General features: G+C 39.7%; 1 protein-coding gene across 2 annotated transcripts; it reads left to right on the top strand.

Annotated features, from left to right (window-relative positions):
- The first annotated feature begins 35,089 nt into the window (after positions 1-35,089).
- On the top strand, positions 35,090-71,371 carry ajap1 (adherens junctions associated protein 1). Of its 2 annotated transcripts, XM_078798194.1 has the most exons (7): positions 35,090-35,809; positions 39,010-39,081; positions 50,130-50,887; positions 60,649-60,736; positions 60,852-61,094; positions 62,820-62,953; positions 64,611-71,371. In XM_078798194.1, exons 1-6 carry the CDS (start codon positions 35,781-35,783, stop codon positions 62,890-62,892), a joined length of 1,263 nt encoding a protein of 420 aa, XP_078654320.1. In that variant the 5' UTR covers positions 35,090-35,780; the 3' UTR covers positions 62,893-62,953; positions 64,611-71,371. The 2 variants fall into 2 exon arrangements, with proteins under 2 accessions (XP_078654320.1, XP_057940692.2); XM_058084709.2 differs by lacking the exon at positions 39,010-39,081 and having other exon boundaries at positions 35,091-35,809.
- Positions 71,372-72,089: the final 718 nt, after the last annotated feature.

Below are 72,089 nucleotides of genomic sequence, written 5' to 3'. Positions count from 1 at the left end.
TAAAGTCTTACTGATTGTATGGGGTGGACAGGTGTCTTTATGCAGCTAACGACCTCAAACAGGTGCATCTGATTCAGGATGATACATGGAGTGCAGGTGGACTTCTAATGGGCAGACTAACAGGTCTTTCAGGGTCAGAATTCTAGATGATACACAGGTGTTCAAATACTTATTTGCAGCTGTATCACACAAATAAATTGTTAAAAAATCATGCATTGTGATTTCTGGATTTTTCTTTTTAGTTTATCTCTCTCACAGTGGACATGCACCTACGATGAAAATTTCAGACCCCTCCATGATTTCTAAGTGGGAGAAATAGCAAAATAGCAGGGTGTTCAAATACTTATTTTCTTCACTGTATATAATATATTATATATATAGTATATAATATATATATAATATATATATATATATATATAAATAATAATAATAAAATGGATGGATGGTTCCAGAATAGGGACACAATATGATTATGTGAGTGAATCAGATGAAGCGCCATATTTAAACAGAACATGATGTGTAGGGCCCAGGCAGAGGAACTACAAAGTCCAGGTAATGTTAACCCACCCACAGGAGGAATAGTCTACCCAGTGCAAATATCCACAGTTAAGTACCCACAATGCACGGGCAGCCATGGCAAATAGCATTAACACCAAAAGGTCACAGAGACACACTCACAATGCATGCGGATATCCGTCAATAAAAAGCCATTAGCCAGGCCTCTCTTGAGATTCCTCACTTAATATAAAGCTGCCTATACGACAAGCAAACTCATCTTTTCAAGCCGGTGCGTCTCTCTCGGCGAGGTAAAACACGACGCCCACACTCTTTGCAGCACAATGGTAGGGGAGCAGCAGGCCATTTTGGCTGCAGCAATTTGTCCTAATGGTTTTACATACCTCATTCAGTGAAACAGTCACTTTGATTTACCTGAGTGGTGCTGGCAGCTGGGAGGACATTGGCTTTCCAGCGGAGGGTGCCATGTATAACAGCAATGAATTATCCAGAGGGTGTGTTTAACAGATAAATGGCTTTTTGCTTGAGTGCCATCTTGCCTGATAGGACAGTATAGAACCATCATGGTGTATTCTTTTATGCTTTACACATCAACTGTACTTTTAGGACCTCTGCTCATGGTTATATATATATATTTTGGACATCTTTAAAAAGGTTCCACTAGCAACGTATACATGGACCCAAATATTCCAATTCCATTCGGGTTATTTGCTCAAACGGAAAGAATGTAACCTTTGTATACACCTCATTCCGAAAGAAAAGTGCCAATCCGAATGAATGTATAATCGGATTCACGGGGGTGGAATATTCCTTTCTCCAATCTGATTGAGGTATCTTGTACCCGCTCAATCGGAAAGTTGTCAGACTGCGTTCTTCTTCGTGGTGTTTTTCTTCTTCTGTTGTTTATTGGCGGTTGGCAAGCAGCTTTCATGTGCATTACCGCCATCTGTGGAACAGAATCTAAACCCTTCTATACGCCATTCACAAGTCCAGTTTTATTAAAAAAAGAATATATATATATCTATATAAAACATGTCCCGAGTTTAAGTATAAAATATTAGCAAGATTGAATTTGATCTTTTCCTGTTTAAATTTATCCCGGGTGCGTTCTTTCAGCGCATGCTCAGATATGACGTAACACGCAGCTCCAGACGTTCTTCAGTTTTAAAAATGGAGTCCAGCAATCGGCACTGGACTGCTGCGGAAAGTTTGTTTTTGATTCAAACTAAATTTCAAGACTGGACGAAGGAAAAACTGGCAATACGGCGTTATTCCAACAAGTGAATGAAAAACTTGGGGAAGTCGGTATCACGTGATGTTGATGTTTACGTTTTACTGCGTATGTCCCATTGACTATTCTGGTTGATTATAGCGGCGCATGTAGACAAGAGATTGGAATATTCCTTTCCGTGTATACCATTGTTTTTGGAAATGTCATTCGGAAAGAGAAAAACTCCTCATGTAAACGTGGCTACTGATGAACATCACATGTTTACACATATCTTAACAGGAAATCTACTCCAAAAAAACCCCGAACCCATTATAGAAGAAGAGTAGGAACAACCAGACTTATTTAATTCTATCTGGAAACTTTATTCTTCACACCTCACAGCTAGGAGACCAGGGTTCAATTCCACCCACGGCCATCTTTGTGGGGAGTTTGCATGTTCTCCCCGTGCATGCGTGGGTTTTCGCCGGGTACTCCGGTTTCCTCCCACATTCCAAAAACATGCTAGGTTAATTGGCGACTCCAAATTGTCCATAGGTATGAATGTGAGTGTGAATGGTTGTTTGTCTATATGTGCCCTGTGATTGGCTGGCCACCAGTCCAGGGTGTACCCCACCTCTCGCCCGAAGACAGCTGGGATAGACTCCAGCACCCCCTGCGACTCTCGTGAGGATAAGCGGTAGAAAACGAATGAACAAACTTTATTCTTTATTTTGTTTTTTGTCCTTTTGGATATTTTTTTTTACTTTCCATTTACACAATATCACAATCACGGTCTGGGTCTATCCTGTAATCTTTTGCATTGGCTTGCAAATATGTTTGCATGTGCATGACTGGTGTGGATGGAGATTTGTTTGACCCTGGAGCTGGGGGAAAATAGATTCTAAAAATACTAACCCGCGTATGTGTGTAAATAGCCTCAGTTGCAAGAACCGTGCATCTATGCATGCTGACATGGCACATTACTGCGTTTGGAAGCTTTACCCTCAAGGTTTCTACCAAAGTGTCTGGTGTGTACATATTTTAATGCAAAAAGAGATCTTTTAAATGGGATTCAAAGATACATAAGTTAATATGTTCATCCTTTGTGGCCTGGGTGGCTGACGTAAGCGAGCCGTGCATACTAGGCTAGGACTTCCTGAAGGATAAAAAGTCTGTGGTGGACCTGGGAGCTGCACAGATGGGAGGTGCCATTATCACTGGAGTAGTCGTCTTGTTAGGGGCAGGGCTACTGACGTAGCATTCAAGATGAAGTCAGCAATCCACAAGTTTATTGTTTGCTCTTCAACCTGGGTGCATTCAATTCTCAATAAAAATATGCTGTCACAAAATGTTACAAAATAATGATCATGTTAGTTGAAAACTTTGAATGAAGACACATTTTACTTGGCTCGTTCAATGAAAACTTTAAGTTCAGTCGTCCCTTTCGATACAGATTAAAGGGGAATAATGTACAAAAGAGTGAGTAGACAATAGTCAATATTAGGGACACTTTTAACCTCAACTTAGCTAGGAAGTTTTGATCATCCATTAAATGGATCACAGTCTAATTGGTTCCTTCGGAAATCCATCCCTGGAAACCTGGAATCCTTTGATTTTAGGTTTTTGTATGAACCTTTTTTTATGTTACAGACTCCTCTGGGTTTGCTAAAAACTCTTCCCCTTCGACTTCACCAACCAAGTTTACTAATGAACCAAAACCTGAAGGTCATTATCGGAGAATATTCCGTTATATATTAATCCCATTTTGGCGATCCGCTGACCAGCTGCCCCCCCCCCCACATGCGTGTTAAAACATCTCAGTTCATTTGCAATGACACTCCAGAGGACTCCTTTCCCACTTGGCCTACATAACATATTAGTCCACAATATTAAATAGTTGATGGGGGACCCCCATATTTTAATTTCCATTGATTATTATGGAGAGCACATGGAAATTGGAGAATACCACAGGATACAGGACCTTTGTGGTTGCAGTGCATTTTTTTATTCATTTAATTCAGGGATACGTCCTTGTTCCCACACTGTTCAATACATGTATTGATTTGGGTGTCGGGTCATGCTGTGAGGTCTACCACAGATGAAGACCTTGTCTTTGTGGAATATATGCTGTTATATTTTGTCGGTAAATGTCCTTGTCGTGGCACTAAAGACTCAAGAATTGAAGAGTCTTAGGCTATGTTCACACTGCAGGTCAATTACGATTTTTTTGCTCATATGTGACCGGTATCTGATTTTCTCTTGACCCCCAGGGGGACCCACCCCACTATTTGAGAAGCTATGCACTACAGTGCGTTATCATCACTCAGTTGTTATTTTAGACTATAACTTAAGAATCCATGTTTTCATATTAACATGTTTTTATTAGGGCTGCATGGCGGTCGAGTGGTTTGTGCGCAGACCTCACAGCTAGGAGACCAGGGTTCAATTCCACCCTCGGCCATCTTTGTGGGGAGTTTGCATGTTCTCCCCGTGCATGCGTGGGTTTTCTCCGGGTACTCCGGTTTCCTCCCACATTCCAAAAACATGCTAGGTTAATTGGCGACTCCAAATTGTCCATAGGTATGAATGTGAGTGTGAATGGTTGTTTGTCTATATGTGCCCTGTGATTGGGTGGCAACCAGTCCAGGGTGTACCCTGGGATATGCTCCAGCCCCCCCCCCCCACGACCCTCGTGAGGATAAGTGGTAGAAAATGAAAAATGAATGAATGTTTTTATTACAGATGCTTGGAGAAAGGCTCATGAGAAAATAGAAGAATCCTGGAATGCAATTGGCTTTTAAGCTGTTTTCCACATTAAACCAACAATAAAATTGTAACTATTCCTGCTGTTAAAATGCAGGCAATGATTATAACTGTCTTCTGTGGGTGAAATCTAACGTTACAATAGCCTGTATGTATAATAGCCTGCCGGACACTATACCGCAGCCTAATGTGCTATCAAGTGACATTAGCATATTTTCATTTGGATGATTCCACTTCATTGACCCACGGAGCCTAACCTCTGTGATTGTAGGCATCACCATTAATGGAGAAGGTTATATTTTCCATAGCAATTATAAAGAAACACAAAGGCAGCGGTCACACGGGTCACCATGCGATAAGGAGAATTTGCTGATATGATAGGAAATACATTTTCAAGGTTACAAGAGACTATATGAGGAAATCCAACTGGGAACATGAGACATATACATAGCATCGGGGCGTCAAAGGAAGCGAGGATGAATCCATGTTCATCATTAAATTATATACACAATAGCCAAGAATAAAGACAAGACTGAGGACAAAGGAACTCCTTTTGTGCTGCCCTGTTTAATGGCTCTTTTGGAACTGATTAAAATGTGTGTTGTTCGTAAAGAATTAATTACCACCCACGGCTGACAAGGCCATGTTTGAAAAATAAAGCTACTAAATAAATGTCTTTTGTTGGTAGGAGGGTGTTTATGGAGGTGCAGTGCTCACAGTGGTTGTCCTTATTGAGGGTTTCTGCAACAAAACAAACACCTCAGGGGAACACAGAGGGCCCTCAAGGTTGTTTTGCTTAAAACAGCCGTGTACATTGATCAGGAATAATGTGATGGTTACATAAGGCGGTCCTGTGGTGTCTCTCCCAAAAACTATTGAAAATCAATCTATTAAATCTATAACTACAAAATGCATCATCACGTTTGTGAGACCTTATTAGTAAAATTATTAGTTTAAACCTTTAGCTGAAGGTGACCCTTAAATATTTGGATTAAAAATAAATAGTGTACTGAAGTGTGTTGTCTAAGATCTTGTTGCCTTCTTTTGGTAAACCCTACTGGGAACACTGGGAATGTTTTATTGCTAATGAGTTGTGTTTACCCACACCGGCCTGTGACAAAGTGTGTGTCTTCAGGAAGGGCTATTGTTTATCGACTTTTTGCATGGAAAAAGGCAAAGAAATAGATACAGACGCCAGATGCATCCCATTAAGGAATGGGACAGGAGAATTAGCAACATTAGCTAATGATATGTGGTATGTGAGTTTCACATCTGTATCTGACTGACAGATAGTTGGCAGAGATCCAGGCTTGATTTATCAGTAGAGGACCCTGCCTGATTTACTATACAGGACACATATTTTTTTACATTAGACAAATATATTCATACCTGGAGATACGGAATTAATTAGTTTCCGTATTGTGATACACCAGCCACTATCCGAAACAAGCAGACAAAAAAAAAACACAGTCCGTGACTGATGCACGATCGTGCCCGCTGTCTTAAAACAAAGCACATGCTACGCTACTTAATTAATTAATTAACCCAGAACAAAACAATATGACCAACATGGACCCCGCAGAAGTATGTCCACAAACAAGAACAATTCAATCAGCTAGGCGCCAGTATTCAATTATTTATATACATATATTATAATTATTTCAAATATATGCACTGTGTGAACTGTATTTCAAACATGGCAATAAACACAACAATAATGTGTCAGTCTTGCTGACTGTTTTTCCTTATAAACATTCAGTACTACAAGCAGTTTTCCAACTGACTTCATGTCACCAGCCACTATCCGAAACAAGCAGACAAAAAAACAACAACACAGTCTGTGACTGATGCACGATCGTGCCCGCTGTCTTAAAACAAAGCACCTGCTATGCTACTTCACTGGTTATCAAACTTCATCTTCTGTTGGACTTGGTTGGTGGTTAGCCCCCAGCTTAGATGACCCTGCCTTATTTATTATACAGGACCCATATTTTTTTTTACATTAAACAAATATATTCATACCTGGAGATACGGAATTAATTCGTTTCCGTATTGTTATACAAGATTTGATAATTAAATTTTTACACCATCTCGCCTGTGTCTCTGCATTGGGGTCTGTAACACCTGGCACATGTGCCGGCACCCATAACAGAACAATATGACCAACATGGACCCCGCAGAGGCATGTCCACAAACAAGAACAATTCGATCAGCTAGGCGGCAGTATTCAATTATTTATATACATATATTATAATTATTTCAAACATATGCAGTGCGTGTATTTCATTCAAACATGGCAATAAACACAACAATAATGTCCATTTGTCCTTATAAGCATTCAGTACTACAAGCAGTTTTCCAACTGACTTCAGATCACCAGCCACTATCCGAAACAAGTAGACCAAAAAAAACACAGTCTGTGACTGATGCACGATCGTGCCCGCTGTCTTAAAAGAAAGCACCGGCTACGCTACTTCACTGGTTATCAAACTTTGCCTTCTGTTGGACTTGGTTGGTGGTTTGCCCCCAGCTTAGAGGACTCACTGCTGCCTAGAGTATGGGGCCATCTAGACCCTCCCAAAACTGGTAAAAATATATAAAAGGGTGAGTTGCCTTCGCCCAGAGTCATTAGTACAGCAAAAACTTGTTATAACTAGTTTACAATTCACCTTTGTGATGGTCCCGCCTTTTGCAAAAATAATGAAAAGATTAGAAATGATAGCTTGAGTTATTATGTAAAAGAAAATGTGGGTTTACAGTGTGGGTCTTGTTGTCATGGTTACAGTAGCTGTGGAGTTTGAATGTCTTTTTCCTTTTGCCTGCGTGGGTCCTCTACTTTCTGCCACTGTTGAAAAACACGTAAGTTTGTTTAATTGCGGAATAAAAATGACCCCCTGAGGGGTGAGGCAGTCATTGTGTGCGTTTGCGTGTGCGGTTCTGCATGTTAGCCCTGCAGTAGGGATGGGATTAGGGATGAGCGAGTACGCCTCTATCTGTATCTGCATCTGTTCACCCGTCTAACTGATCTGCATTCGTATCTATACTCTGAGTGGGCGGGGCAAAATCCGGAAGTGGGTGTGGTTTAACTGGAAATGAGTGTGGCTTACATGGGTACATTATTTTAAGTCTGAATTTTACATGGATTGATCAGGAGTTGATATATTTCTCATTATTATGCTCGATGTGTACTGTGTACGTGTGTAAGTGATCTTTTATATTTTTTATTTATTCATTTTATTTTTTCATTCATTCATTCATTCATTTTCTACCGCTTATCCTCACGAGGGTTGCGGGGGTGCTGGAGCTTATCCTAGCTGTCTTCGGGCGAGAAGCGGGGTACACCCTGGACTGGTCGCCAGCCAATCACAGGGCACATATAGACAAACAACCATTCACACTCACATTCATACCTATGGACAATTTGGAGTCACCAATTAACCTAGCATGTTTTTGGAATGTGGGAGGAAACCGGAGTACCCGGAGAAAACCCACGCATGCACGGGGAGAACATGCAAACTCCACACAGAGATGGCCGAGAGTGGAATTGAACCCTGGTCTCCTAGCTGTGAGGTCTGCGCGCTAACCACTCGACCGCCGTGCCGCCCCATTTTATTTTTTATTTTATTTTATTTTATTATACTTTGCAATCAAGTACAAACCCCATATTCAAAATAAAAACAGTGGTATTTGCTAAGCAAAAGTTTGAGAAGCATTGAACTACCAACACAGATTGACTGTCTCAGGTTTAAGGTCACTGACCTGAAAATGTACGTACTTTTTGGACAAAAGTTGCACTTGAAAATCTTAGTGGTAATAGTTAATGGTAGCATACATACTATGCTTTATGCATGGTCCTATGGTAACGGTGTTGTTTATGCTTTAATGTGTGATTCACCGTCATAACAATCCAACCCAAAGCGGTTTTATTTCGCTCCATCAAACGTGAAAACGAATCCAACTGTGATTGTATAAAAAAATGATGTGCACTGCCAGTGAATCGAGCAGAAAAGAGAAGAGGCGGCATGGCAGAAGAAAAACAAGGACACGCCACAGCACAGAGGGCGCATTCCTCCACAGTTGGTGCTTCCATGGCTCACGGCTCAGGCATACATCTGTTGAATGAATTAATAGCTAAAACAGAGCCAATTAGAGAGGAACACAGCCTCTGGTCAGTGTGTTCTCTGCCCATTCTTGGTCAGCTGCTGATGACTGCGGCTGGACTCCATCTCCCTGGCTCCTGCAGGCGTGACTGGCTGAGTTTGGTCCAAGGACGGCCGTGTGCTGTAGCGGCAATAAAAAGCCGACCTGACTGACTCATGTTGATAAATGAATCCCTGCTGAGTGGGTGTGAGGAGGCGGATCTCTTTGTTTGTGTGTGTGTTGATATTCTGGCTCCAATTTAACACCATCATATTCATAATCAAATATGTGCATCCAACCTCTGGGGTGCTTTCGGGATCTTTTTTCTTTTTATGGGTGGCTTGATCTGGAAGGAGGAGGCAATCATTTTTGATTGGCCACAGATAAAAAGCTTTCCTTGAACAGCTAGTGCCAACTTTTCCTTGCACTGTAGGTGATGGTTCCATGGCATTCACACTAGACTGAACGACAGCAGAACCTTAGATAACTTGGATATGGTAATGGTTTAATTTCATTTGAACATGCATCAGATTCCAATTGAGTGCATCCCATAATCAGTTCACAGTTCCACATGTCCAAAAAGGAGTAGGAAGAAGCAAAGCTTATTAAATCCTACCCCTCCATCTGGTACTTTTACAATCAGTAACTGTTACATTTGTTCACTTCCTGCTTTCCTAATATAGTTTTTTTTTCATTTTTTTATTTTTGTCACATACCGAAGTACGAGGTGATATGACCATATAATGACGTAATGGGTACCATAGTAAGTGTCAATATAGTGATATATATAGCACATCATGACTGGTTCAAGACTCTTCATCCTTGTATTTAGCAAACATCAACTGCTTGTATTGTTTCTTGAATTGGCTCATCGTTGTGCATTGTTTGACTTCCTTACTCAATCCATTCCATAGTTTGATTCCACATACTGAAATGCTATGGCTTTTTAACATAGTCCTAGCATATAAGTGTTTTAAATGTACTTCTTCCCTGAGATCATATTTCTCCTCTCTTGTAGAGAAGTATTGGATAACATTTTTAGCTAATTGGTTATTTTTAGCCTTATGCATTATTTTAGCTGTTTGAAGATTAACAGCAAGTTTAAGTATTTGTGATTTTAGAAATAAGGAGTTAGTATGTTCTCTGTAGGCGGCATTATGAATTATCCTTACTGACCTTTTTTGCAGTACATTTAGCGAGTGAAGATTGCTTTTATAGTTATTAGCCCATATTTCACACAATAAGTAAGATATGGTAGAACCAGAGAGCAATAAAAAGTGTGGAGTGATTTCTGATTGAGAACAAATTTTGCTTTGTTCAATACTGAAATATTTTTGGCCACCTTATGTTGTATATTTGTATTGGATGACATTTTTAGGGAATTGGTTATTTTTATCCTCATGCATATGCTTATGGATATCTATATGCAATGGTTGACAGTGGAATTTAGCACAATGCAAATTCCAGAACGCAACAAAATTGTGTAAGAAGGAATATTACCGTCAACTATTAGACAAGAGCAAAATCTTTTGATAACTAGCGTGGCATGATGGGTAGCTCTGATGCAACCTACAATTGTTGACATTTCAAAGTCTCTGACAGATGTCTTTTTTTTCCTCTGTACTACTGTTACAAAAGGATACTGGAAGTTGAGCTGTATTTGAATGGGAAACACGCTTCCTTAATTAGCCAGACAAGGAATGTGTGCTTCGCAGTATGTGTCTGACTTTGTTTGATCACTCTTGTTTCGTGAGAAGCACGTAGCAAGAACACTTGCTGTCTTATTTGTATTGGCTAATTAGATTTCGTCTCCTTCCCACTCCCTGCCCAATCACTTGGAAGTTGTTAGCGCTTGTACAAGGTGTCCTTACACTCTTGTGAAAGTTTCAACTGACACTCTGTTTATTGATTGTCTATTTTCTTGGGTGGTAACAAAAACAGAAATCATCTGAAGTACAGGTGAACATTTGACAAAACTCATTTCAGACTCTGTCAACATGTTGATTGCCTGAAACAACTTTGGATCAAGTCAGCACAAAATGAGAGATAAGATTATCATCATGACCTTCTGTCTCATCTGTTTTGGGAAGCTGCAGCGCGGGCTATTGACAAACGCGGGCTATTGACAAACGCGGGCTATTGACAAACGCGGGCTATTGACAAACGCGGGCTATTGACAAACGCGGGCTATTGACAAACGCGGGCTATTGACAAACGCGGGCTATTGACAAACGCGGGCTATTGACAAACACCAGCTATTGACAAATGCGGGCTATTGACAAACACCGGCTATTGACAAATGCGGGCTATTGACAAACACCGGCCATTGACAAACACGGGTGATTGACAAACACGGGTTATTGACAAACGCGGGTGATTGACAAACGCCGGCTATTGACAAACACGGATTATTGACAAACGCGGGTTATTGACAAACACCAGCTATTGACAAATGCGGGCTATTGACAAATGCGGGTTATTGACAAACGTAGGCTATTGACAAACACGGGCTATTGACTAACGCAGATTATTGACAAACGCGGGCTATTGACAAACGCCGGCTATTGACAAATGCGGATTACTGACAAACACAGGCTATTGACAAACACGGGGGATTGACAAACACGGGTTATTGACAAACGCGGGTGATTGACAAACGCAGGTGATTGACAAACGCGGGCTATTGACAAAAGCGGGCTATTGACAAACGCGGGCGATTGACAAACGCGGATGATTGACAAACACCGGCTATTGACAAACACGGGTGATTGACAAACACGGGCTATTGACAAATGTGGGTTATTGACAAATGGCAGCTATTGACAAACACTGGCTATTGACAAAAGCGGGCTATTGATAAATGTGGATTATTGACAAACGCAGGCTATTGACAAACGCGGGCGATTGAGCAACGCGGGCTATTGACAAAAGTGGATTATTGACAAATGCAGGCTATTGACTTAGGCAGGCTATTGACCAACGCCGACAATGACAAACGCCGGCTATTGACAAACGCGGTTGATTGACAAATGTGGGCTATTGACAAACGCGGGCTATTGACAAATGCGGGTTGTTGACAAACGGCGGCTATTGACAAACGCCGGCTATTTACAAAAGCGGGCTATTGACAAATACGGATTATTGACAAACGCAGGCTATTGACTAATGTGGAATATTGACAAACGCGGATTATTGACAAACGCGAGCTATTGACAAAAACGCAGGCTATTGATAAAGTGGCGAATGAAGAAACTTTTGATTAAAACCAGCACCTCTCATGTCATTGTTGACGAAGTCAAATCATTTATTCCTCTGCTGTGGAGAGAGGATGAAATCAATATGTCCACAATGGCCAACATCAATGATCCGAGGCAATTACCATTGCACCAGTTTACCAGTGTGTAAAGGGAACAATGGAAATGTTTTCAACTGAGGACAGGATATGTCGCCATGAATCCTGGACTTTATAATAGAAATCCAAGTCATTTCTCCAAAGACCTAAAAGTTTTAACTAGGCTCATCAAGGCTATTTAGAGGTATTTACAACCATGTTTTTTTTTGGGCTTTCACGCAATTTTGGCCCATTAAACAACTGTTAATATTACACTCCACACACTCCAAAATGAATTAACGCCCATGCTTATGAATATTCCAACAAGGTTAGGGGGAGGTTTTGGTGCGATCTTTCCCGACTTCTGACTATTCTCATCAGTCAAAAAAAAAACCCTATATAGCACAGTCTCTGCAGAGCAAAGAAAGAAAGAAATAACACATAGCTTCAAAAGGAGTCAGTGCAATATTTGAAGTATCTGTGTGTATGTGTGTGTACTTTGCTCTACGCATAGATATCTTTTCATTGGAGCTAAAAAAAAAACTTCCCTTAGGAATGTTCAACTGACGAAAACAGAAGAAACTGTTATGGTTTAATTTAAAGAAACAGGGAGGGAACATAACAGTATATACAATAATTTGTATAACCAAAGTTAAAAACAACTTCTAACAGACAGGGAACTTCAGAACTCAGAATTTGACAAGTCTGTACAAACATAAAGTTGGAAATGTGACGAGTACGTTAAGAGAAGAATACAGAAAACTCTCGAGGACAAGATCACCGGCAATTGGTGATGAGTATGTTGTGTTCCACTGCACGGGACAATACTGCATTTTTGTCAGATACATATATAAAACGTATAAAATGACTACATTTCTTTATTATCTGCATTCATGCTTAAAGAAAATGCTCATTATGTATTCACTCTTCAATTTCTGTGATTGGCCAGTTGCACACAGCGAATTGGCTCAGTGGTGCTTCATATTTTATTTACTTTTTTTATACTTTTTTTTAATACTTTATTCGGCTTGCCACTATTTTGGTTTGTATCTGAATTTACTTGGTAAACTTGTTCCGCTAATACTGGTCACAACATTAGGTACAGGAGCACAAGGGTGTGTATACATAAAATATTACTCCCCGCTCAATATGTTGCAGTATGCACCTAGCAATCTTAAACTTGTTTCATAACCACACGGTGCATTTTTCAAGACAGCAGGCACGATCATGCATCAGTCATTGACGGTGGGGACTTCATTTTTTAATTATTACAACTCCCAGTGGGTCAGCAGAGCTCTCAGTATCCTTCAGGAGTCTTCTCACTTTGTCTCACAGTTGTTTAAGCAACTACCTTATCGGAGGCGATACAGATGTATGAGAGCACGGACAAACAGTTTCTTTCCCAGAGCCATCATCTCCCTCAATAACACTCTGTAACCTAGGCAACCAATCTTCCTGTACAGTCTATACCCAAGTGCAATACATTTTTCTCTTGTGCAATACTTTGAACATGTGCAAACAAACTAGGAAGTACAGCAACTATTCATGCCCACTAATAACTGCACTCATATTTGTACTCATGTTACAATTCTGTGATTCTGGTACCTATTTGGTACCTATCTTTATTATAACCTGCAAGTTGTCGTAGTAGTTTTTTAAATTTATATTTATCTTCTATATGATTCTAGTTGGTATTTCATCTGACATGTAATAAATATGTCGGAGGTAGTCAGCTAATTGCATTACTGTACTTATAGGTTATCACATGGTTTGTCTGGTATCAGGCCAGGTATCATACCCCTGTGTGCCAGTGTCAGCCCGAGACCGAAGGTGATGATCTTATTATCACATACTATTTAATCAAAAGACCATTTTGTTTCCAGAAAATGTTCAGTTTATTACATGTATTATATCTAAACAGTGTAAACACAATAATTGCAAAAATATTTCAACAATAATATTTTATCAACAGTCTTATCTTATCAATGTCTGACAATTAAAGTTCCATTAATCAAGTTTGGGTTTTTTGGTGACTGGAGAAGCACTAGGCACTAAGCACTTGTGAGCTGTTCTCTGATTGGTTGTTTCACGGGCACGATACCTCTGAGTGGACAGCTACGGGGGCTGATACTGGACATGGTTAAACTCTATATTTTATCAGTATCACTGCCCTGGGCTTTGACACAGTATATTTCGGCCTTTTCTCGTATCATTCATGGGCGGTTTCTAGGGTACAGGGCCAATTAATACTGTAGTATGTGATAATAATTAATATCATTACTAATGCTGCATGGATTAATTCATATCGCTGATTCTTGAGTCGGTCCTAAACACATGACAAGGAGGTCCCATCTGAGATGTTTTCCACACGACACACTGGAGAGGGCGCCATCAAAATCTGGAGTGCTTTTTCCTTCAATGGAAAAATGGAGCTTCAGGTTGTGCAGTGCCCTTATCTCTGTGGTAATGACGGGGGTTTTCAACAACACAATACTGCAGTTCACAATGCCCGCCTGACAAAAGGACTGAGTCAGTCTCAGCCACAATTCGACATTTATACATTTTTTTTTTAGGGAAATTCATTTTGTATGTTTTACTAAAAAAAGTAAAAGACTAAGCAACTATGTTAGACAGATATTCCGTGTACCCTAAACACAATCCTGCTATTCCAGAGAGGCTGTGACACAACAGTACGACACTCAGGGACAACATACCTGTCAAATGCATGCTTCTCTCCCATGGATGATTGATTATTGAGCCAAGCACACATCACATACATTTTTCCGACAGGGTTGCTGAGGTATTTAACCTCAATGGTCAGAGCAAGGAAAGTTAAATGGAGACATGGATTTGAAAGGCGCACAAGTCAAAGTGTAAATGAATGAGACTATGAGTTGTCACTCACAGCAAAAGTGAGTTTTCCCCGTGGAAATGTAAGACGAGGACTGAGTGGAACAGCTCAAGAATAATCTCCTGACCTCCCGTCATGCTGAAATATTTAGCGTCATCTCTGCAACCTCCGCGTTGATGATTTGCTGCACAACAAGGTCATCTCAGCGATATAGTCGATAGGCGGCTTTAAACGTTTACTGCCGCCAGGTTCCTGTCCACATCATCATTCAAAAGGTTGAACTCTGAAGCAGCTTGAAGATAGATGAGGTGATAAAGCCCGTGTGCTTTGTCTTAGAGCAGGAGCAGCCGGCTTTTCAACCTCCTTGGTCCCTTCGCACAGCGTAGTAATTATTTTTACACTTAAGTAGGGGGTATGTTTGAGTCGAGAAACTGCATAGCAACAGAAAACAATATGTAATTAGTGAGAGCATAGCTATATGGTTTACTGTATGTTTTACTTGACCAGAAGAGGCAGGTAGTGTGCCATTGGAACTGCATCTGCTGTGAGCAGAACGAGACGTGCTTTCACTTTTAAGTCTTCAAATATCAGAAAGTCTACCAACGACATCCGGGAAAGGTCCTTTCATTTCCTTTGTTTTGGAAAGTTGCCAGATTGAGCAAGAAAATCAGTTTGAAGATAGGCCTACACATGCACTCTGATCTTTTGTTTGTTGAATTTTGTTGTTATAACTGGTAACAATTACAATTTACAAGTTTGTGTGTATTGTTATGCGCCCTCTAATGATTTTATGACTGGAAAAAAAGGCTTAATGGATTATTGTATGTTTTAGAAGTAAAGATGTGCATGACTGGAGCTCTGAAACAGAGAAGATGCCATGACATGTATAAAATAACAGCCATATTAAAATATGTTAATTTATGAAAGAAGTTTGTGATGGTCAACCCCATCCTTGACCATCTCTGTGTGGAGTTTGCATGTTCTCCCCGTGCATGCGTGGGTTTTCTCCGGGTACTCCGGTTTCCTCCCACATTCCAAAAACATGCTAGGTTAATTGGCCACTCCAAATTGTCCATAGATATAAATGTCAGTGTGAATGGTTGTTTGTCTATATGTGCCCTGTGATTGGCTGGCGAAGACAGCTGGGATAGGCTCCAGCACCCCATAAGCGGTAGAAAATGAAAGAACAAATTAAAGTTTGTGATGGCTCCAAACGCTCGGTTTCAGGGGTGGTAAAACAGCCCCTTCGTATAGGGGCAGACTTTTCTTATAGTGTTCATAGTAAGGAAGCACTTTGGGTGTGTGACCAATCAAAGCGCAGTAGGCATGCCGGAGGCAAGCCATAAATGAAAACACCATTTTGGCAGGAAGCGCAATTCAAAGGAAATACCGCTGGGATCGGTGCAGATTCTGGAAGATCTCAAAAGTTTTCTGTTTATTTAATAAAAGAGAATACACTATTTTATTTCAGCTGCAATTTTTTGATAAGATTGTTTACATTTTTAAAAATCTTTGAATACATATTTGGCTTTGACTTTTGCCTAAATGTAGTTTATGGAAAACATATTGGGATATACACTACGGTTCAAAAGTTTGGGATCATTTGCAAATTTCTTTGTTTTTAAAGAAAAACACATTTTCATGCATTTCACAAACAATTAAAATGAATCAGATGATTTTCAAAGAAGGATGTACATTTTTGCATAGAGGCCTACTATCAACAACTGTCAGTCCTCTGCATCAATCTCCTGGTATGGCTGCTAAACCAAGTTCATCATTTTATAAGGCTAATAGATTATTAGAAAAGCCATCTAAAAATCTAAACTAAAACTAAAATCTCTTACCATGCTGTTAACTACTCCCTTCAGAGAGCAGCACAAACTGGGTCTAACAAGGACAGAAAAACGCCGCACAACTGTGCAAGAAGACAAATATCCGAGAGTGTGTAGTTTAAGACAAAGACGCCTCACAGGTCGTCACCTGGCAGCTGCACTAAATAGTAGCCGTCAAACACCAGTGTCAGTATCAACAGTGAAGCGGCGACTTCAGGATGCTGGACTTCATAGCAGGACTGCCAAGAAAAAGCCATATCTCAGACTGGTCAAAAAAATTCCCAAGTGATCCCAAAATTTTGAACGGTAGTGTATATCGTAATATCGATATTCTACCTAAAATTCTACCTAAATATATAGGGATATTAGTTTTAGTCCATATCGCCCAGCCCCGCATTTGAGTGACAGGAGCAACGAAAGAAGAGTGGCTCCTGGATATCAAGCTGTGACAGTTCACACTTATTCTGCAGGAGGAGGGTGTTGTATTTCAAGATTATTCCCACCTCTTCACTGCATTTGCATATCCTGTTGGAAAAGTTTGGCAGCCACCAAGGCCGTGTCCACGCGGGAATATTTCTGGGATTTTTTTTTAATTTTATTTTGGACGGGTTGAAAAAAATGTGTGTCCATACTGTGTCAGATTAGTAAATAGGACTCGGATGGGTTAAAATAATGTCAGAAGTTGCTATATTTATTATTATGTGTACTGTGTATATGTGTAATTGTATTATTATTATGTTAATGATCTGTGTGAAGTTGGTGACAAACAGGTCTGTTGTGAAACACGCTGTGGACCAAACAAAGAAGCTCATCCGTCAGCGTCTTGACAAATAATGTAAATATGCTCAGATCCTGACAAGTTATGGAAGAATAACCAATCGATGACTTCATGAGCCATTTCAATTTCACTCTATTCATGCGACATGTCTTTTCAACAACACGAGAACACGAACAACAGCCATGCATCACACGGACAAGACGTCTTAATACATCCACAACACATGTATTGCTTTTTTTTGTCAAAATGTATCTACAAACATTTGATCTTTATTCCGTTGTTATTTCAACAGAGCGCAGCCTCATCATTTGTACAATTTGTCGCTTTGAACAAATCCCCCAGCCTGTTTGAGTGTGAACAGGTAAATCAAACAAGATTGAAGGCCGAGGCTTGTACCACAATTTGATTTATTTACTTTACCTGTCCTCCTCCACCTCCTGCACACGTCTGTCTTTCTCTCTCTCCCTTCACAATTATCTTGTATGGCCTGTAAGGTGATTAATGGCTTTCATTTAATGTCCTTTCCTACCCTTCGCAGAGCACCAACAAATAAAACCGCGGCCCAACAAACAAATTGTGCCTCAGAAGAGCCGTAAAACTGGGATGGTGGTGTTGTGGTGGGAGTAGTATGGGGGCTGCAAAGACAATGAAGCGGAGTGTTCTACCCTTTGGAAAGCAAAGCCTTTGCCGAGGAATGGCCTGGAACGATTTCCTGGGTAGTCGCTCTCCCTGGAGGAATCCCCCACTACTAATCTATAGTTATTGCTATCGCCAACGGCAGTCTCCAAATTAAAGGGGGGGAGTGGTGGACATTCCAGGGCCAACAATTAGGTCACTGAAAAGTACTGTATGTGCAACAATAGAGTTTTGCATTTTAAATGCTTGTATAAATATTAACATGAAATACATGTTAATATTTACAATTAAATAGTATTATAATCTATTAGAAATCATATAATTTTCTTTAAACACAAATAAGGATAATGACAAAAAGTACTCATTTCATATTCATATCCGTCAAAAATGTAATGGATACTGTCATGACATGACGTTGCGATATGACCCCAGAATGCAGAGATGACGAACAAGTGCAGGTAAAAACTTATTTTAATTACAAAATAGAGTGTAGATTAGGTGACTCACTGGCATACAGCATGTAAAAGGCTAAAATAAACTTAATACAACAATCAACAATTACTAACAGGTGCGCTTAGGAGGGAACGTAAGAGTGGCGGACAACAGGACAGACCAACACAGGAAATTATACAAAATAAGAGCGCGGAAGCAAGAACTAAGGCTTACAAAGTGAAACAAAACAAATTGTCACACAGGCAACAATGCAGATCGTTTATAACGAGTACCCGGCTCATGAAATATTTCTGGCCACCTTATGTTGTATATTTGTAATATGGAAACCTCATATTACAAACATAAGGTGGCCAGAAATATTTCAGTATTAAGCAAAGCAAAATTTGTTCTCAATCAGAAATCACTCCACACTCTTTATTGCTCTCTGGTTCTACCATATCTTACATATTGTGTGGAAATATGGGCTAATAACTATAAAAGCAATCTTCAGTCGCTAAATGTACTACAAAAAAGGTCAGTAAGGATAATTCATAATGCCGCCTACAGAGAACATACTAACTCCTTATTTCTAAAATCACAAATACTTCAACTTGCTGATATTGTTAATCTTCAAACAGTTAAAATAATGCATAAGGCTAAAAATAACCAATTCCCTAAAAATGTCATCCAATACTTCTCTACAAGAGAGGAGAAATATGATCTCAGGGAAGAAGTACATTTGAAACACTTATATGCTAGGACTATGTTAAAAAGCCATAGCATTTCAGTATGTGGAATCAAACTATGGAATGGATTGAGTAAGGACCTCAAACAATGCACAACGATGAGCCAATTCAAGAAATAATACAAGCAGTTGATGTTTGCTAAATACAAGGATGAAGAGTCTTGAACCAGTCATGATGTGCTATATATATCACTATATTGACACTTACTATGGTACCCATTATGTCATTGGATGCTCATATCACCTTGTACTTCGGTACAAAGTGCATTATTAAAAAAAAAACAAAAAAAAACCCTAAACTGTATTATGGAAAGCAGGAAGTGAACAAATGTAACAGTTACTGATTGTAAAAGTACCAGATGGAGGGGTAGGATTTAATAAGCTTTGCTTCTTCCTACTCCTTTTGGACATGTGGAACTGTGAACTGATTATGTGATGCACTCAATTGGAATCTGATGCATGTTCAAATGAAATAAAACCATTACCATTACCATTACCATCCCGAGTCAAGACACAGAAAAGTACAAAAAAATCTTGAATGCATCAGGTGGTACAAGACTTGCTACCAAAAATGAAGGTCTCCTGTATTTACGCCTCAGCATGTGTCTGTTGCCCAAAGTAAGGAGTCCATTTTTAGGAAACTGAGGGTTGCTGCATCAAAATGGAGACCGGAGGTTTAAATCACGAGCACCTTGAGCGTTACCAATTCTATTTATTAACTTCTTCTCTTTGGGTATTCTTTTGTGTGAGTTCATTTCCGCACCGAGACGGGCCTTTCCACTCTGCTTCAGGCCATTTTTGCAGTTCTATCCACGAGGCATGGCGGGAAATGCCAGCCAGTGACATTCAGCTCACAAAAGGGTACATCAGTCCATCTGCTCTGCATTTCGCAGCTGTCTGACCACTTACCAAAGCCTGTCCGGGCATCATTACCGTATGTTCGCTGCCATTCCGACAAGTGGACCTTCTGTGAGACAAATACAAAGGGGGCCCCGAGGTCATCTTCAAGTGGATTTTTGCAGAAAAGGACAAAACTTATGTTACAACACGCCAGGCTAGCTGCTATATGTTTGCCTGTGGTGTTGCTAGTGTCCTTCCTTGCCAGCATGACATTTCTGTATTTTTCTCACCCTTAGGAATAATCAAATACACACTGTCTATAGGCAGAGTTACATTTGCTGCCAATTAGCAAAACACGCACAAACATATTCAGCATGAGTGGTTCTCCAATCAGCAAAGTGGCGGGCTCCTCTGATGTGTTTTATGTCAACAGACAAACTAAGGCAATATGCAAGTAAAGAGGATTATAAATCATTGAAATCGCTTGTCATGGAACATGAGGAATTTATCACAGTGTGGAATTAGAATCTGGCGACCAAGGTTCTGAGTAAGGCTCTCAATAAACATACATTATACTCTACATGAACACACAAATAAGATTGATATTGATATGCAATTAATAAAACAAGTTATTGATCGTATAGCTGGACCTCTGACCCATATCTGCAACCAGTCATTTCAAACGGGCATATTTCCCAACCAAATGAAATTATCAAAAGTCATTCCAATATATAAAACCGTAAATAAACACATATTCACTAATTATCGACCTATCTCTATACTTCCACTATTCTTGAAAATATTTTAAAAACTATTTAATCATACACTAAGTATCAAGTGAACATCAATAAGATTTCACATTCGCAGTCATGGAACTTACAGAAAAAACCCTAACAGTAATACTCAACAAGGAATATGCAATAGACATTAAAAAAAAGAATTTGATACCATTGACCATAACTAAGCTGAAAAGCTATGGGATCAGAGGTATAGCACAAAGGTGCTTAAAATATTACTTAAATAATAGACAACAATATGTGCAACTCAATAATCATAATAAGACATGTGGTGTACCACAAGGCTCTATGCTGGGTCCCGAGTTATTTATCATATATATAAGTGATATCTGTAATGTATCTAAGCTGTTACATTTTGTTTTGCTTGCTGATGACAGAAACGTACTGTTACGATTTAGCATGGTTGTGACCCCAAGATGCAGATACAGGAAAGTTTTGCAGGTACAAATAATAATTTTAATAAAGGTAGTTGTCCAGCAGGAAACAAACCAACTTGTCAACGACTAGCATCAAACAAAGGACAATCAGTCAAGGAACCAGGGCACACCTGAACTTAAATAGGACACATCAAAATGTAATGGTAATGGTAATGGTTTGATTTCATTTGAACATGCATCAGATTCCAATTGAGTGCATCCCATAATCAGTTCACAGTTCCACATGTCCAAAAGGAGTAGGAAGAAGCAAAGCTTATTAAATCCCACCCCTCCATCTGGTACTTTTACAATCAGTAACTGTTACATTTGTTCACTTCCTGCTTTCCATCGTACAGTTTCAGTTTTTTTTGTAATAATAAAAAAAAAAAGTGAAACAGGTGTGGAGCGGATGGGAACAGGAAATGAGGTAAGACAGGAAGTGAAAGAGAAAATAAGAGCGTACCAGGAGAAACTAAGCTAAAAAGGAACTGGAAAGGAAGTGGAGAGAAAACAATGGCAAAAATAAGGGAGACGGAGGAAAAGGAGGAAAACATAAGGAGCTGTCACGAGGGGGTCAAGTCCAGATGGTGACAAAGACGGTAAAGATTTGGTAAAGATCTGACGCATCTTCTGGATCCAGTGCAGAGGGACCACTTGCAGGTCATGTTGCCAGCTTGTATTTTATACTCATGAACAAATTCAAACAAAAAAGAATATTGACTCGTGTTTTATATGTCATATTATCAAATTCACACTCGTATGTATTATATAAGAGGGTCAACTTTCTAGCTGTTAAATGTAACCTTTTATTTTTTTCCCCCACACAGAGGAAGAGGGTCTCTCTCGCAGTTTCTGCCTTAGACTGGATTAAACTAATCTGATTTGAGCCTGTGATGAATTTTATTGGATTTACAACCCCGATGTCACTGGCAATGCCACAGCCCACAGACGCAGGGGAGTACTAAATAGAAAAATAGGTGTTGAGATGAGTGGCAAGACAAGCTCAAATAAATAACACAACCCTAAATCCTCCCCCAGACTCACTTCAAATCCAGACTGCGATTTGCTGAATGTGTACATAATCACCCACAAGAAAGAAGGTGGCTATTAAGGCAGGGGAAGTAAATGATAATGTTGAACAAAATCCTTTGAATTGCAGATGAAAGCAAGTTAAACCTATTAAGAGCCTCCTAATAAGCTTGTGGGACACAAGCCTTTATCAAAACACACTATTGTTCAGTCCTTGGCAGACAATAGTGGCGTGGCTGGATGTGTTACAGTTGCTTTCAGGGACCTGCTTATTTCAAATGAGCACATTGTCATGATTAGAGGAGCAGAAAGAGCAAAGTTCACAGTCTGAGTATGTTTAATCTACTGGCCGACATGCAGTATACAGGTGGTCCTTGGGTTACGGAGGAACTCAAACCTAACTTAACAAGGAGGTCACTCACACAGTTCACAAAATACATGAGGGACATAAAATACAGCAATAAAAACGCTAACTGCAAGAATTAATCGAAGCAATAATAATAATAATAAAAAAAAAACTAGATCATGCAATGTCAGCTGAAGACATTGTGCATGAAAAGCTGAAGCAAACGCTTTGAAAAGGTGTGAAAATATAAATTTAGAAAGAACACAGGAAGCTGAAGTTTGGAAGCTGAAGCTGGACTGAAATGCTGTGGAAATTCATTAAAACGTACAATGTTAGTTAGAGTCAGTTAAATGTAATTAGTTTGAATTCAGGGCTGAACGGCGGGCAAGTGGTTAGCGCGCAGACCTCACATCTAGGAGACCCAAGTTCAATTCCACCCTCTGCCATCTCTGTGTAGAGTTTGCATGTTCTCCCTGTGCTTGCGTGGGTTTTCTCCCACATTCCAAAAACATGCTAGGTTAATTGGCAACTCCAAATGGTTGTTTGTCTATATGTGCTCTGTGATTGGCTGGCGACCAGTCCACGGTGTGGTCAGCATCCAGCTGCTTTATTGTTATTTATTTATTGTTTTTATAGCTCTCTACACTCCTTTTTCTGCTTTATATTGGGGTCAGGGCTGCAGGTGTACCCCGCCTCACGCCCGAAGACAACTGGGATAGGCTACAGCACCCCCCCGCCACCCACCCTCGTGAGGATAAGCGGTAGAATTCAGGAAAGAATGAAGTTTGAATTAAAATCAGGAATCGGACGAATGATCTCTGGGCCCAGATCCAAGCACTCTAACAGCTTAGTAATTTGCAACAATTGGGGTAGCAGTAGGGCATGCCAAATAAGTGCAATCTCCCATAATGCTTTGCGACACTACTCTTTAAAAGTTAATATTATATATTTAATGTTGTGTATTAGGTTTTTTGCCATTCCATGTATATGTACATCAAGCATCGGCATTACAAACCGAGTATTTTTTTCCATTTCTGTATCTGCTGAAAATAGGATACAATAGAGTTTGATACCTGTGCATACAAGTTTCAATCCATTGTCGCTACAAAATGATTTGTTATCACTACATGATGACATGTAAAAATGGAACAAAACACTCGATGTCTCTCCCATCATCCATTCTTTTCTCCGCGTCGCACTCTCAGCTTTAAGTTATGAACGTCTCTTTCTGTCACTGCTAGTTTCCATAGCGATGACTCCTGCGCTCCCACACACTGTACTTGCAGCACGGCACTGCCAGAGTGACAGCACTTTACTGAAGATTTTCTCATCTTTACAGTTTCCCGGAAATGCAGAGGAAAATAAATTATCGCGGTATGTCAGTCGTCCTTGAGTGTGCTGTGATAAATGTTAGTTATTAGCATAGCATAATAACTTTATGCTTTGGTTTTTGCGTGCTAAAAAGGAGAGAGAAACATAAGTCAAGGGCGAATGACATGATGTAATCATACACAGTTGCTATGTATGATCATGTTTTTGTTTTGTCATGTCAAATCATTTACCCTCTTAATAATTTCCATTTATCTTGGCATCCTACTTCTCAGATACTAAAGCACTTTACTAGAATCAAGCCGCAGCAAAAGAAATTGAGCAGCTCTTCAAGGACAGTGTCCCATATTTCACAGCGCCGCTCCCACGTCGTCCATGCGCTGAGATGAGCTGACGCTGCTCAAATTCCAACTGATTCATCCGGCTGTCTCTGTATGATTCAAGGCAATAACAAAACAGGTCTGGATGACCTAGTGCAACATATCACATCATTTGAAGCTGTGCAAGTTCTCCGTTTTATAGTTGCCGTATTTTCATTATTTGAAAAACTACTGAAGCTTCTTTCCTAGGGTGCATTGATACACATACTTATGTTCGCTCCGTCAACAACCGAGGTATAAATACAGCGACAACACTTACGATGTCCACTCTCATTGGCATGGCTGTATCTTCCAGCACAAGACGTGTGCTCCAATCCTCAGGTAAAAAATGCAGACGACAAACGAGCATCTTGTTGGTATCCACTCTTCTGTTTGTGAACTATGTTAGCAACACGTTGTGTTACTACGCCACATAAAAATAGTTTTCCATGTTAGCTGTTACAATCGACAAAAAATAAATTAAAATACAAAAAAATAAAAATATAAAAATACAATTATGAGAAAAATGGATCTTGTCATTTTCCAATTTTAAAAAACACAGTAAATGTCAGTCACAATCAGATTCACATTTTGATTCATTGAAATCACCTCGTACTTCGGTATGTGACAAAAAATAAATAAAAATACAAAAATAAATAAATAAATAAATAAATAAAAATAAAAGTTGAAAGTTGACCCTCTTATATAATCTTTACGAGTGTGAATTATATTTAAGAGCCCAAGCCCAATTTGATAATATGACATATAAAACACGAGTCAATATTCTTTTTTGTTTGAATTTGTTCATGAGTTTAAAATACAAGCTGGCAACATGACCTGCAAGTAGTCCCTCTGCACTGGATCCAGAAGATATGTCAGATCTTTACCAGATCTTTACCATCTTTGTCACCATCTGGACTTGACCCCCTCGTGGCAGCTCTTTATGTTTTCGTCCTTTTCCTCCGTCCCCCTTATCTTTGCCATTCTTTTCTCTCCACTTCCTTTCCAGTTCCCTTTTAGCTTAGTTTCCCCTGGTACGCTCTTATTTTCTCTTTCACTTCCTGTCTTACCTCATTTCCTGTTCCCCTGCGCTCCACACCTGTTTCACATTTCACCCTAACCCTAAAATTATTATGGAAAACAGGAAGTGAACAAATGTAACAGTTACTGATTGTAAAAGTACCAGATGGAGGGGTAGGATTTAATAAGCTTTGCTTCTTCCTACTCCTTTTGGACATGTGGAACTGTGAACTGATTATGTGATGCATTCAATTGGAATCTGATGCATGTTCAAATGAAAAAAACCCATTACCATTATCATAATATGTCAACATCGGGTGTCTATCTATGGCTCCAGCAGATGATTCTGAGTTTAAAGGGCTGAATGACAGTTCATCAATCGCATCCAAGCTCAGCCTTTAACAGCTGCCCTCTCCTCACTCGCTCACAAGTCATTTGCTCACAGACAAATCATGTCACGCAAACAATGTCAAATGAGTTGCTCTAAATGGCTTTTAATAGCTATCCCAATATTGCATCTGACAAATGGAATGTGGGTTACCAATTTAAGGTTGTGCCTCCGGGAAGAAGAAGATGCTTATTATAAATGTATAAGAGAACTCCTCATCCTCTCTTCTGGTCATTTATGAAAGTCTTTCCAACTACTGCTAAAGAAAACACTAATCACTCCCTGATTTTGGACACACCCTGACCTTTTTAATGGTATTTTCCTGCAATGGTAAATACAAATGCCTGCTATCAAAATCCCTCTTTTGTGTGATCATGTGCTGCAGCACACAAACAGAGAGCCATAAAACAAAAGAGATTCATAAAAGCATCTCTTCTGTTCCATGCTAACTGTTAATCCCTTGAGATAACTGGGGTATTCAAGTATTGATGATTTGTTGAAGGGTGAATAATTTCAACAAAAACAAAAAAGTGACAAATATGGCACTCAACAGTATAGACCCAAGCTCAAAAAAAGTCCTTGGAAAGATTTCGATTGGTGCGGCATTTAGAGGGTGAGCGTTTGGCTGTTCGATGTGATCATCCGTCATTCAGCGGCGATAAAGCCTCGGTCCCAACACATCTGTACTTACAAGTGCGGGCAAAATTTTGAGGAGGAGTACCACCTCAGTACGGATTTGGGAGTATGCAGACAAGTCCAGGAGGAACTTTCGTGATTCGATTTGACAAGGCCGAGCCTTTTAACTGTTGATTCTCCCAAATTTACTGTATTTTCTGGACTATAAGTCGCTCCAGAGTATAAGTCGCACAAGGTCAAAAATGCATAATTAGGTAGAAAAAAACATAATTCGCACTGGAATATAGGTTGTATTTTTTGCGGGTAATTTATTTTACAAACTACTTGAGAAAAACAGACATTACGTAATCTTGGAAGGCAAGTTAAATAATCATAATTAAATATTTAAATATTTAAATAATAAAACTAAAAGTAATAATATAAAGACAGTAAAATAATAATAAAAAATAATAGAAGAATAGAGAACAAGCTGAATAGGTGTAAGATATGCTAACACAATGGTTATGCAGCTACACAAAAAATAAACATGAACAGAAAAGGTGTCCAGTGTTTACGTAACATAAACAGTTTTTTCATTTGTAAGTGGCTCTGGAGTATAAGTCATCGGAACAGCCAACATGTGAAAAAAAAGTGTGACTTATAGTCCGGAAAATACTGTACACCTTTTTGGAAGAACACATCATCCAAAACAAAACAGGTTGATATTTCAAAAAACACAAGCATAACATCCTTAGCTGAGGTAATAATTCATGTGCTGGAGGAAACACTGGTGCAACAACTGTCTTGAAAAACAAAATAACCAGAATAAAGGCTACCTGATTCTTGCTGTCAAAGAATTGTGGAAAAACTTGAAGATTCTCTCCAAAAGATTCTTTGAAGCTACAGGAAAGATAGAGCATATCTTTTCTGAAGACATCCATCTTCAGGACGATGGCTTCATTCCCATTCTGGGCCTCTACACTCACTCCTCCCAGTCACTCTCCTGTGGGCATTTTCATCCTGTGGGCATTTTTCCATTCATCCAATTAACTTCAGAGCTTTTACAGCACCAGTTAAATGTGTGTTGGAAATGAGGGAACACTACAATGAGACTGTCATTGGCAACGAACTATTTAAAAGTGGCTTTAGGAAAGGATGCTGAATGAGGTGGGAGTGGCTTGATTTGCATATGACACTCCCACCAATCCAAATCAGCTTTATATCCAAAACAAAACCATTACCATTACCATAGAGCAGGGTAATGCACCACGGAGCGGTTTGATTTGGGGTTTTTTTTCACAGACCGGCAATGTGTGGCAGAAAAATACAGCAAATATAAAATAACACGACGGGGTAAAGCAAATGTTAAGTGCAAGGAAAATATAACTCAGTGGGAGGTCTGAGCTTGTTTCGTTGAGATGAGATGGTCCCATTTAGGTGTGATGGGAGACATTCATTCATTCATTTTGTACCGCTTTTTCCTCACGAGGGTCGCGGGGGTGTTGGAGCCTATCCCAGCTGTCTTCAGGCGAGAGGCGGGGTACACCCTGGACTGGTGGCCAGCCAATCACAGGGCACATATAGACAAACAACCATTCACACTCACATTCATACCTATGGACAATTTGGAGTGGCCAATTAACCTAGCATGTTTTTGGAATGTGGGAGGAAACCGGAGTACCCGGAGAAAACCCACGCATGCACGGGGAGAACATGCAAACTCACAGAGATGGCCGAGGGTGGAATTGAACCCTGGTCTCCTAGCTGTGAGGTCTGCGCTCTAACCACTCAAACTGATGGGAAACAGTGAGTCGTTAAAAAATTATTTATTACTTCTGTGCGGCCCGGGAGTAAATGCACCACGGACCGGTACCGGTCCCCGGTCCGGTGGTTGGGGAACCCTGGTTGCCAAACTTTTTACAGTCACGTACCCCTTCAAACATTTGACCTGAAGCCATATTATGCACATACAGCAAGGAACAACTTGCCGCCATCTCTTTGCACCGAGGCATTCGGGTGCACTTGTTTTTCATTTTTATTCATGTACCCCTTTCGGCAATTGATGTACCCCTGGGGCTACGTGTACCCCACTTTGGGAACCACTGCCATCGAAGCAACCCCACATTACCATATAAAAACATGAATAGAATTAACCATGTCGGCACACTATTCCTCAAATATTGTCCTCCAGTTACATCAGAGAAGATGGGAATTGTTTTCCATCATTTCTCCAGACGTAAACCGACATGTTTATACACAGAAAATCGAGATATAACTACAAAGGAGCCAATCGGGTGTATGAAAAGAAATAAAATATATTGAGGAAATCTGTAGAATCTACACAATTTCACCTTTTAAAGCCAAGTGAGTGGGCAGCAAATGATGCAGGTAATGCCTTCTGCTCTATGATAACGCTAAATGGTGGAAGCTACGCTGCCATGTGACAGCAGCTGAAATGGAAAATATCGAAAATGTTCCTTCTGATCCTTTCTACCAGAATTTCTGACATCCACTATAAGATTTTAAAAATGCCCCCTCCCGCCCCCAGTTATACCAGAACATTCAGCCCAGCTGCCTCTACCATGTTCATCCAAGAAAAAAAAAGATGCTGTTGTTGCTATGGCAACACATCAGCTCCAGTCTCATCTGCCACTTTTTTTTTTATGTACCGGGTAGTGTTGAAATATGATCATATACTGTAAGCTTGATGAGTGCATAGATTTTTTTACAATAATCCTCCTCCTTTAACAAGTCAATAATCAATGCATTTCCATTATTCAGTGTGGTAACTCCTATGTAAAATAGCATATGTTTATTATGCTTTTCATCCCAATACACAACAGGTGGAGCATACACTCTCATGCAGACTGATACCAGCCACAGTACATTGCTCTTAATCAAAATTGTCTTTAAAAAAAAAAAACTCAGTGTTTAAATGTTCTTTAAAATGTTCTGCCTTTGGGACTTCTACGCCGAATAAAACAAAGATTCTACTTGCATTCATAATTCATACTGTAACATTCTACTGCGGAGCAACAAAACAAAGGAAAATGGTGCTCTCCAGCTTACAAAGTACCACTGCTTGATTACATAGCTGCCAACATGTCCATCATCTGACATATACAGTAGCCTTGCATCATCTAATTAGTTATTCATTCCGCTTGAAGCGTCAACGAGCTCTTAATGAAAACATCACCCACACAGTCTTGTGACATTAATACCTTCAACTGCTCAAGTATTGGCTGATTACCTCCAACAGGACGGTGATTGCTAACCACCTTAACCTATTCTAACAATTATGAGAAAAATGGATCTTGTCATTTTCCAATTTTAAAAAATACAGTAAATGTCAGTTACTATCAGATTAAATCTTATCTTTTTGATGAATGCAGCGCCAAGGAATGTTGATAATTTTATGACTTTATGTAATTCATCTTGGTATTATTTAAACTATAAATCAACATCACATTTAAATTTCACATTCACATTTTGATTTATTTAAATGATACTTTGGTATGTGACAAAAAATAACTAAAAATACAAAAATGTATTTTTTTAAATATACCCCCCCCCCCAAAAAACCCCTAAAATCAAATACAAAAAAAGCTTAAATTAAATTATATTACAAATGCAGAAAGTGAACAAATGTAACAGTTACTGATTGTAAAAGTACCAGATGGAGGGGTAGGATTTAATAAGCTTTGCTTCTTCCTACTCCTTTTGGACATGTGGAACTGTGAACTGATTATGGGATGCATTCAATTAGAATCTGATGCATGTTCAAATGAAATTAAACCATTACCATTACCAAAAAATTCTGATGACAAACGAGCATCTTGCCGGTATCCACTCTTCTGTTTGTGAACTATGCTGAGGCTAGGGCTTAGCCACACGGCGTGTTACTCCGCCAGATAAAAATAGTTTTCCATGTTAGCTGTTACAATCGTAATATTGGTTAATATACAAGTCAGTTATGTAAATGAAACACTGTTTGAGTTTTTTCGAGGTTTTTTTCCGAGGGCTTTGGCGTCAAAATAGGTATTTCCCTTGCCCACCATTGTTAGCTAGCTCATATTAACTTGTTTTCTTGCGCTATAATGCACAGGAAAGGGAAAGAAATATGTGTAGATGTTAAATTTAAGTGGTATATTTGGCTGATCTAAGTTATGTAAATCTCGTCAAGACCACTCGGAAGTGCGTATGCCCCCCACCACGAGCCCTTCTTGTCTAGTCATGAACCTGATGGTCTTGGATGTCTGATGCTACTGTAGTCTGAACATCCGGGTTGCGTGTATACGATCCTTATATCGTTGAAAGGCTTGTCCAGTAAAAAAAAACATGACTGAGCAGAAATACAATTTTGCATTGCCTACAGTCGAGCTGGGTGGTGGAAGTGTCATGGTCAGGGGCTGCATGGGTATTTCCGGCACTGGGGAGCTGCGGTTCATTGAGGTGAACATGAATTCCAACGTTTACTGTAACATTGTAAAGCAGAGTATAATCGCCACCCTTGGGAAACTGAGCGGCATGGCAATCTTCCAACAGGATAACGAGTCCAAACAATCCTCCTTGCTGAGGAGGCTGAAGGTGATAGAGTGGCCAAGAAAGTCTCCTTTAGACCTGAACCTTACATGCTCGACTCATCAACTTTAACTGACTTAGAACTGTGTTTCCTTTAATGTGAACCACGAACGCAGCATCCAGCCCCACCTGCACCAAAAAAAACAAGTGAGTCATTCAATATTAGCAGCAATTCTTGAAAGCGTCATCCTTTCCGTTTGCACCATCATGGCAGGGTGTTAATGACTGACACAACAGATGTTTGATCCTGCATGCTGCATTCACTTCCATGTGATGAACCGAAGAGAGTTCCTGCTGTCACACACGTTGACACGCATGAAAATGGGTGAGCGTGTCTCTGAGGCTAAATGCGCCCATTCGCCCGACATTCAGCTAACGTTTCTTCTCACATGAAGCCGCAGAAAACAAACCTGAGTGCAGTCATGCAATACACCGAAACAATCATGCAAAGCAGTGAAGAGTGTGAATAAGAATTAAGGGAAGACAAGGAGAAAGTGCGAGATGTCACCTTTATGATGACTTCATGGAATCAGACATGCTACCCCTGTTGCATAGGTGACAGCATAACTGCTGTAAACAAATACAATGCAGCCATTACTGTTTCTTTCCCTTTGAACAGTTGCTTAAAGAGGACGTATTACGCAAATTTTCGGCCATTTGTATTGAGTTGTGGACTCCTATACCGCAGTTACACACGATAACCAGCACATCAAGCTTTCTTGGTCTTCCAGAGTCTGCACCTATTCAGCTGCATTTCTTTGGATTTCGTGATTTTAATGTATTCCCCCCACGGGCTGCCTCCAGGCAAGCCCACTCCGCTGTGGTTGGTCACAGGACGTCCGTTTTGTACCACTAGCTGCGAACCCAACTTTATAAGAGTTAATGAGAAACAGTAATGATAATGGTAATGGTTTTATTTCATTTGAACATGCATCAGATTACAATTGAATCCATCACATAATCAGTTCACAGTTCCACATGTCCAAAAGGAGTAGGAAGAAGCAAAGCTTATTAAATCCTACCCCTCCATCTGGTACTTTTACAATCAGTGACAATTACATTTGTTCACTTCCTGCTTTCCTAATATAGTTTAGGTTGGTTTTTTTTGTCACATATCGACGTACGAGGTGATATGACCATCCAATGACATAATGGGTACCATAGTAAGTGTCAATATAGTGATATATATAGCACATCATGACTGGTTCAAGACTCTTCATCCTTGTATTTAGCAAACATCAACTGCTTGTATTGTTTCTTGAATTGGCTCATCGTTGTGCATTGTTTGACTTCCTTACTCAATCCATTCCATAGTTTGATTCCACATACTGAAATGCTATGGCTTTTTAACGTAGTCCTAGCATAGAAGTGTTTCAAATGTAGTTCTTCCCTGAGATCATATTTCTCCTCTCTTGTAGAGAAGTATTGGATGACATTTTTAGGGAATTGGTTATTTTTAGCCTTATGAATTATTGTAGCTGTTTGAAGATGAACTATATCAGCAAGTTTAAGTATTTGTGATTTTAGAAATAAGGAGTTAGTATGTTCTCTCTAGGCAGCAGTATGAATTATCCTTACTGACCTTTTTTGTAGTACATTTAGCGAGTGAAGATTGCTTTTGTAGTTATTAGCCCATATTTCCACACAATAAGTAAGATATGGTAGAACCAGAGAGCAATAAAGAGTGTGGAGTGATTTCTGATTGAGAACAAATTTTGCTTTGTTCAATATTGAAATATTTCTGGCCACCTTATGTTGTATATTTGTGATATGAGGTTTCCAGCTCATATTTTTATCTATTGTGATCCCCATAAATTTATTTTCCTTCACCCTTTATCCTTCACTCTTTTTTAAATGTCGATTTATCTTTTCAAAATGTCCGTATTTAACATATGTGTTGGATCCTGAATCCGATCCGGAAGTAGAGACTGGACCGTCCGAAGTTTCTCAAGAAAGGAGGTTTCCTCAAGACGTCTGTCAATGGCTGTCAAAGAGCTTATCTGGCTTACAGCCAAGCCCATATAAGGAAGTCCTCTCCTCTGTAACATCACAGAGGGTCAGCTTTATCACGCCTTCTGAAACCGAGCATTCTTCTTTCACGGCTCACTTCCAAATGCGCATAGCAACGTAAAAAACACTAGTACTTAATACTAGTACCTCACCAAAGCGCTTGTGTGTTCAGATGGTTTTCTTGAATGTATCCATGCGAGCATTAGTCAGACCTGCTTCACTTGAAAAGTCCTTGAGATAACCGTTGTGAATTGGTGCTGTGTTAATACATTCATGTTTCTGTTTTTGTTGGTCCTGACCAATCATTTTTCATAAAAAAAAATTTTGTGAACCTGCCCTCTCCAGTAGATCGCTAAGCTCTTTGCAAAAACCCACTTTACCTTCTGTAAAGACTCTTTCAGTACCTGAAAAAGCCGGATGTAAAAACAGCATTTGCTGAAGTGAAAGCTAGAGGAGTTGCAACAGCTAAAGCAGGTGTGATGCGTTCACTGCTTTGACATTATGACCTGGAGGTTCACAAGAAACGCTGCCATATTCTCCCTTGTTCTCACGCAAGAGTTCATCTTGTCAGAGGTGATTCTTTTTGTGTGTGAGGTAATGGGTTTTGCATACCACTGACATCTTGCAGTCCAGATATGTAAAAAAGCCTGCAGGGTGACAGTTTAATGCTGCATTCATGTCACGCGGGAAGCTAAAGTAAGTCCATTTCACTCCAAGCATCAATATTATGAAGAGGAAAACAGCAAAACTCAGGTCAAACGTTGTGATGCTCAGCGTGATGTGATTGATCCTGATGTCTAAGTGTTCCCGAAGTCGGACATCACCACATACACTGGGAATACTCCATTGTTACCCTTTTTCTTGACGTGTTCTACATTTACTGGTCTTGGCAGGGCATTATTTTTAGATATGGACCAAGCAAAACCTGCGCGAACTGGTGACCTTTCAAGTCATGAAGGCTTTCAACCTGCGTCCAAATTACAGTATTTCTTGCACTTTTGAGTCCCACACTGACATTAAGGGCTGCCGCCTTCTCTCACTGACTCAGCTTTATTGTGAACAAACAAGCAGCCAGCAAACAAACTGGGAATATTGCGTTACATAATGATCATTATGTATTTATTTTAACCACCAAAAGCTGCAAAAAAAACCATTCGGTGTTAAGCATGCACTTGCTTACTTTCATCTGGTGCAGCAGGAACAACATTTTGCTCATGTTTTCCAGTTGCGTACTCCTATAGAGCAGCTACACACAATAATTTTGCAGAATCTGCACCTATTGCAGCTGTATTTCCTTGTGACCTGATTGGTCACATGACCAAAATACAGACCCATAAGATCCATGAAAATGAAGATAGTCCACATGCCCGAACAGTAAACTCCTTATTTTGGTGAAATATTTCAAATTAAATACTTTTGTCATATTTTCATAGTTCAAATTCATTAAAGTGGGGAATAAAGTTGTTATCTACATACTTGAGGACATTCTCTGTAATATAATGACGCGATTCTTAACATCCCATTTTTCTCATTTTTTCCAGTTGCGGACTCCTATAGAGCAGCTACACACAATAATTTTGCAGAATCTGCACCTATTGCAGCTGTATTTCCTTGTGACCTGATTGGTCACATGACCAAAGTGCAGACCCATAAGATCCATGAAAATGAAGATAGTCCACATACCCGAACAGTAAACTCCTTATTTTGGTGAAATATTTTAAATTAAATACTTTAGTCAAGTTTTGATAGTTCAAATTCATTAAGGTGGGGAATAAAGTTACTATCTACATACTTGAGGACATTCTCTGTAATATAATGACGCTATTCTTATATCATCTCAAATTCTCACGGCACCAGCTGGTTCTTCCTTACAGTCATTTTTTTAATTACATTTTTTTTAAATGTTTTTTTATATATTTTATTACAAACTTCAATTGTACAAAACAGTATAAGCAGAACTTCCTTACAGTCATAATTCCTCACTTTTAGCTATTGTGTACTTTTTTGTGTCTCCTTTTTTAAATTTTAGCCAGTGAGTAGGGTGTCACCAATGAGTGCCCCCCACGGTTGTTCATTGGTGTGACGTGACAGGCTCCAGCACATGACATAGCGGGCTTTGCCGTGACGTCACAGCCTTAGCAGGCAGTGGAAGAAGAAGAGGCGCTGCTGGAGAGACGGAGACGGAGCTATCTTTTGACTCTCTTTCTCCATCTGCGCTGACAGGCTCTCGTCCTCCTCCTCCTCGCACCAAACCCACCGAAACAACCGTCGTGACCACCTCTCTTCGCCCCTTTTTAAATGTCAACCTCTTCCTTTGATCACCTTTTTACCCCATAACCCCACCTTTACCAGAGATGTTACAAAATGAGGACGCCCCCAACTAGCGACGACTTCTCCTGCAGTTTATCTCAACATTGTGGATTCGCCTGATGTCGGAGATGCAAAGACGAGGATGCAAACTATGAATTTTGTTTTTGTGTTTTCTTTCCTTGAGAGTGGGAGAAGAAATGAAGTTTAAGGGTTCGTCTTTTGGGGGCTTCCGGTTCACCTGTCCACCTTTACCCGCCCATTAGCTCCCCGAACCCCATCAGAAACTGTTAACAGGGAAGATTATCCCCACGTAGAAGTTAAACATTGTTTTGGGGGCATCTTTTTGGAGGAATTATATGTGCGCCACGCCGGTGGATATGGCTTAAATTATGTTGGCGTCACTGTCAGATGGAGAAAAGTCCGTCACTTGAGTGTTATTAGCCACCGTCGACATTGGTTGAAAAGATCATCTCAATGGGAGGATATCTGGCGGACTGATTGGAAAAATGTGGATAAAACGGAGTGTCACTCGCAGGTAAAACTATTTTACAAGTATACAAATGACATGTCTTTGCAAATGGCTTGGGGTGTATTGGTGTTCACATTGATACCTGTTTTTGAATCTACGTCACTACAATTCATGAGATTGGACTATTATTTAAGTGATTATGTTGAATATTGTCTACTGTGGCTTTTTACATAACTGTTCTGGCTCTGCTTGAATTGATCGGTAGCTTCTGTGCTTAAAATGATAAGCAATAACATGAGTTGATGACAATTATTGACATAAACGCTAGGGGTCGCCAATGTGACGGCGCAAGCTTGACTTTATACTGCCGGGTAGGTCTACCCCACCGCCTTCTTCGTGAGAACACAGAATTAACAGGCTAATTACCTGCAGAAACAACTACAGCACTTAGTGATTGTCAAGAAAGAGGCAAAAAAAAGATCAGACCTTATACTTAGTTAATGGATGTATTCAAACAGCATGCAGGTGATGACATGCTTTGTAATGGCTAAAAAAATCTAGTAGGCATCAAATAGCCTTTGTCATGCAAATGGGGACATTTCAAGGCAGACTCTGTAGGGAAATACAGACGTCAGGTGGATGAGACCAATAAAATGTATTGTTGAAAGTCCCCATAGTGTTGGTTGGATTGGTCAGATGCCCCTTTAAGTTTGTCTGCATTACCTTGAATAACATTGTGGGATGGACTCCTGAAGCCTTTCATACTCGCCTGCAAGGATCCAACTTATTTCTTCCTTAATTCTCTAACAGTGATGGCAGGTATTGTATTTTTCACTGGTCATTTTCAGGGAAGCATGCAAACAATACACAAGCGACTTGTTCAGACAGGCAAAAAAGAAGTATTTTGCAACACACGGTCAGTGTCACCAGAAGTCAAAGTCGACAAAATGACAAAATTGATTATTAATTACCGCTTTCCCCAAAACATTTATAATATACAATTTCATTGACGTTTAATCTTTGTTTGCCTGCTTTATTCACACCAGTTCAACTCCCTCAAGAACTGTTTGTTCTGCGTGCAGTCAAATTGCATAGTTTGTGCATTCAAGAAATGAAATGCTTGATTATCTAAAAAAATTAAACCAATTGTTTATTCATTATTTAGTGAAAGGTTTTATTTTTGCTTGTAAATGTATTATTGCTTTCAATATGGCGCCACCCGAGTGCAAGCTTGTTAATGCAGCTCCATATTTTACATTGTTTTTAGTATTTAATAGTGATTTAGTTGTACTTTTCTGTTGTTTTTTGTGCCATACCGACCCTTTAAACAAGTGTGCAGCAATGAATGTTTATCTTGTTACGTTTGTAGCTTGTCTCTTGCTCCATTGTTTAAACTTGGGAACAGCTATTGGCTTTGAGCACCCCTTTGCTACGCCAAGCAACCGAAGAGCCCCGCGGAGATGCGAAGGAGGATTATATATATCGTATATTGATATTAAACCTAAATATATCAGGAATTGTGGTCCTTATTGCCCAGCAATAATAGATTGTGATATATATTTATATTCAGGAGTCAGTTGTACAACTATGTGTCAACCCATGCTTGCATGGGGAGAACATGCAAACTCCACACAGAGACGCCCAAGTGGAGAGTCGAACCCAGGTTTTCACAATCCCCTGATTGTGTGGCCAACATGCTCACCACTAGGGCACCATGTGGTGATTTTTTTGTTTGTTTGCACATACAGTATATTGGCGCCACCTTCTTGTTTATATTTTAATTTAAGAAAATACCAAAAGACAATACCTGGATACTTGTGTGTTTAGGAATGGCGATGGCATCTTTAATTCATTCATTCATTCATTTTCTACCGCTTATCCTCACGAGGATCGTGGGGGTGCTGGAGCCTATCCCAGCTGTCTTCAGGCGAGAGGCGGGGTACACCCTGGACTGGTGGCCAGCCAATCACAGGGCACATATAGACAAACAACCATTCACACTCACATTCATACCTATGGACAGTTTAGAGTCGCCAAATAACCTAGCATGTTTTTGGAATGTGGGAGGAAACCGTAGTACCCGAAGAAAACCCACGCATGCACGAGGAGAACATGCAAACTCCACACAGAGATAGCCGAGGGTGTTATTGAACTCCTAGCTGTGAGTTCTGCACGCTAACCACTCGACCGCCGTGCAGCCGGCACCTTTAATGTCCTGCAAATTTTTGTCAGGTATAAAACAATAACAAAGAAACAATGTCATAATCTCAGGTTAAATCGCAGGGATGAATCCCTTCCATTATTAGCAACAGTGGGTGTATTATTTCATGCCTATTTCACGGTATAGGTTCCCCAAAGAGAGATCTCCTCCTACATACCCTCAGGGGAGACTATTTATCTGGCAGAGCCACCAGTTGCCTTTCATGTGTCGGATGATGATTAATATTGGCAACTCTTGCATATAAATGGAAATGATATACAGTAAGTAAAGTGACAGAATTACCAGCAATATAATTGAGTTTGGGTGCTTGTGTATTTGTTTCAGTCCAGGTTGTAAAAAGGTGCTATCCCTGTGTAAAAGATCAGATATGGCTTTAATTTAGGTGCCATCCTAATAGCCTCTCTGAGGGTTATTAGCAAAGCCTCTCTGGAGCATGCTTAACCTAATTTGCGGTGAAATAGGCTTCTCCGAGATTCAATCCTCTGGAGGTGCATACAAAGTCTGTGTGCTCCGATGTCGTAAACAGCAAGTGTGCAGCAGTCTGTTAAATCCAGAAGGACCAGAACTGGTTGTCCCTGTGAAATAGCATCAAGAGACAAGACATGTATCCTGGTTCATCTTATTCAGCTCCGAAAAGAGAAACAGGGGAGGGAGAGGGAAATGATGCTGTCTTTAGGCGCAGGAGTGACATAAAAGCTACATGTTTACTTCTATCGAAACCAGAACACATTATGGCCAAGGTGTTGGAGCATTATGTTTTTTTCCATTAGGGCATTAACAATCCAGCTGAAACATGTTCATAAAAGGTTTTATCGCTGAAGCTGTCAGAACAATAAACATCTATCCATCCATCCTTTGTAAAAAAAAAAGCACAGCACAACCGTCCTGATATGTCCTGATTAGTGCTGCAACTATCACATATTTTAGTACTCTGGTATACTATTGAAAATTCCTTTGATTAATTGGATAGAACATAATGAAATAATGAAATGGATAAATTAACATTTATCTTCATTGAAGACGTGATACTTGACTGTCCCCACAGACGATGTTGCAGCGACACCACCGCCACCTTCTGTTTTGCCAAGAGTGATTTCTTGAATTCAACAGTGTTAAGGTAAATGTAACGTTAAATGTTAATTTATTCCTTTTATTCATCATTTACGGTATATACATGGACATTGAAAGGGTGAACGAAAATAAATTTACGGGGATCACAATAGATGAAAATATGAGCTGGAAACCTCATATTACAAATATACAACATAAGGTGGCCAGAAATATTTCAATATTGAACAAAGCAAAATTTGCTGTCAATCAGAAATCACTCCACACTCTTTATTGCTCTCTGGTTCTACCATATCTTACTTATTGTGTGGAAATATGGGTTAATAACTATAAAAGCAATCTTCACTCGCTAAATGTACTGCAAAAAAGGTCAGTAAGGATAATTCATAATGCCGCCTACAGAGAACATACTAACTTCTCATTTCTAAAATCACAAATACTTCAACTTGCTGATATAGTTCATCTTCAAACAGCTAAAATAATGCATAAGGCTAAAAATAACCAATTCCCTAAAAATGTCATCCAATACTTCTCTACAAGAGAGGAGAAATATGATCTCAGGGAAGAACTACATTTGAAACACTTATATGCTAGGACTACGTTAAAAAGCCATAGCATTTCAGTATGTGGAATCAAACTATGGAATGGATTGAGTAAAAAAAAACTTAAACTGTATTATGGAAAGCAGGAAGTGAACAAATGTAACACTTACTGATTGTAAAAGTACCAGATGGAGGGGTAGGATTTAATAAGCTTTGCTTCTTCCTACTGCTTTTGGACATGTGGAACTGTGAACTGATTATGTGATGCATTCAATTGGAATCTGATGCATGTTCAAATAAAATAAAACCATTACCATTACCATTACATTTAGACCCTCCCAGCACACGGGCCACTACCTGATTCATGGATGGTAGTAAGCTTTGGCAGGGTCGATACCGTCTCGAAAACACATCAGATTTATTTATCATGGATCTCACCACCAAATAGGCTTCTCAGGGCAGTTCTCAGTGGGCTACTCTTCTGTAAAACTTTGTAAAGTTAAATTGATATGAATTGATTACAGCACAGGCAGCAATAAATTTGATTGATAATCTTAGGTTATTGGAGCATTCTTATTGGTTCCCTCAGCGTAGTTTCATTCTCTGTGCCGCCCTTAATAAACTGCTGCTTGGAGAATGTAATTAAAAGGGTGATGCACCTTAAAGTCCAATACCACACATTACCCACCCAATGAAACAACTCTCCTGTAGCACAGCAAGAACAGCAGCTTCTTTGTATTGGTTTTATTTTCTTCATTGCATTGAATATTTGCTCCCTGGAGGTTTGCTGCACCGTAACAATACATAAATCTCTGGAACAACTGAAATATTTAACTCCTCAGGGTATTGACTATAGAGGGTTTAACTCCTACAACTCTGATCCTGTTCATGTTTTTTCTTAAAGGGGAATTTCTGACCTATGAATGTTGTATTTGTGTGTTCAATGATGCCAAAGTTTCAGTTTTCAGTGAGAGTTAGGAAGGTGCAAGATGAGTGGGGCCAATCACAGCCGAGTGTGGGTGCCAAATACAAAGAAATAGGTACAGATTCTGGAAGATCTAGAAGGCTTTCTGTGCTGCTTATTGTGTATAGCTGCTCTATAGGAGTCCACAACGCAATACAAAGGGCCAAACACGAGCATAATAGGTCACCTTTAAGCAACTGTGGAAAGACAGTAATTGCTGTATTTATTGCTGTGTTTACAGCAATCACGACAAAGCAGTATCCGTGCAAAGATTTAACATTGATGTCTGTTATAAGTAGAACATTTTCTAACATTGTCTTATTGTTGTTTGAGCAACAAGCAGTTGGTTTTGTAAATATTACCTACTTTGGGCTGCATGTGCACGTCCAGGTGTGTTTGCTGTGATTTATAAGAGTCCCTGAATGCAACGGAAACTTGTATTCCAGGAGTTACAGTATGTGATGCATGCGAATACACCATTCTAGCTTGAAAAAGCTTGAGCATACTGACAGCAGGTTGCTAGTTTGGATCCTGCTTGTTGAGTACAAAGTGTCCATTATCTGGCTGGAATCTTTCCATGGTGTCCCGACCAGAAATACTCATTATAAATGTGTAGTCTGGAAACATTGCTGTTGTATGGATGAGTGCATATTGGAACACCAGAAATTTGGAACACCAACAGGTCATATCCGCCGGTTTCCCCAAATTCATGAGACTAAATGTTATGTGATGCGTGTTTGGTACCGTGGCAAGATATGGCCTCCCCAATGACGCATTTTGCTCTGTGTATATTGTCTTTAAAATCAGCGCTGTCTTACATGGAGCCCAGGAACCATTGTGAATCCCTTCCCATCCCCTCATTCAATCCTTTGATTCATTTTTTGATTGCCCCGAGTGTATAGTACATGAAACACCTGAGAGATGAGGTTTATTAAAGCCAACAGAAAGGGATTGAGTGATTGTGTTTTTCCGCAGCTGGTTTAATTGAAACATACACAACCCCCTCACTTTCTCTTGAGACTTTTGTACTGTGGAAGAGCAACACAACATAATGATGCCCCTCATTCAGATTATTTCAATAGTGCTTTACTATATGTACATTTACATTAAACACAGGAAGTGAACAAATTATCAATAACTGCTGGAAAGATCTGCTTCTTTCTACTCTTTTGTTGATTTGTGCCTGTGTCGATGTGATACTCCAATGTATTTATAAGCATGTTTGGAATAAACCACAGTAAACTTTGACTGTTACCTGAGCACAGAGGTAATTCAGTGTGGAGAAACTGAAATACATATCAGTCAAATCTGAACAATAACTGCGCCACAAGAAAAATACATCCTTAATCCTATTTTAAACAGCATTGTAATCAGTGATAAAATGCTGGGAAACAAAAGATGCCAGCAGCTTTTACAAGCAGCAGTGCTCACAGTAAGCCAGGGTAGACATCTTGATGCCGGTAATTATTCTGAGCCATATTCCCTTCAAGCTAAATTCCAAAATTAATAGAATTGGGAAGGACAGTGAGGCACTGTTTTGTCCTCATTTTGTTACCAGTTAGGGGTTGAGGGGGTAAACAAATCCCCACTGCCATTTTATAAGGAGGTAATATTGTAGCTAGGCTGCACGGCGGATGAGTGGTTAGCGCACAGACCTCACAGCTAGGAGACCAGAGTTCAATCCCACCCTCGGCCATCTCTGTGTGGAGTTTGCATGTTCTCCGCATGCATGCGTGAGTTTTCTCCGGTTTCCACATTCCAAAAACATGCTAGGTTAATTGACGACTCCAAATTGTCCATAGGTATGAATGTGAGTGTGAATGGTTGTTTGTCTATATGTGCCCTGTGATTGGCTGGCCACCAGTCCAGGGTGTACCCGGTTCTCGCCCGAAGACAGCTGGGATAGGCTCCAGCACCCCCCACGACCCTCGTGAGGATAAGCAGTAGAAAATGAATGAATGAATGAATGAATGCTGAAATAAAGTAAGGCTACATGGTGGGCAAGCGGTTAGCGCGGAGACCTCACAGCTAGGAGACCCGAGTTCAATCCCACCCTCAGCCATCTGTGTGTGGAGTTTGCATGTTCTCCCTGGTTTTCTCCGGGTACTCCGGTTTCCTCCCACATTCCAAAAACATGCTAGGTTAATTGGTGACTCCAAATTGTCCATAGGTATGAATGTGAGTGTGAATGGTTGTTTGTCTATATGTGCCCTGTGATTGGCTGGCCACCAGTCCAGGGTGTACCCTGCCTCTCGCCCGAAGACAGCTGGGATAGGCTCCAGCACCTCTCGCGACCCTCGTGAGGATAAGTGGTAGAAAATGAATGAATGAATATTGCAGCTCATGAAATAAACTGCCAATAATTTAGTGTTTGTTGTTCATATTTTGTAGCGGTCGCATTGATCTTTGGGAAGATTAAGCAGCGTTTCAACTCCTACAAAGGCTTCATGCACTTACGATTTGACTCCCATTTGTTCCCTTTACAGCATGGACTCCTCTCCAGTATTAAAAGCTTAGGTCTGTTATCATTGTTTGACAGTATATGATCTTATTTCTACACTGTTCATTCATTGTTTCAGCTGACCAGACAATGATCTGTAGAGCAGAAGATAAATGCATTTCCTGAACAGTCCAGACATGCACTTACTTCAGTCACAGGGATATTATTTTCAAGGCTTCAGCAATAAATGTCATGTTGTCAGCATACCTGCACTGTTGATGGACCGAACAATAGCGCTATCACAAGGTTTGGAGCGTTTATGGAAATTGAGCTGCCTTTTTTGTGTTGAAATAGAAAGGGGTGGCGACAGACACATACAGATCGGGAATGACTTAGTATGATTTAGTTGTAATTTTAGATTGAATAGTCCCTCGAAGAATTCCAGATATGCATTTCAATTGATGGCTCATGTGTGGTATTGCACTACTCTGCTGTTACACTGCCATGGAAATAGGAGTTCAAGACATCCTCTCTTTACTTTGTAAATTATACTTCAAAAAATAACAATTACCTATTTGATGGATTGATGAAGTGCTTTTATTCTATGACATGGGTGTTATCACAGAGAGATTGCAGCCTCCCTCTTCCCTATGTTGCTTTCTTTGGATAATGTAAATGCATGGGCTTTATCATCCCCCCACCCCCCGACATCTATTTTAAGAGTCTTCTTCCCAGGGTGAACTGGTTGTCCTAGAGGATGGCAGAATTAGGGGGAGTGGAATGAATGGAACAACCACCCGCGTCTTGTTTTTTTTTGTTCCAGTATGCTTTTTCTATGAACCTTTGAATTTGTTCGGTCGAGCGACACAACTAGCGGAGATGCTTGGTAATATGTCTCCGAGTGTACGACTTTAAAAGGAGATGTTTATTCCCCTGAGGCATTTGAAAAGAGACGAGACTGTGTCAAGATTTCCTGGTATAAAATAAATGTAAAAATTTAATGCTTAGGCTAGAAATAACCCAATTCCGTTCACATTTTTTGCTAAGGATTTACACAACAAAGTGTGTGTTGTATTTTTTCATCACTAAGAACTAAAACCCAAAATGACCACAAGTTATTACTCCGATACAGATTATTATTACATTTTTTAATGTATTTATTTTTTGTCCCATACAGCCATTGGGGCAGATAGTATTGTTGATCTAAATGCCCTTACATGCTAAACAGATTTGCTCTGTGTCAGGAAAGGTGTTGGCTACAACTTCCCTGTGCCATGAAATTTTATTTGCCGTTATTTGATGTTTTTGTTATGCGCATTTGGAGCGACCACATTATTATTTGACTTTGTTTGATGGTTTTCAGAGCAGGAGGGGATAGAAATGTCAAGGTTCTCCAACGCGCAACATCATCCTCAATTGATTTCAATGGTGGAGTATAATTCAAGCAGATCGGGTTTGAGTAAATGTTAATACCCAAGTACTTTATGTTCCTTGACTGCAGTGGTTTAAAGGGGGTGTGCTGGTAACCAAAATTAATGGGCAATACTGTGGATTTAGACCAGGTAATAGAGTAGCCAGAAAATGTTGTCGAATGGCGGCTGCAAGTGGTTTAATGACGATACCAAACAGTGAAGGGCAGACTTTGCCTTGTTCTTCTTTGTGAACTATATTCTGCAGAGATTATTGGTCCGCACAGAGGCCCTTGGGATGTGATATCATATTTTGATCAATATTCTAAATGAGTCTCCAAAACCAAATTTCTGTAGGGTTGCGAGGATAAATTTCCAGTTCACGCTATCAAATGCTGTTTCAGCATTTCATGAGAGGGACTGGCCATCTTGAAAAAGCGGAACCTCGGTTTGCCCTGTTAATGCATTCCACAGGGTTGGACTATAACCAAAACATGTGAAAATGAAAGCAATTTGTTCCCATAGGAAATAATGTAACCCCAATGAATCTGCACAGAGGCCCTTGGGATGTGATATAATATTTTGATCAATACTCTAAATGAGTCTCCAAAGCCAGATTTCTGTAGGGTTGCGAGGAGAAATTTCCGGTTCACGCTATCAAATGCTGTTTCAGCATTTCATGAGAGGGACTGGCCATCTTGAAACAGCGGAACCTCGGTTTGCCCTGTTAATGCATTCCACAGGGTCGGACTATAACCAAAACATGCGAAAATGAAAGCAATTTTAATGTAACTCCAATGAATCCGTTCCAACCCCTTTGAACAAATGATTGTATTTTAAAGGGCCTGAATGATAACAAATCAAAAGTTACAAATTAGCCCCCATTAACAAACGTACCGCTTGACACTGCCTGACGAAGGAAAGTGCTATCGAGATGTAAAACAAAAAAGCCAAGCGCTTTTGCCGTCTAGCAAAAAGAATCTGCTGGCACACTCACCTTTTTCCAGAGTCACCTTCAACAGGACACTTTTCAATGGCTGTGTGGGTTCCAAAATGATGTGTACTCAGTGGCAAGGCTGTCAGGACCATGCTGATAACATTTCTATTGATGGCAGCCCGGGGACGCAAAGGCAATGGGATTAAAAAAAAGCCATGTCTTTTTCTACTTCCCTCAGGTGGGAGGACCACCTTGTGAGGCATCACATTTTCAAACTCCAGAGAAGTGGTAATTAATACTTACATAAGTGCACACAAGCGATCACAGTGTGATGCTGTCAAAATAAGTGAAACAAGGATACAGTACAAAGACAATAATTAGGTGCCTTGTCTAATCAGCTGCAGAGATAATTGTTTATGGGGTGGTAGGTGACCTGTCATTATTCATACTTTAGACAGCAGATACATGTACAGTTAAAAAAAAAACAACAGAAAAGCTGAAAATAAGATTCATGTTTGAGCACTTGAACATCATTTTCTATGGCATGTCTGTCAATCCTAAGAGTACACCGACGGAATAAGTTGGAAGTAGATTTACTGAATATAGTACGGCTTAAACCAGGCACAAAGGAGTGGGAAGAGTCAAGCTTGGTGAACACTCCCTCCTGCCTACTGCTACTTGGCATTTGGGCCGAGTGGCATAATCCGAATAAAAAGCTTTAGCAGTGTCACATCTTATATAATGTCGTGTCACTTATTTTTAGTTTGGAGTTAAACATTGTTTTTAACTCATTCAATCCCTGTTAATATTTCTTGAAAATATCATGCTCAACAATAAAGTGATCAATAAATAATCTATAATCTAATAAGCAATACATAACCTTTTGCATGCTTGTGTGTGATCCATCTATTCAAATGAGACTTGGGTCATATAGTTTATTCCTGCATTGCAATCCATCTCATTTGCTTCTTTCGCTTCCCTAAGAGCGGCACGCAGGGCATCCTTAGTATCCTTTAGCACCTGGGTATCATCCTGTAGTACCTTGATGTCATTGCACACTGCTCTATATTCCTCTCTGAGCTTCGTGACCGTGCCAAATTTGCGAGGTTGTTCTTTTGAGGAGCTGTGGTACTTCCAAGTATGTGCTGTCTACTTGCAAAAACGTGGGTATCTGTACTCAGTGAGTACATCTCAGTGCGTACGCGATGTAGCACTTTTAGTGAAGGAGGTACTTTCTCTGCATGCAGGCTGTGTAGAGGCTACATCGGTCTCTTATCGGAAGGATACACTGTACGGGATGGAGGAAAACCTCTACAGGAAAAGGCTTTGTGACGTAAGTGGTGTCCACTCATTCGCTAAAAAGAAGTTAAAAGAGAAAGTGATTAAATGTTTCTTCCGTCATGCAAACTGGAATACTCAGGAGAAACTTGCTGGAGAACACCTCAACCGAAGCTTGCCTTTGCTTGTAGCGGGAACGCAGCATGGAAAAACTATGTAAATAAGGAGTGTCCAAAATGTGGCCTGCGGGCCATTTGTGGACCTCATTTCTTATGGGACTGTGAACGCGGGAACGCAGCATGGAAACACTATGTAAACAAGGAGTGTCCAAAATGTGGCCTGCGGGCCATTTGTGGACCTCATTTTTATGGTACTGTGAACGGCACATTTTAGAAATAGATAGATAGATAGATAGATAGACTCCCTTTATTGTCATTGCACAAAAACATATAAAACCGGAAAAACAAAACAAAGAAGCATTAAGTAACCAGGACTGCACGGCGGACAAGAGGTTAGCGCTCAGGCCTCACAGCTCGGAGACCCGAGTTCAATTCCACCCTCAGCCATCTCTGTGTTGAGTTTGCATGTTCTCCCCGTGCATGCGTGGGTTTTCTCCGGGTACTCCGGTTTCCTCCCACATTCCAAAAACATGCTAGGTTAATTGGCGACACCAAATTGTCCATAGGTATGAATGTGAGTGTGAATGGTTGTTTGTCTATATGTGCCCTGTGATTGGCTGGCCACCGGTCCAGGGTGTACCCGGCTGGGATAGGCTCCAGCACCCCCGCGATCCTCGTGAGGATAAGCGGTACAAAATGAATGAATAAAGTAACTAAGAAAAAAATGAAAGTTGTAGATGAGTCGTAGACATGCCCATTTCCAGTACAGATACGAATACAGATAATGTAGATGGGTGAATCGACGCAGATAATGGTGTACTTGCTCATCCCTAAAAATTCCACAGACAACACAGGCTGCCGTAACTTGCTTGCACTTTGTCGTCAACGTGTCATCAGGATTGTCAACTTCATGTGTTGTCTTGAATATCCTTTCCAGTCAATAACAGAAAAAATGAATTTATTCTTAACTGTGGTCAACAATGAACACAGCTTTCTTTTCGAAACATTGCACTAGGTTATTACGGAAGATCAGAAAAAAGTATATTTGACTTGATTATTTTTCAATTGAGGTCCACTCTTTGCTGTTGCCCCAGTCAAAAGCATTTGGGTACAAAAAGGCAAGCAATGTGATTACCAAACAAGGCCATAAAAATCTGCTCTCATGGGATGATCACTAGGATCTCAGCAGAGGTCAGGGCTGGAACTCTTGAAACGCTAATTATAACTGTCAATAATATGTCGACCTTGTCGCTATTGTGTCGTGACCACATCAGTCACAGTTTATGACTCAATTAAGACGCCATCCTAAATGAATTATCAGCCCACCAATTTGTGGTTTTCTGCCTTCCCTCTGTATTTAGTGGCAAATAACATTAGCTGCTCAATGTCATTTAAGACTTGGAAGTTTACTAAATGATGAACTCATTTACTGTCAGTTGCATCATTAGCACTATGAGACTACTCCAACTGTTATAAAGCTTATAAAACTTTTGACAATGTAATGTCTTGCACCATATTTGCTGACCAATAGTATACAAGTATACAAGACAACTAAGCAGAAGGCTTACAGTTCATAAGATAAGGCAGATATGAAACACCAGATGCAAAGGATGGTTTTCAGAAATGTAAGTCCTACGTACTTGACCCACACAAGTGTTCCTCGTTTACCTAGATTAATTAGTTCCAGACACGACTGCGATTAATTAATTTCTGCAGATTCCTTATTTAAAAATAAATTATTTTCATAGTTAGTGAATAGAATATTTGTTTACGATATTCAGCACTTTTTCTTATATTATTAGAGTCCTCTAGACATATAATAACACCCCTACAGTCACCGTTACACTCATATTACCCAATAAGTTATATATATATATATATATATATTAGGGGTCCTCCAATCGATTGGCCACAGATTGGTATCGACCGCTATTAGCATTCCACATCTGTTGCAGTACATCTACTATTCACTTCCTGTATACCATATGTTTTTTATACATATAAAGGTGATATGGTTATGTAACAATATGGTGAGCTACTTATTAAGATTTTAACACAATAATAATAAATATAAATCATATACAATAGTAATAATTTGATTCCACACACTGAAATGCTGTGGGTGTTTGACATTGTTCTTGCAAGTGTTTCGAGTTTAGTTTTTCCCCTAAGTTTAAGAGTCTCCTCTCTTGTAGAAATGTATTTTTGTTTATTATAATTCTAGGTTATTGTTAGTTGCTTAGTATGCTTAGTTTGAAAATGTATTAAATCAGCACATTTTATTATTTGTGTTTTTAGAAATAAGGGATTTGTATGTTCTCTATTTGTTGTATTAACCTTACTGCTGTTTTTTGCAGTACATTTAGTGAATGATGATGATGATTATTATCGTTATTTTGCGAGATAATTCAATAATTGTTGTCGACAGCGATCAGGACTGATGGATGTTTCTAGTGACATCTAGTGGCCAGTATAGACAACAGTTCATGAACGTCTTGTCATCCCATATATGTTATTTTTTTTATATTACTTCATTTACTCATTTTTAGATCTTAAAAATGCTTAATTTCGGTAAAGAATACGTAAAATGACTTAACTATTTTGACTAATGATAGGCCGTAATCAACCAGAAACCATTTGGCAATGAATTTTTGAAGAACCGTGACGCAATGTTCAAAAAGCAAAGTGTTGATGCACGTCTATTATTTCAGTACCTTCGCAGTCCAAATGAATCTTATGTACAAGCTTTTCAAGTAATTCTAGGACAGTCCAGATGAAAGCTAGCTTTTCAGCAAGGAATTGCTGAAGGTTGTCTGATATTCACGTTCTTTCATTTTCAGCATACATCGAAAAATGGACATATGGGGACAAAATGTGGTACCAGCATCCATTTGGATGGCGTTTTTTGTGATATGCATGCATCAGGGAAATCACGATACACCCTTTATCTGCTATGAGCATATTGTGCTACTTTACTAAATCAACACTGTATATTCAAATTAGCCTGTGGGAAACTGATGTCTTTCTGTCTGCAGTCGATGATGGAAAAACATGATGAGTAGCTAAACTGTGCCTGACCTTGGGTGTTGCTATAATCATCCCTGGGTTGATATAAAGCTGTAAAATCAAGAATACGGCTGTACGTAAAAGGGTGAAAATCCACAATCTTTGATGTTGTACATTTACTTTGTAATTTTACACTTTCATTCAGCGCAACTTATTATTATTACCACTTAATTAGTTAGAAGTTGAGGGGTAAAACTTTTTCAAGAGTTTAAATGGAGGATAAATACAGACGTGGACCTTCATAATAGACCATTACTTATGTAATTTGTATAGCTTGATTATGCAGTGCACGGTCTGTCTGAATCTAAAATGACTTTTCTCTTTTAATGTCTCCTTTATCAGCACTCCATCTGCTTTGAGGCCAGGCAGCTGTGTGGGGCACCGGGTGTGGATCCTGCTGGCGATGACCCACATGACCTTGGACTTCTGTGTATGCAGCCCTCTCAGTCAAGGTCTGGGGATCAAACTCATGCCTAAACCGGTGCCTCGCTCGCGACCTCGCTTGCAGCCCGTCTGGGACACGCCCAACAAGATTCACTGGAGAACAGCGATCCCTGTGGCCCGCAGGCTTCTGAACCCTATTCTTCCACCCCAAGATGGTAGATTAGGGGTAGGGCCAAAAGTCAAAGTTCAAAAGCATCGGAAGCCTCTACACAAACGACAGGCGTTGTGTAAAGAGTGCCGGTTGGCTAACTCTGAAGTGGAGACAGGCGAGTCGCTGATAGCCGAAGCCCCGGCAGGTCTATCCGGTAAGAACACAGGAGACAGAGTGACGTTGCTTCTCAGAGCCAGGAGGCAGCTCAAATGGGAGAGCTTTGACAAGTCTCAGGAGGGCCGGACAACTACGGTGGCCGGATTCATTGACTGGGGACCCACAGGCACAGATAGTATAGATGAGGATGGTAAACCAGACTCCAAAGTTACATTTCCTACTCGCTCCTCAACTACCACAGTGGCCACAACCACTAGCACTACGAGGTTCTCCCAAAGAACGTTCACTATGGTGACGACGCCAGAGCCCAAGAGGCTAAGCACCACCAAGTCCACTAACAGCTTTGGGGAGACTGTCAAGCCACCAAAGCCAAATGTGGATACATCAGGTAAGGCACCGAATCGGTTTTCTTTGGTTGCTAGTTGCTCTCAATGGAACCATCAGCACCTTACCCAAAATGTATATGATAAATATTGTTTATCACGGTAAAGTGAATGGGCGAGGAAAAAGAAGTACTGATCAGTATACATATTATATATTACCACACAAACAAAGCATGGCATTGTTGATGGAATACAATGTGGTTTGGTCATTTCTTAGCAGATATGAGTCAGCATCCATTTACATTGTCTGCACTACACATACAAAATACTCTACATTACTTGTCAACGTTTCGGTGTGCATTATGTGTATTTTTTACATTCAAGACTTTTAGGCGGTCGAGTGGTTAGCACGCAGACCTCACAGCTAGGAGACCAGAGTTCAATCCCACCCTCGGCCATCTCTGTGTGGAGTTTGCATGTTCTCCCTGTGCATGCGTGGGTTTTCTCCGGGTACTCCGGTTTCCTCCCACATTCCAAAAACATGCTAGGTTAATTGGCGACTCCAAATTGTCCATAGGTATGAATGTGAGCGTGATATGTGCTCTGTGATTGGCTGGCGACCAGTCCAGGGTGTACTCTCTCGCCTGAAACAGCTGGGATAGGCTCCAGCACCCCCGCCACCCTCGTGAGGATAAGCGGCAGAAAATGAATGAACGATAGATAGATTTCCTTTATTGTCATTGCACAATAACACAGCAGTGAAATTTCCAACGGAATGTCGTTGCCTGGCTCCTGTGTAATAATAAATAAATAAATAAATAACTTGAATGTAGAATATTTATATCGAAACTGTGTACATTTGGCACCCAGCTATTCTGGGGGGGTTGCATGCCAACTTAACGGCGATAAATATTTCAGGACAATGATTAAACATGCACTGTATGTTCTAATTTTATGCATCCTACCGAACTCCATTCAGTATGACTTATCTCTGGTCTACATGTTTTTGTCCTTTTTTGTGTATCTTGCAATTCAGCGTTTGGAAAAAAAACTCTTTGCAATAACTCTTTTGCGTGTGTTGATAAATGTATTGATATGAAACTGGTCGAATCTGGGGCAATTAGATTAACTGAATACATGGAAAGCAAATGCAATGAACTGCAATTTAAAAAAAATAAATATATATACTTCTCACAACTTCACGTAGGGTTTCTGCCACTGCAGATTAGGAGGAAAAATACTTATCATAATTAGCCAGGCTCTCAGTAACTGTGAGATTATAGTTTGTGCGCTCACCCCTGCAATAAATGGGCTGCACACACTGAGTCAAAGTGACTCAGCAGTCAGCACATACAGTATGAAAGCCAGTAGTGTGCTTTGTCCAAGCATACAGTAAAGCATGTATCTAATATGGCTGGAATTAACTCATTCATGTTTATACTTAGAAGGGTGAGTATTTCGTCGACAAATTCAAGATTAATTTTCCATATTTGAATGTGTTTAGTGGATGTTTTACCCACACTTTAATTGGCATTTGTGTGTATAATCACAGAGAAGTTTGAAATGCAAGCTTCTAAGCATGCTACTTAGACTGTCAAGTTTCCGCCCTCCCAAAATGAAATGTCGCTATGCATTACATCGGATATTCTTGCTCTTCAGTAAACATGCCTGTAGCACCAACAGGCAGCAACTAATCATAAAAAAGGTTTTAGTTGTACCCCCCCCGATTCTCCTTTTCCGTAGCTTGACACAGAAAAATCTATCCAATAGCAACAACATGACATTCACATCGGCTCAATTTGGTCACGGTGCATACGGTTGTCCCCCAAAGCAAGCCGGTCCGTCATTCAAATCAAAATAAATGCAATACGTCATGGGGTCGTAGAGCGTTGTGTTGACAAACACGACATGAAAGTGAACCCATACTTTCAAAAGAAAGACATCAATAGTCATGGTCTTTTTGCAAATATCATCAGCTCAATGCCGGTCCCAGGAGGCCGCCGGACCCAAATGCACTCAAGCAGCTCAAAACTGAAAACTGAATAACTCAGCAGGCAGCAACAAAAACACACATATGAAAATGGAATGACAAAGAACATAGAAATAGCAAAGAATCAGTTGGGGCTTAACAGATGCTGAGGCGCTTGTAAACAAGTCAACTCATTATAGAAATGAGACACAGCAGGAGAGAACATCAGCAGACTTTAAACTGATTGGGTGACACAGGTGGCACAGGGCAATCTGACAGGACCAGGTGAAAGTAATTATCAGACACGGATGACTGACATGGAGACACAACTCAAGACTCAAAACATAAATCTAAAGCTCTGATCTCTGATCAGGCACGGCTGGAAGAAAACAAGCTCTGAAGAATATGATGAATGTATACTTTCAGCACCTGACCATTCAAACATTACAGTGGAACGTCTAAATCAGGGGTCTCAAACTGAATTTATCTGGGGGCCCCTGGAGCTGGGGTCTGGGTGAGGATAGGCTGCATCAGGTTTAAAAAAAAAAAAACAAAAACAAAACATAAAAATAAATAAAATGTCTTCAAGGCTTTTGCTTCTGCTATACCCTCCACTTTTTCCAGTGCTTTGGTTGCGGTTTTCCACAAGAAAAGCTCTGATAAAACATTCCACTGTTCTCAAATATCTTCATTTTTATTTTTCTACACAAAATAAGATGAAAAAAATAAACAAAAAAATCGAGAATAAAGAAAATAAATACATAAAATAATAATAAAACAGCAAATACGAAAAACTGAATACAGTTTTAACTGAATACATGGAAATACAATGAACTGCAAAAAAACAACAACTTCACGTTGGGTTTCTGCCACTGAAAAATACTTATCATAATTAGCCAAGCTCTCAGTAACTGTGAGATTATACTTTGTGCACTCACCCCTGCAATAAATGAAATAAAAAAATAAACAAACAAATCAAGAATAAAGAAAATAAATGATTAAAATAATAATAAAACAGCAAATAAGAAAAACCTAAGAAACCACATATAGTTGGTAGGTAGAGAAATTATTTTTTTTCAGATTCAAATGAACAGCATTAACTGTTATTTTACCTTTAACATGAACATTAATGAAACTTCATAATATTAGCCAATTAGCCAGTTGGCATGGTACTCAGTTCTGTCCAAGAGCAGCGTCGTAACTTTAACCACGTTTGATGAGCTGCTTTATTTTGTGACTTTTGTATTTACTTTTATTCCAAATCATTTCCTGCATTTATTTGTACCCAGCGTCATTAGCCTGGAGCTTCACTGCTGATACAATGCTGGAGTGTGGTGATCTCAGTCATGGATGATGATGAGAAAAAGCAAAGGAGACAGGCTCGCTCGCGTATGGGCGGGACAAAATCGCATCAATTGTGTCCGGTGTGCACACGGCTTTATGCTGTCATTTCTGAGTACATGATACTATGAGTTACTATGGTACCCATTATGTCATTGAATGGTCATATCACCTTGTACTTCGGTATGTGACAAAAAAAAACTTAATTATATTAGGAAAGCAGGAAGTGAACAAATTAACAGTTACTGATTGTAAAAGTACCAGATGGAGGGGTAGGATTTAATAAGCTTTGCTTCTTCCTACTCCTTTTGGACATGTGGAACTGTGAACTGATTATGTGATGCACTCAATTGGAATCTGATGCATGTTCAAATGAAATAAAACCATTACCATTACCATGATACCATACAGCATCCATATCAAACTTGCGTGGGCCGCGAGTTTGAGACCGCTGCTCTAAAGTGAAACGTAGCTTTCTTGAAAGTTTTACAGGATGACCTATGAGGATACTGTTCTCACAGCACTCTTAAGCAGAAGCATGGGAGCATTCCGTTTTGATGCCTCCAGATGCTCACTTGTTGTTTGCGATGGTTGTGGTCTATTAACTGTGACCTTCCTCCACACCACACAGATGGGGCTGTCAGCTCCATTGTAGCTATGAGACCACCAAAACTGCAGTCAGGATGGTCACTTCTGCCTCTTGTTAGGTGTTTTGAGAGACTAAGGTCTATTTAAATGAATTAAATCATTATTCCCAGTTGATTAAGGTGATTGCATTTGATAGTGGTAGTACAGTGGAACCTTGGTTAGTGTCATCAATTCGCTCTAGAAGTTTTGACGGTGGGTGTTAAACTATCGTATATTCCGGACTAGAAGTCAAACTTTTTTTATAGGTTGGCTGTTCCTGTGACTTATACTCCAGAGCGAATGAAAAAACTGTTTATGTTACATAAACACTGGACACCTTTTCTGTTCATTTTTATTTTTTTGTGTATCTGAATAACCATTGTGTTAGCATATCTTACACCTATTCATCCTGTTCTCTATTCTTTTATTATTGTTAGAACTTGCCTTCCAAGAGGACGTAATGTCGGTTTTGGTCATAGAATAAATTACCCACAAAAAATGCGACTTCTACTCCAGTGCGACTTATGTATGTTTTTTTTTAACTAATTATGCATTTTTGGCCTTGTGCGACTTATACTCCGGAACGACTTATAGTCCAGAAAATACGGTAATCATATAAATCCAATTTGCATATTAAAATAAAGTGTGTTGTGTTTCAGTTTATGAAGAAAAACACGCAAAACTATATATTTTATGGTAAATTTCATGGCAGAAGGACAATGTTTACTACAATCTCAATTGCGGCATTTACATAATTTTTTTTTAAATTTATTTACTGATTTTTTTAATATATAAATAATGAATTACACCTTAGTTTTAAGTCAAAGATTATGAAAAATCCTAACATTTATACAATTGTGTCTCAAATTTGTGCCTTTAACTGCACTATTAGAAGAATCAGCCAAATATATATACATACATAAATGATGAATACTGGAAGATGGTAGTGGTTGATCTTGCTGCCACATCCCATCTTTGGGAACAGTCTCATCTGGAATAACGGGAAAAGTAATCCTTTTTTCTCTTAAAGGGGACCTATTATGCTTGTTTTTGGCCCTTTGTGTTGAGTTGGAGTTCTATAGAGCAGCTACAAACAATAATCAGCACAGAAAGATTTCTCATTCTTCCAGAATCTGCACCTATTTAGCTGTATTTCTTTGGATTTCGTGGTTCTCGTGAAAACGGTCTGTTTTAATGTATTCCACCCACAGCCTACCTCCAGGCACTACGGATGATCTGAAACATTTCAGTGTGACAAACCTGCAAAAAAAAAAAATCAGAAAGGGGGGAAGCACTTTTTGCAGCAGTCTGCAGCAGTGTTTCAGGAATGGAGGTTTAAAGAAGCACATTCTGACCTGTGGTTTGACCTGCAACAACAACGGAGCAGTTGCGTTAGAGAAACCACTTTTCCCATCAGTTGCCATGGCAATCCAATTAATTTGTTCAGTACTGATGATTGAAAGTAGATGAAAATGAATCTATTTTCTTCTCCCGGGAATTGGATCTGGTCTTAAATGCATGTTTATTGACAGGCAAGGCAAATCACACCCCTCTTTTTCCACAGTTTACACCCAGCCAAGATCTTAGAGACCAGACTGTGCAGTTTGTTTTTCACTTTCTGTTTCACCGTTGCTCAGTTGTTTAGGAGAGTTGCTGACTGTCTGTGATGGAACTATTACAGTGGAAATGTAGTTATTAGGAATGAATGACATTACAGCTTGCCATTCACTGATGGTCACACTGTGGTCCTAAGTAATACAGTTTAACTGGTTGTTCACGCTACCTCTCTCAGCACTCTCTCCTTCAGTAAGTGTTTTAGATTGCTTGGTGGTTCAGTGCGAATCAGTATAGATTGACACTTTGACATTATCCTTAATTGCCAATTCCTAACCATCAGCAGTCAGTCTTTGACGGGAGTCTTCTCCCCACTTGTCATGTCAAGGTTTCTGGTTGTGGCAGAGGTGATCTTGGATGGGTCATTAAGTGTATAGAAGGAGTGGGTGAAATATGCTTCTGTGCATCTCAACCAGTTCTGAGGTCTGGCTGCAGAACTGTAAGCTGCAATATTTTCAAAATAGCGGGCATTTCCTGACATTATTCAAGAGCTTTTGGAGCAAATGCTGCGTAGGCGTCAGCCCCATTAGTTCTAAATGGCTCTTTAGGATAAATGGTAAGTATAGCCTCCTACTACATACTGACAGCCTGATGTACACACAAAGCGAAACTTCTTTTTCCTATCATATAATATCATATTTCCTAATTAATTCACTGTCAATTGGTGTAAAGTCCCTCTACATTTATATGATTGATTTAGGATTTGGATAGCGGTGTCCTAGTCTGATAAAGATATCGCATATCGATCCGATATTTGCAAAATCAACCTGCTTGTATAATCTCCGATACAAGCATTCTGCATTATGCAATCATGTCAACATTCTACAAGACTATTAGAAGTTAATGATGCCTTGCATGCTGCTCTCAAGGAGGTTAAAACCCTACAGAAGAAAATAGAAAACTATGCAATGATATCAATGTTTTAGGCGGATGACATCAATGCATTATTGCAAGATAATGCTGTCTTGCACGCCACTCATTGTTGAGATGGATGGGAATGCATGAATGAATGATGTGATCACCACAGGGCTCTGACAACTTCCTACAATTAAAGGGGGAGGGGCGGTACACTGCAAAAAAAGACTGACCAAATGATGGTAATGGTTTAATTTCATTTGAACATGCATCAGATTCCAATTGAGTGCATCACATAATCAGTTCACAGTTCCACATGTCCAAAAGGAGTAGGAAGAAGCAAAGCTTATTAAATCCTACCCCTCCATCTGGTACTTTTACAATCAGTAACTGCTACATTTGTTCACTTCCTGCTTTCTTAATATAGTTTAAGTTATTTTTTTTAATTTATTATTTTTTTATTTTATTTTTGTCATGCACCAAAGTAGGAGGTGATATGACCATCCAATGAACACATCAACAGCTTGTATTGTTTCTTGAATTGGCTCATCGTTGTGCATAACGTAGTCCTAGCATATAAGTGTTTCACATTTATATTCATATTTCTCCTAAATAAATATTTCTCTCTAAATAAAAGACGAGATCTGGGGAAAAAAGTACTTCAAACGAGTGAAATGATCTGTCCATAAAGAAAGTAAACCAACCTTCGACTTGCTGATGAAAAACAACATAATAATAATAATAATAATAATACAGACATCAATAATCAAACTCTTCTGACACCTCACAGACTGCTTTTATCAGACTTTTTCTACAAGATAATATGAACCAAGATAACGTTTGTGAACAGTGTTACAACCTACACTGATGACCTTTATATGCACATGTAAGAACTCTACTCTTGAGTTTTGTAATCAAGCTGAAGATCTTACATTAAATCAGCTCACATTAATTTCACCAGTACCCTTTGTCATGTACTTCAAAGCACCACGGAGACTTCAGTGGAGACTGCAACACTCGCTGCCCAGAGGTCTCTTCTGTTCCTTCATCTTTATCTATCATATCATCTTCTTTGCCTCTTGTGCTTCACAGGATTTTTTTTTTTTACCAAACCTTGAATCCACAGTATTTTTCAACATGACTTCCTAGCAATGAGTTTTACATAGGTGTTCCTCTGCAACTGGCAGCCATGAAATATACCAGAGCATGCTGTCATCTTCCCCATTAGTTTTGTACTTTAAACTGCACGCTCATGTAATTAAGGTTTTAAATGTTTATGGTGCTATTGTTGCATATTTAATACCTTGAAATGATTCAGAGTACAATTAAATTGCTCAAATTGCCCTTCTTTGCATTCCTATGGGTAACTGAATATCTTATTATTTTTTATTTTCCACTGAAAGTCACCAATAATTTGAGCCATATTTAGTTCCCCATAGTCGCCACCATTCTGAAAAAAATATAATACAAATATAATTTCGTCTTCTAATTAAAATGTGCAACCATATTGCTATTGCTCTTAATGCCGCCCCACAATGTTGTAGAGATCTTAATATTAGGTCCACACAGTGTGAATGGACTGCTAATAATAGTGTCATTCATTCATTTTCTATCACTTATCCTCACGAGGGTCGCGGGCGTGCTGGAGCCTATCCCAGCTGTCTTCAAGCGAGATGTGGGGTACACTCTGGACAGGTCGCCAGCCAATCACAGGGCACATATAGACAAACAACCATTCACACTCACATTGATACTTATGGATAATTTGGAGTCGCCAATTAACCTAGCATGTTTTGTTGGAGGAATCGACACATGCACAGGGAGAACATGCAAACTCCACACAGAGATGGCCGAGGGTGGAATCGAACTCGGGTTTCCTAGCTGTGTGGCCGTGCAGCCTTGAGTGTTATTATTTTTTTATAATAATATTCAATGGAAGTGGAAATACACCCCTCTCTGCAATTGAGTAAATAAATGGTCCAAGCCAATACTGTATATGAGGAAATACATTATACTGCACATGAGTCAGCTTCCTGTGTTTTTGATTTCCTGCGGTCTGCCTGAGCCCCGCCTGCCTTGACATCCATGTGAAATTAAACTATTCTCCGTAGGGACCTCAGATATTGATCAAGGTCAAGGCATCACTCTATCAGGTGAAGCTGAGGTTGGACAGATGTTAATTTATTAATGGACACAGCCTCCATGTCAGTCACAGTCAGAGTGCAGGGCGGGATATGAGGCAAATCCAAATAGATGGCAGATACGTTAATGTGTCTTTTTCGCTGGCAAGGGACTAGTGATTGCAGAGAGAGAGTAAGAGTTCCCTTGCCAAGTGTAGATGTCATTAATCCAAGGTCTTGTGTGACTTGGACCACATTTAACGTTGAGAATCCACAAGGAGGCTGGCCAGGCAGAGCAGAAGATACAGTAGCTGTGCATTTTCCAGAATTACTCTTAGTTGTATTTCTTTTTGAACTTTCCAAAGACAAATTGGCTTGGATCATCCACGAGACAGCTGCTTGATGGAGGAGTGGGATGTGGAAGGTCCAGAGAAGCCCTTTTATCATGACTGTTCTTTTTCTTGTCATCTGTTTTCTATGCTGCTTATCCTTACTGCCCTCCCCCAAAGCCCCCCCTTAAAATAACTTCCAATGTTAAAATTGACATTCATTCATTCATTCATTTTCTACCGCTTATCCTCACAAGGGTCACGGGGGTGCTGGAGCCTATCCCAGCTGTCTTCAGGCGAGAGGCGGGGTACACCCTGGATTGGTCGCCAGCCAATCACAGGGCACATATAGACAAACAACCATTCACACTCACATTCATACCTATGGACAATTTGGAGTCGCCAATTAACCTAGCATGTTTTTGGAATGTGGGCGGAAACCGGAGTACCCGGAGAAAACCCACGCATGCACGGGGAGAACATGCGAACTCCACACAGAGATGGCCGAGGGTAGAATCGAACTTGGGTCTCCTAGTTGTGTGGCCTGCGTGCTAACCACTCATCCTTCATTCATTCATTCATTCATTCATTTTCTGCCGCTTATCCTCACAAACATAGCGGGGGTGCTGGAGCCTATCCCAGCTGTCTTCGGGCGAGAGGCGGGGTATACCCTGGACTGGTGGCCAGCCAATCACAGGGCACATATAGACAAACAACCATTCACACTCACATTCATATGGACAATTTGGAGTCGCCAATTAACTGAGCATGTTTTTGGAATGTGGGAGGAAACCCACGCATGCACGAGGAGAACATGCAACCTCCACACAGAGATGGCCGAAGGTGGGATTGAACTCGGGTCTCCTAGCTGTGAGGTCTACCTTAAAATTGACAAATGATGGTTATTTATGGAAAGGTTTGTCTGCTGTTGATTGTAATTATTTTGTCCTTGTGACTTTGCTGTATTTTAGGTTTGGCAGTTCACCAGATAATCACTATCACTGTGTCTCTCATTATGGTCATCGCAGCCTTGATCACAACACTCGTCCTTAAAAACTGGTAAGAAAGTTTTGTTTTACTCATGCAGATATTGGGTTCGATATACTTCTAGATGACCATAGACGCAAGGTATGATTTTATTTTGGTTTCTTGTCTTTGGTACGTGTTTTTGTAGCTGTGCACAGTCAGGAAATGGCCGCCACAATAGCCATCAACGCAAGATCCACCAGCAGGAAGAAAGCTGCCAAAACCTGACGGATTTCACCCCAGCCAGGGTTCCCAGCAAGGTGGACATCTTCACTGCCTACAACGACAGCCTGCAGTGCTCTCATGAGTGCGTTCGGACTGCTGTGCCCATCTACACCGATGAGATGATCCAGCAGACGCCTGTCTACAAGTCTGCTTACAATGGAAACAGGTACTTGCTCGACATCACATCACACAAATTGTAATTGTATGTGATTTGTTCAATTACCACTCAGTGTGTACTGTTCCTGAGCTGAACTCAAAGATATATTTTCACCCCTGAAATAAAAAAAGGTGAGTTGTGAAGACCAGCATGTTGTTCATGTTCTGGTAAAACAAACATATTGGCTAAAAAGGAGTTATTTGGACATAACAAGGGGCGGTTGAAGAACACAGCATTCCAAGACCAACACTTGCTACCCACAGTAACATTTGGTGGTGGTTCCATCATGCTGTGAGGCTGTGGGGCCAGTACAGGTACTGGGAATCTTCAACTTGAAGGTGGCATGGATTCCAGTCAGTATCAGCAGATTCTTGCCAGAAATGCTCAAGAATGAGTGACAAAGTTGAAGTTGTGGTGGGGCTGGATACTTCCAACATGACAAATCCTACTAAGGAACAAGTACAACATTCCGGAATTGCCATCTCAGTCCCCAGATCTGAATATAAGTGAAAATCTGTGGTGGAAACCATCAAACCTGACTGGACTAGAGATGTTTTGGACATAGGAATGGTCAAAAATACCTTCAACCAGAATCTAGAACTTCAATGAAAGTGATAGGAAGCATTAACGTATTTCTGCTAAAGGAGAATCTACTAAATATCGATGTCATTTTTCTGTTGGGTGTGCCCAAATTTAGGCACCTGCCTACTTTTGTTTACACTTTCTATAAATCCTATAAACCTTTTACTTCTCATCTATTACCGTGTTCGTCTGCCTTATGATATATTGAACTGAAATGGCCGATCCCAACAACCAGTCAATTATAAAGATAAATCATAAAAATGAAAAAAGGGTGCCCAAACGTTTTCATACCACTGTAAAATAAACCTCAAGTAACCTTGCCTACCCACAAGTCCCAAGCCCCTGCAGTGCTGGATGAACAGAGTACTCTGTATATTTAAGCTGCAAACTTAAATTGAAATCTACCAAGGAGGGTTGTTGTTGCATAATAACTCAGCTCATAGATGTGGTGAAATGGGCTGTGAAGTCGCTCTCAGGCTATATTTTCTTGCACACAGGTATATTATTTTGAAAAGTCAACTTTACATCCCACAAGCCTCGCAGTGTGATATTTGACAACCTAGCACAACATGTCAGCGGCTGTTTAATAAAGCAGCATCGCCACTGCAGCACTTAAATCCTCATGTTTACCTGTTTACAAAAGGGGTGACGCGTTAACCCAAAATCAACACTCGGGAATCATCGGTGGAGATGTATTTCACTCCAAGTTAGAATCACGCTGCTGTGTGGATGACGATGACGGCCGTGCACCACATTAAAACATTGCCTTTTGGGGTGAACATTGTACTGTATGCGTCGTGCCATGAGAAGCTTTGTCGTTTTAACAGCGTTCGCTGTCAGAGTGGATAAGAGTAACTGTCATCAGAGCTGCTGGGCATGCAAAGATGGTCACACTTAGTTGTATCCAAACCCTGTAACAAATATATTATGCTGGCAGTGAGGAAAGAGTAATTAATCCGGTACAAACTGTTCCAACGTGTCTTCAATAATTAAGCACACCGCCAACAACATGTACTAATGGCATGTATATTATGTATACATCATTCCTGCCATCTATTTGTTTGACTTGGCGGTTGTACGATTGGTAATTGCACACCTCAGTAATAATTTGTTACACTGCATGATCTAACCTATTTCTTCTCAACCCCACAGGCCTTCCCCGTCGGAAAGACAACTAATTCCTGTTGCCTTTGTGTCAGAGAAATGGTTTGAGATCTCTTGTTGACAAGCTGCCGGTCCCTGATCACTTCCTGTGGGAGGAGGAGCGTTCCCAAATCCGTGCTTTGGTAGGTTCCCTGCTGTCATTGTTACTGTTGGGAATATACAAGTAATAGCAGAGGCCTTTGATGCTGTCTCAATTAGTTCAGTTCATTCTGGAAACTTTTTCACGAAGCCCGAATTTGACAATGGTAAAATACATTGAAACAGGAGTTCAGAACATTCAAATTTTTTTTTCTTTTGTTTTTTTTCGGCATTTTCCTTACGGAGTCGCCACAGCGGATCTTTTTGATCCGCCTACTTATTTTAGGCTTGAGTCCTAGGCTTGAGCCCTTCCTGATGAATACAGATGGATATATTAGAAATAATCAATCAATCAAGGACATTCACTCAGTTGCTCATTCTTAGTTTCAATCTTAAATTACTTGTATTTTACCAATATAGTAATGGTAATGGTTTAATTTCATTTGAACATGCATCAGATTACAATTGAATGCATCACATAATCAGTTCACAGTTCCACATGTCCAAAAGGAGTAGGAAGAAGCAAAGCTTATTAAATCCTACCCCTCCAAATGGTACTTTTACAATCAGTAACTGTTACATTTGTTCACCTCCTGCTTTCCTAATATAATTTTTAAAAATATTTGATAATTTTTTATGATTTTTATTTTATTTAATTTTTTATTTTTTGTCACATACCAAAGTACAAGGTGATATGACCATCCAATGACATAATGGGTACCATAGTAAGTGTCAATATAGTGATATATATAGCACATCATGACTGGTTCAAGACTCTTCATCCTTGTATTTAGCAAACATCAACTGCTTGTATTGTTTCTTGAATTGGCTCATCGTTGTGCATTGTTTGACTTCCTTACTCAATCCATTCCATAGTTTGATTCCACATACTGAAATGCTATGGCTTTTTAACATTGTCCATAGTCATTTTGTACATATGTTGGGGGGGGTAACGGTTTGCCATAATCACAGGTGGGTATCTACCTTGGCTTTAAGGTCATTGTTCAGTTCATTTTCAGTGCTGGGTACCGGGTACCAGTTCCAGCTTGTAGCTCTGTTCCTGATCTTTACTGGACAAGGCCGATACACTGCTCGTTGTGTGTTTATGCATTCTGCATTCTATTTGTTTATGGATGTTTTATAGAAGCATGACTATATTGTGAGACTCCTGTCCCCCACTTAACGAACTGTGTATGCCTCCATACCGTTACACCTCTACTACAGTACATTTCAATTTCAACAATCTTACTTGACGTATGACACCTCTTCTCATAAATGTCCTGATAGCTGTCATTTGAAATCGAAATAGTGAAATTTAACCACATGCTGTGTCCGCGTAGTGTTGCTGGACGCAAGTGGGGGTGCTATAGAGTCCGCCATTGACCTAGATTTGAAAATGAACAGCTTTCCAGCAGGTAGTGTTGTGAGACAAGAGCATCTTTCTGATCCCGGAAATACATTTGTCTCAGTCACTTTATGTCTCTGTGGTAGTGTTCCCATTGCTGTATTCTTTAAGGATGTTAAATCCCTTATTATCGCTGCAAAAACAATGCATTTCTTAGGCTCATGATTTTTTTTTTTTAACAGAGCATTACCCATGAATGTTGATTCTAGGCTGTGTGCCTTTAAGCCAAGGACAAACTCCCCAAATCTGTCCTATAATCAGGCGTAATTGTCATTGTGTTCTCTGCATCTTTACAGGATCGACTCTAAAAGGACACAAGAAACAGCTTCTTTTGTAAAGTAGTGTGATCTCTCTTTGGACACTGGTGAAGATATTTATTTTTCTAGACAAAGCAGCCCCAGTGGGACTAGCACTCCGTCTATACCATCATTAAGATGCAGACTGTATATGATGTAGGCACATTAACGGGATCCATGGACCGCCAAGACCGTGACTATCGTGGATATCTCCAATCAGTGATACATACAGTATTTGACGCTTGACAAAAGGCACCCAAAGGCTCTTCTGCGGGTGGAAGATGAACTGAACAATGTGAACAATGTGCCAATAATGCCGCTATGTGCCACAACCTGGATCGAGAAAGAAGTTTCAACGACAAATGGACAAAACGAAGAGTGCTATATTAACCTTGTATTGAGTACATTGTTTTTGTGTTGTTGTTTTTTTAAAGAAATGTGAAAATGATACAAATGCATTTGGATATGTTCTAAACTACCACAACTTTAAGAAATATATTGGGAAAAAAGGCTGGGAAAGAGCAAAAATGATATAGGATAGAAAATGTGTTTTTTTTTTTAAGTTCCATTTTAAAATATACTATTTTTTTACACAGAAAACCCTGCCAACACCTGACAGTGGAGATCCAATGTCCTTAGGGTTTGCCACATTAATTAAATACGTTCATCCCAGATTTTCTTTTTCCTGATTTGAAAGAAGTCATAGTTTTATCTCACATTGACAACAAAAACCACATGGAGGTGGACAGGACATTCAACTGCCTCAGGTCTGTCCCACTCCCGCACACTTTTTAGTTAAATGCCCAGCTCAACAACCCAGCAACTGATCAAAATGCAGTATAAGAGCCTCGCAATCCAAATAGGTAAGAATCCAGATGAAACCCGATGGGATATTACTTCCAGTTTTATTCTGGAAGTCATATTATTATTATTTATGATCATGAGTAGCCAAACATGAATGATATTAATAATCATATTTATTTAAATACAGTGGGACCAACACATTTAAAAAAAATTCTCATATGAAATAATTAAAAATTCATTAATTTGGTCCATAATGTTAATATTTACATTTTGCATTGCCAACTGTCATACAAGTGTAGCGAGATGTTCTAATAAAATTGAACATAAGTAAAAGTAGTCACAGTAAGGTTTGAGTTCTATGGTTATTGTGATAATATCACAAAAAATACAAATATAAGTAAAATATTAATAATTTTGATGCTTTTTTACAGAAAATTTAGTTTGAAGTCCTAATTCTACTTCGAGGGTTCAGCTGTTAACTGAAGAAGATCTTTCAGAGGCATCTCTGGATCCAAATGATCAAACTGGGGCAATACGTGGGGGCAATAGATCTGTTTGATACTTTAGAGCAGATTTCATAAGAGATGATGATGTTTTTTTTCCCTGTAAGGAAGCTACTGACGGTTCCGTCTTTGTGTGCTGTGGGTTTGTACAAAGCACAAATGCATTTCTACAATTGTATAACATCACGACTACACATGTGGGATTATCTGCATTGGTCATGATGGGTTTAGAGCCACCCCCCCACCACCGCCGCCGCCCCACGACAACATTAATGCAAGCTGTTTTATTATATAAGGAGGTGTCCAGATAGCGTGGGATATAAACACTGTGGTGCCCATCTCCAACATGAAAGCCACTCATGAACGACGTCCAGTCGATACCTGATCAGCCTCACTTGGGCGTCGGGCTGCCCCGGTTGCGTCTGACAAAACAATATATATTTTTGAATGAAGAGTGTTATCTTAATAGACAGAGGGTTATGAAAAAATGTATATTCTACATGTGTAAATGTATTTTCTATATATTTGCTTCTATTTGTGTACAGGTGTGTAAAGTTTTTTCAACACCCCCTGCCCGGTTTTTGGGCAGGTTTCAGCTAGGTCTGGGATAGTGTCTTTGTTTACATGTGTAACTACGGTATTTCTTTTCAAACAAACAGAAAACAAACCTTGTGCCAAGCTTCCTACTTGCACTTTTAAGCAGTACATGTATTATATCTTTAGACAAACAGTATAATACTTCAGTAGATGCTGCTCTTATATCGGAACACTGGAATAGTATTTCCAGGTGGAATGTCGGGTGGAAAAAAAAAAAAAAGCAGAGTTGACGAGAACTCTTGGGTTCTTCTGGGAAACCAATGACTTACTGTCATTTTGATTATGATATACCGCATTTCATCACATGGATAATAAATTATATGGATCGTAACAGTAGCTGCCAAGACATCAGCTGCACTTGAACGTGATGTTCATTCGTCATACTTCCTTCATTTTTACATTTGATTTGTCACCCTACTGCTATTACCTCAAAGGGGAGCTGGGGATTTGAAGAATATGAAATATCTGATGATAATGAAGCAAAAAAAACGGTAGTCTGGATTTGACTCGACATAAGCCCTGCGATGTGGTAAACTTTTAGCAAAGTTTGTCAAGGATCATTGTGGTTTTTTCCAACTTGGGCCTTATCTTAAAACTCTGTGCATGTCTCTTGGGATGCAAGTCATGGTTAGATGTTGGTTGGTCTTCCGAATTCACAGTGCTTTGATGAAAACTCACTCATTCACTTTTATGATCCTTCTGCCTTTGGCTCATCATGTGTGAGTGGCACGATGGATGCATGAGCTGCTTTGACATTTAATGACTTTGTTTGTCGTCTGATCCTCGGACTCGCATGCTTATATATACACACAACGTGTTAAAAATATGGAAAACGTCATACTAACTCATCGCACTAATCGTTCCTGTGGGCATGGGCATACATCATACATCCTGCATGATAGTACTTATGTTACTTAGCTGGTCCGTCTGCCTTGCATGACGCCATTCATTGAAAAAAGGTGGAGCATGTCATGTTTATTATGAATCTTATTTTTGCCTTAAATTGGTCAAATCTGTAGGTGAGCCCACTCATTGCCTCTTAACTTTTAAACCCCTGCTTCTGAAACGAAGCCAACAAAATTGTAATTCCGATGGGTGCTAATGAATTATAACTGGAAAGTCTACTGTTGATGTTATACAAAAATGTTACATTGCATTAGTAAGGGAGGTGTAGCATTGTGGAAAAAAAAATTCAAACTTCAGTTATATTTCCATTGGAATATAATTGGTCATTGTGTAATATTAATGCACGCACGTCCCATATGCTATTTCATAAAAGTTGTTAACTTTGATAGGGAAATTGCAAAACCACATCTCTTAGGAAGTCTTTCAAGTACATTTTTGTAATAATGACTTATGATATAATGTTAAGGCACGCACATAAGACCCAAGTTGCACTAATCCTGAATCGTGTAGAAAACCATTTGTAGTGACAATAAGTATGCAAACATATCAAAGACAAATGTTGACCATTGTGACTGTTTATGTTCCCTGAAAGACTGTGAATATTTTAATCAAAGTCATCACTGTATCAGAAAACTGTCAAATGTCAATTCCATCCATCCATCCATTTTCTATCCTAATAAGGGTCACGCCGTATGCTGGAGCCTATCCCAGCTGACTTCAGGCAGGAGGCGGGGTAAAAACTGGACTTGCTGTGGAAGATTTGGAGTCGCCAATTAACCTAACTAGCATGTTTTTGGAATGTGGGAGGAACCGGAGTACCCGGAGAAAACCCACGCATGCACGGGGAGAACGTGTCTACCACAACATGTAGTTGATAATCTTTTATGGATTTTTATCACATTTAAAATTTATTCATTCATTCATTTTCTACCGCTTTTTCTCACAAGGGTCGCGGGGGTGCTGGAGACGATCCCAGCTGTCTTCGGGCGAGAGGCGGGGTACACCCTGGACTGGTCGCCAGCCAATCACAGGGCACATATAGACAAACAACCATTCACACTCACATTCATACCTATGGACAATTTGGAGTCGCCAATTAACCTAGCATGTTTTTGGAATGTGGGCGGAACCGAAGTACCCGGAGAAAACCCATGCATGCACGGGGAGAACGTGTCTACCACAACATGTAGTTGATAATCTTTTATGGATTTTTATCACATTTAAAATTCATTCATTCATTTTCTGCCGCTTTTCCTCACGAGGGTTGTGGGGGTGCTGGAGCCTATCCCAGCTGTCTTCGGGCGAGAGGCGGGGTACACCCTGGACTGGTGGCCAGCCAATCACAGGGCACATATAGACAAACAACCATTCACACTCACATTCATACCTATGGACAATTTGGAGTCGCCAATTAACCTAGGAGAAACCGGAGTACACGGAGTAAACCCACGCATGCACGGGGAGAACGTGTCTACCACAACATATAGTTGATAATTTTTTATGGATTTTTATCACATTTAAAATTGTATTTTAAAAAAAAACAGGGGTGTGGGTTCTTACTCCAATCCAGATTTTCGATGAGCTCGGTTTGAGCTGTGCAGATTGCTGCCTCTCTGTTTGTGTATCTGGATTCTGACATTGACTAAAAATAGTGCAAGCAGAGTGAGGCAGGTAGGAAAAGTCTCAAGACACCAAAGACTTGACATGCCTTCATGACATCAAATGTTCAGACTCTGTATCAAAGCCATTAAAACCCACGCTCCCGTCAGCACAAACAAACATATCAATCAGAAAGGCTTTTCTTCACTCCCCTATAGCAAACTCGGAACATCACAGTGGCATCCCTGTTGTGGGATTAAATACGGGCAAATAGTGACAAGGGAGGGGCAAACTTTATTCCATTTCCACCATTGTGGTCTGACCCGCCAAGGACCAACATAGTATGTTGATTTTCCTGGTTGTTTGTCTGCAATGTGCCCTGGCTTGAAGTCAGATGGGATAGGCTCCAGCATGCTCCCTGAGAACAAGCGGCATAGAAAACGAATGGATGGGAAGATCAGCTCCAATTCATACTGTCAACAAAGTTGAAATCTCAAAATGACCTCCTTTCTTGGCGCTTACCGTGTTTCCTCAAATAGTGTATGCTCGAATAGACGCCATGCATCAGTTAAGACCTGTACATATGGAGGAATAAGAATAAGAACCAAGGTAGACATTTCTTCATGAGAATCTCAGCATTGGCCACGCTCACTTTTACATTTTTTGAGTTGTCAGATAAAGCTTTTGATGTTTGGTCAGATAATGACTTGAGAACAAGATGTGGGAACCCCCAAATGTGATTGAAGAGAGACATTGCCCATTTATCTTTCTTGGTGGCTTTAAGTACACTACCACTCAAAAGTTTGGGATTACTTGCACATTTTTTTGTTTTCCAAAGAAAAACAAATTTTCATGCATTTTACAAACAATTTTATCCATTTCACAAACAATTAAAATGAATTAGATGATTTTCAAAGAAGGATGTACATTTTTGCATAGAGGCCTACTATCAACAACTGTCAGTCCTCTGCATCAATCTCCTGGTATGGCTGCTAATCCAAGTTCATCATTTTATAAGGCTAATAGATTATTAGAAAACCTATCTAAAAATCTAAACTAAAATCTCTTACCATGCTGTTAACTACTCCCTTCAGAGAGCAGCACAAACTGGGTCTAACAAGGACAGAAAAATGCTTCACAACTGTGCAAGAAGACAAATATCTGAGAGTGTGTAGTTTAAGACAAAGACGCCTCACAGGTCGTCACCTGGCAGCTGCACTAAATAGTAGCCGTCAAACACCAGTGTCAGTATCAACAGTGAAGCGGCGACTTCAGGATGCTGGACTTCATGGACTGCCAAAAAAAAAGCCATATCTCAGACTGGCCAAAAAAATTCCCAAAGTGATCCCAAACTTTTGAGCGGTAGTGTAATCCGGTGCATTGTCTACTTCAAGAAATTAAACACCTTACCTCTAAACAACACCTTCTATGGCATACAGTTCAGTTTGGTACCTTACACCCTGATTTGGCTCCATGAATATTATGACAGTTAGCCTTTAATTAACACATATGCATCATCTTACAAATCGCTGTAACTTTTGCCACACTTGACCAATTAGATAAAGTTCTTGCGTTACAGCAGGAAAGGACTACAGAAGTGCGAGTGAACTGTGAATAACCAATCAGGTCTACATCACAATTGTCCAGCATCTATACGAATAAAACGCCTCCTAGCAAATATATACAGTACCTCCTTTAAATAAAGCCTGATGAGCGCCGAAACACCCGTCCGCTGTCACAAATGGATGTGTGTAAAATAAACAGATAAGTTGTATACGCTCATTTATTTATTAGGGGAAAGGTATGACGTTAATATTGGGGGGTTGGGAACACAATTCATAGCTATCACGAAGGAACTCGACTCAAGTTGTGTTGTCGCCATTAAAATGAAAAGTTTGTACCTTGTGACTTTTTATATTTGTGTTGAATATATAAATGAGTACCTCCGTCAACTTTTGTACAAGACTTCTAATATTTACAAATGCGTACGAGACCACGCAACTCACAAAGCGGTCTGTCTGTGTGACAGATAAATGTTGTACAACTACTGCATTCTTTGGGTTTTTTTTTTTTTTTTGTCTTGACAAAAACCACACCTTCTTTTTTGGGAAGTTATTGGTACACGTTTCCAAGTGACTTTGATTTGGTTACTCTTGTACTACTCAACTACTGTATTTGCAAGCACTGTAAATGCGATTCTCATTGGATTTGTCCTCTGTACATTCAGTACTCTGATGTTGCTCTTAATAAAATGTCAAACAAAACACTTCCTATTCAAGAGGATGTTTGTTGAAATCAATCCCAGATAATACCACACAAAATAAAATATCTGACACAAATTCACACTGTACTCGATGTATTTATTGTATTATTATATAGACATTATTTCTGTAAACAAATCTTAATTATCAAACACATCAAGAAAATAGAGTCACTCCTGAAAAATCTCAATATTAAGACAAAAATTAAACCATTACATCGCTCAGTCAATTACTAAAGCTGATATATGGTATGTTTAAGCTAATATAAAGAAAAGAAAAGAATCAAATTCAAGCAGAACGGTGACTGACGTCCATATTTCTTTTGTTATACTGACCCCTCAAAAATCTGAACAGTTGTTTACTTCTATGAAACAATAAAAAACAACATTTTGACAACAACATATTTACATTTATTCAATAATTTAACACAAAAATAATCATCTATTTCCAGATGTTTGCGTGTGTTTGAACCACATTTTGGCGCTTTACTGTGTTCTGGGTCACGGGAGGAGACATTTCAGAGGATTACCGTATATACGTATAAGTCGCACTTTTTTTTCAGAGGTTGGCTGTTCCTGCGACTTATACTCCGGAGCGACTTATACATGAAAAAACTGTTTATGTTACATAAACACTGGACACCTTTTCTGTTCATGTTTATTTTTTGTGTATCTGAATAACCATTGTGTTAGCATATCTTACACCTATTCAGCCTGTTCTCTATTCTTTTATTATTGTTAGAACTTGCCTTCCAAGAGGACGTAATGTCTGTTTTGGTCATAAAATAAATTACTGCAAAACATGCAACT

This window comes from Doryrhamphus excisus, linkage group LG17, assembly GCF_037039965.1.
Source record: "Doryrhamphus excisus strain RoL-2023G ecotype Guam linkage group LG17, RoL_Dexc_Guam_v1.1, whole genome shotgun sequence".
In the NCBI taxonomy this organism is placed as follows: domain Eukaryota; kingdom Metazoa; phylum Chordata; class Actinopteri; order Syngnathiformes; family Syngnathidae; genus Doryrhamphus; species Doryrhamphus excisus.
The sequence above is the reverse complement of the archived record's forward strand: the minus strand, read 5'-3'. Positions and strand labels throughout refer to the sequence as shown.

What these genes read in the sequence shown, in the direction of transcription:
- ajap1 (XM_078798194.1), top strand. Translation starts at nt 35,781, where the DNA reads ATGTGGATAAAACGGAGTGTCACTCGCAG. An exon ending in AAACGGAGTGTCACTCGCAG is followed by an intron (nt 35,810 to 39,009) that starts GTAAAACTATTT and finishes CTGTCCCCACAG; the next exon opens with ACGATGTTGCAGCGACACCA. An exon ending in GCCAAATGTGGATACATCAG is followed by an intron (nt 50,888 to 60,648) that starts GTAAGGCACCGA and finishes GCTGTATTTTAG; the next exon opens with GTTTGGCAGTTCACCAGATA.